At 44.3% G+C, this 72089-nt stretch overlaps 1 protein-coding gene across 2 annotated transcripts; it reads right to left on the bottom strand.

Moving 5' to 3' along the window:
• Positions 1-15520: 15520 nt before the first annotated feature.
• Positions 15521-28547, bottom strand: LOC109753934 (uncharacterized). Of its 2 annotated transcripts, none has more exons than XM_040390613.3 (14): positions 28222-28547; positions 26345-26881; positions 25095-26234; positions 24579-24903; positions 23790-24057; positions 23474-23690; positions 22715-23064; positions 22030-22551; positions 20466-21666; positions 20002-20355; positions 19509-19746; positions 16475-19257; positions 16229-16377; positions 15521-16046 (listed from the first exon to the last, which is right to left on the bottom strand). In XM_040390613.3, the coding sequence occupies exons 1-14, from the start codon at positions 28300-28302 to the stop codon at positions 15722-15724; spliced, it is 8490 nt and encodes a 2829-aa protein (XP_040246547.1). In that variant the 5' UTR covers positions 28303-28547; the 3' UTR covers positions 15521-15721. The 2 variants fall into 2 exon arrangements, with proteins under 2 accessions (XP_040246547.1, XP_040246548.1); XM_040390614.3 differs by having other exon boundaries at positions 23790-24045.
• Between the last annotated feature and the right edge of the window lie 43542 nt (positions 28548-72089).

The raw sequence follows: 72089 nt of genomic DNA, 5'->3' as shown, positions 1-72089 counted from the left end.
CTCCGAGATGCTTGCACCAGCCCATAGATTGAGCGCTGGAGCTTGCATACTTTGTTAGCACTCTTAGGATCGACAAAACCTTCCGGCTGCATCATATACAACTCTTCCTTAAGGAAGCCATTAAGGAATGCCGTTTTGACGTCCATCTGCCATATCTCATAATCATAGTATGCGGCAATTGCTAACATGATTCGGACGGACTTCAGCTTCGCTACGGGTGAGAAAGTCTCATCGTAGTCAACCCCTTGAACTTGTCGATAACCCTTAGCGACAAGTCGAGCTTTGTAGATGGTCACATTACCATCTGCGTCCGTCTTCTTCTTAAAGATCCATTTGTTTTCTATGGCTCGCCGCTCTTCGGGCAAGTCAGTCAAAGTCCATACTTTGTTTTCATACATGGATTCTATCTCGGATTTCATGGCTTCTAGCCATTTGTCGGAATCCGGGCCCGCCATCGCTTCTTCATAGTTCGAAGGTTCACCGTTGTCTAACAACATGATTTCCAGGACAGGGTTGCCGTACCACTCTGGTGCGGAACGTGTCCTTGTGGACCTACGAAGTTCAGTAACTTGATCCGAAGCTTCATGATAATCATCATTAACTTCCTCCCCAGTCGGTGTAGGCACCACAGGAACATTTTCCCGCGCTGCGCTACTTTCCGGTTCGGAAGGGGTGACTATCACCTCATCAAGTTCCACTTTCCTCCCACTCAATTCTTTCGAAAGAAACTCCTTCTCCAGAAAGGACCCATTCTTGGCAACGAAGATCTTGCCCTCGGATCTGAGGTAGAAGGTATACCCAATAGTTTCCTTAGGGTATCCTATGAAGACGCATTTTTCCGACTTGGGTTCGAGCTTTTCAGGTTGAAGTTTCTTGACATAAGCATCGCATCCCCAAACTTTTAGAAACGACAACTTAGGTTTCTTCCCAAACCATAATTCATACGGTGTCGTCTCAACGGATTTCGACGGAGCCCTATTTAAAGTGAATGTGGCAGTCTCTAAAGCATAGCCCCAAAATGAGAGCGGTAAATCGGTAAGAGACATCATAGATCGCACCATATCCAATAGAGTGCGATTACGACGTTCGAACACACCGTTTCTCTGAGGTGTTCCAGGCGGCGTGAGTTGTGAAACTATTCCACATTTCCTTAAGCGTGTACCAAATTCGTGACTTAAATATTCTCCACCACGATCTGATCGTAAGAATTTTATTTTCTTGTCACGTTGATTCTCGACTTCACTCTGAAATTCCTTGAACTTTTCAAAGGTTTCAGACTTGTGTTTCATTAGGTAGACATACCCATATCTACTTAAATCATCAGTGAGAGTGAGAACATAACGATATCCTCCGCGAGCCTCAACACTCATTGGACCGCACACATCGGTATGTATGATTTCCAATAAGTTGGTTGCTCGCTCCATTGTTCCGGAGAACGGAGTCTTGGTCATCTTACCCATGAGGCATGGTTCGCACGTGTCAAATGATTCGTAATCAAGAGACTCCAAAAGTCCATCTGCATGGAGCTTCTTCATGCGCTTGACACCAATGTGACCAAGGCGGCAGTGCCACAAGTATGTGGGACTATCGTTATCAACTTTACATCTTTTGGTATTCACACTATGAACATGTGTAACATCACGTTCGAGATTCATCAAAAATAAACCATTGACCAGCGGGGCATGACCATAAAACATATCTCTCAAATAAACAGAACAACCATTATTCTCGGATTTAAATGAGTAGCCATCTCGAATTAAACGAGATCCAGATACAATGTTCATGCTCAAAGCTGGCACTAAATAACAATTATTGAGGTTTAAAACTAATCCCGTGGGTAGATGCAGAGGTAGCGTGCCGACGGCGATCACATCGACCTTGGAACCATTCCCGACGCGCATCGTCACCTCGTCCTTCGTCAGTCTCCGTTTATTCCGTAGTTCCTGTTTTGAGTTACAAATATGAGCAACCGCACCGATATCAAATACCCAGGAGCTAGTACGAGTACTGGTAAGGTACACATCAATTACATGTATATCACATATACCTTTGGTGTTGTCGGCCTTCTTCTTGTCCGCTAAGTATTTGGGGCAGTTCCACTTCCCTTGCAATAAAAGCACTCAGTCTCGGGCTTGGGTCCATTCTTCGACTTCTTCCCAGTAACTGGTTTACCGGGCGCGGCAACTCCCTTGCCGTCCTTCTTGAAGTTCTTCTTACCCTTGCCCTTCTTGAACTTAGTGGTTTTATTCACCATCAACACTTGATGTTCTTTTCTGATCTCCCCTTCCGCTGATTTCAGCATTGAGTATACCTCGGGAATGGTCTTTTCCATCCCCTGCATATTGTAGTTCATCACAAAGCTCTTGTAGCTTGGTGGAAGCGACTGGAGGATTCTGTCAATGACCGCGTCATCCGGGAGATTAACTCCCAGCTGAGACAAGCGGTTGTGCAACCCAGACATTCTGAGTATGTGCTCACTAACAGAACTGTTCTCCTCCATTTTACAGCTGAAGAACTTGTCGGAGACATCATATCTCTCGACCCGGGCATGAGCTTGAAAAACCAGTTTCAGCTCCTCGAACATCTCGTATGCTCCATGTTTCTCAAAACGCTTTTGGAGACCCGGTTCTAAGCTGTAAAGCATGCCGCATTGAACGAGGGAGTAATCATCAGCACGTGATTGCCAAGCGTTCATAACGTCTTGGTTCTCTGGGATTGGTGCTTCACCTAGCGGTGCTTCTAAGACATAATCTTTCTTGGCTACTATGAGGATGAGCCTCAGGTTCCGGACCCAGTCCGTATAGTTGCTGCCATCATCTTTCAGCTTGGTTTTCTCTAGGAACGCGTTGAAATTGAGGACAACGTTGGCCATTTGATCTACAATACATAGTGTAAAGATTTTAGACTAAGTTCATGATAATTAAGTTCATCTAATCAAATTATTTAATGAACTCCCACTCAGATAGACATCCCTCTAGTTATCTAAGTGAAACATGATCCGAATTCAACTAGGCCGTGTCCGATCATCACGTGAGACGGACTAGTCAAGATCGGTGAACATCTCCATGTTGATCGTATCTTCTATACGACTCATGCTCGACCTTTTGGTCCTCCGTGTTCCGAGGCCATGTCTGTACATGCTAGGCTCGTCAAGTCAACCTAAGTGTATTGCGTGTGTTCCGAGGCCATGTCTGTACATGCTAGGCTCGTCAACACCCGTTGTATTCGAACGTTAGAATCTATCACACCTGATCATCACGTGGTGCTTCGAAACAACGAACCTTCGCAACGGTGCACAGTTAGGGTGAACACTTTCTTGAAATTATTATAAGGGATCATCTTGCTTACTACCGTCGTTCTAAGCAAATAAGATGCAAAAACATGATAAACATCACATGCAATCAAATAGTGACATGATATGGCCAATATCATTATGCTCCTTTGATCTCCATCTTCGGGGCACCATGATCATCTTCGTCACCGGCATGACACCATGATCTCCATCATCATGATCTCCATCATTGTGTCTTCATGAAGTCGTCACGCCAACGATTACTTCTACTTCTATGGCTAACGCGTTTAGCAACAAAGTAAAGTAAATTACATGGCGTTATTCAATGACACGCAGGTCATACAAAATAATAAAGACAACTCCTATGGCTCCTGCCGGTTGTCATACTCATCGACATGCAAGTCGTGATTCCTATTACAAGAATATGATCAATCTCATACATCACATATATCATTCATCACATCTTCTGGCCATATCACATCACATAGCACTTGCTGCAAAAACAAGTTAGACGTCCTCTAATTGTTGTTGCAAGTTTTTACGTGGTTTGTAGGTTTCTAGCAAGAACGTTTTCTTACCTACGTATGACCACAACGTGATTTGCCAATTTCTACTTACCCTTCATAAGGACCCTTTTCATCGAATCCGTTCCGACTAAAGTAGGAGAGAAAGACACCCGCTAGCCACCTTATGCAACTAGTGCATGTCAGTCGGTGGAACCTGTCTCACGTAAGCGTACGTGTAAGGTCGGTCCGGGCCGCTTCATCCTACAATGCCGCCGAAACAATAAACGACTAGTAGCGGCAAGAAGAATTGGCAAACTCAACGCCCACAACTGCTTTGTGTTCTACTCGTGCATAGTGACTACGCATAGGCCTGGCTCATGATGCCACTGTTGGGAATCGTAACATAATTTTAAAATTTTCCTACGCTCACCAAGATGCATCTATGGAGTCTACTAGCAACGAGGGGAAAGGAGTGCATCTACATACCCTTGTAGATCGCGAGCGGAAGCGTTCCAATGAACGTGGATGACGGAGTCGTACTCGCCGTGATCCAAATCACCGATGACCGAGTGCCGAACGGACGGCACCTCCGCGTTCAACACACGTACGGTGCAGCGATGTCTCCTCCTTCTTGATCCAGCAAGGGGGAAGGAGAGGTTGATGGAGATCCAGCAGCACGACGGCGTGGTGGTGGATGTAGCGGGTCTCCTGCAGGGCTTCGCCGAGCTTCTGCGAGAGAGAGAGAGGTGTTGCAGGGGAGGAGGGAGGCGCCCAAGGCTGTAGTTTTCTGCCCTCCCTCCCCCCCTTTATATAGGCCCCCTGTGGGGGCGCCGGCCCTGGAGATGAGATCCAAAGGGGGGGCGGCGGCCACAAGGGGGGAAGGGGTTGCCTTGCCCCCCAAGGCAAGGGGGAACTCCCCCCCTAGGGTTCCCAACCCTAGGCGCATGGGGGGAAGGCCCAAGGGGGGCGCCCCAGCCCACTAAGGGCTGGTTCCCTTCCACTTTCAGCCCACGGGGCCCTCCGGGATAGGTGGCCCCACCCGGTGGACCCCCGGGACCCTTCCGGTGGTCCCGGTACAATACCGGTAACCCCCGAAACTTTCCCGGTATCCGAAACTGGACTTCCTATATATAATTCTTCACCTCCGGACCATTCTGGAACCTCTCGTGACGTCCGGGATCTCATCCGGGACTCCGAACAACTTTCGGGTTTCCGCATACATATATCTCTACAACCCTAGCGTCACCGAACCTTAAGTGTGTAGACCCTGCGGGTTCGGGAGACATGCAGACATGACCGAGACGCCTCTCCGGTCAATAACCAACAGCGGGATCTGGATACCCATGTTGGCTCCCACATGTTCCACGATGATCTCATCGGATGAACCACGGTGTCGAGGATTCAATCAATCCCGTATGCAATTCCCTTTGTCAATCGGTATGTTACTTGCCTGAGATTCGATCGTCGGTATCCCAATACCTTGTTCAATCTCGTTACCGGCAAGTCTCTTTAGTCGTACCGCAATGCATGATCCCGTGACTAACGCCTTAGTCACATTGAGCTCATTATGATGATGCATTACCGAGTGGGCCCAGAGATACCTCTCCGTCACACGGAGTGACAAATCCCAGTCTCGATTCGTGCCAACCCAACAGACACTTTCGGAGATACCCGTAGTGCACCTTTATAGTCACCCAGTTACGTTGTGACGTTTTGGCACACCCAGAGCACTCCTACGGTATCCGGGAGTTGCACGATCTCATGGTCTAAGGAAAAGATACTTGACATTGGAAAAGCTCTAGCAAACGAAACTACACGATCTTTTATGCTATGCTTAGGATTGGGTCTTGTCCATCACATCATTCTCCTAATGATGTGATCCCGTTATCAATGACATCCAATGTCCATAGCCAGGAAACCATGACTATCTGTTGATCAACGAGCTAGTCAACTAGAGGCTTACTAGGGACACGTTGTGGTCTATTTATTCACACATGTATTACGATTTTCGGACAATACAATTATAGCATGAACAATAGACAATTACCATGAACAAAGAAATATAATAATAACCATTTATTATTGCCTCTAGGGCATATTTCCAACAGTATTAATATTCACACTATGAAATCAATATTATTATATGCATGATGAAATTAATTTTCATTACATATAACTTTTGTATTGTAGATGTTGGTATTTTTTTCTATAAAATTAGTCAAACTTTATAAAATTTGACTTTGACTAAATCTTATATGCAGACTAAAAAAGAAAACGGTACACACGAGAGTCAGAGGACTCACGGACCCCTCTATAAATCGCGCACGCTCTCCTTAAACCCTTACTAAAGCCATAAAAAACGGTAATGATATCTCTCGAACGTTCAGGAGTTAAGCATGGCAACCCGAACGGGTTTAGATGGCAAGTTTAGTTTGCGTGAGACTAGGGAAACATGGCAATTTTCTGATAGAAAAACGAAAAAGGACAAAGTTGCCATCCCCTATCAACTAAAGTTGCCATCCCCTATGAACTAAAGTTGCCATATAAAAACGTTCGGGATGAAATGCTCAAAATCCGAACGTTCGGGAGTTATTGGATTCCTAAAAAAACTTACTAAACCCCGTCGTCCCTCTCCACCCTATTTCCCCACGGACACGCTAGGGTTTTCCACCATGGCGGCGTCGGCGTCGCGCGCGCTCCTCCTCTCTAGGCTCTCATCCCTCCCAGCTGCTGCCTCTCGCTTCCTCCGCCCGCTCGCCTCTGCAGGGACCTTCCTCTCAGCGGCGCTGGTCCCGTCCCCGGCCGCGGCGCCCGGGGCGCTGTCAGGCCGCGATATCTGAAGATTATCATTCAGTTAACTGTGGCAATTCCGGCACGTACCGGTTCAGACAATCCAACGGCCCAGGAGACTCTTCAAGCTACCTTCATCGTCAGCCGTTGGATCTACTTTCCGTTACTGTTACTTTTCGTGTGTCTCTGTCTACAGCGAGGCATCCACCTACTTAACAGCCGGGTTGTGGCTGAGATGGGCATTGAATCTTGCAGAATTCCCTTCGAGGATGAACCCTAAACTCATACGGCACAGCCGATAGATATATAAAACCCAGATCGGGACCTCCTTCCTCGTAATTCTCTGAAATTAGTCCATACAAATCGCCTTCCTGTACCTGTAGATCAACTAGGACCTGACAAATTGGTATTCAGAGCAGTGGTTCCTCGGTAGCTTCTGATCGGATCTCAATTTTTTTTCCAGAGAGGCAAGAACACCCACCCAATTCCCTCCCTATGTTGTGTGGTGATGGCGGGCGACGATCGACGCGAGCAGTGAGGGTGTTCCTTCGCTGCGACGTCAGGCGACGGCGGATCCAGGGCGACGCAGGTGGCGGTGATCGTTTGGGTGTAGATCAGTAGAGCAGGAGTGGTTGTGTTGGATCACTTCCAGCACGGTAAAATCCCACGTCCTTCGCTGATCCGTGCACCTTGGGAGGCGCGGAGCTTTGGCGGCGGTAGGATCTGGGGCAGAGAGGTTGGTTGCCGCATCTGCGGTGGTAAAATTCCCCCTCTCTTCTCTGGATCAAGGTGATGGGTCGCTCGAAGGCAGTCGATGAGGCCGAGTGGCAGGAAGTTCTCTCGATCCGCGACGAGTTTGGTGCAGTTCAACAGGAAAATGCAGCGATGCGAACAGATGTGTCCAAATTACAAGAAAATGTTCAGTCGATCAGTTCCAAACAAGGTGAAATAGCTCTGCAAGTTGGAGGTATAGAAAAGGCTGTGTTAGATCTGGGAAAACAGTTGTCCACAATGAGTTCAGTCTTACAGAAACTGGTGGCTCCATCGGGGCCTGGAACTAGAGCTGAGAAACAACCTGAAGCTGACACTGTCGTTAGATCACAACGTTGCAACAACAACAACAGGACAGGCCACCTAGCAGAACTGAACAGTTGAGACAACAGTTAGAAGCAGAAAAGGAAAAGACTAGACACTTAGAGGAGTTACAAATGCAGCAGTTACCTCCAATCAGAACAAGCCAACCTGCAGCACCACCTGGATTTAAAGCTCATGCTAATTTGGAAACAACAAGTGCCATTGGAACACCAGTAACACAGAGAAGGGGAGGCCAAACACCTGTTTTCCAACAGTATCAGCAACCAGCTCGAGACAGACAATTGTGGCAGGGTTATTTTAGAACTTATGAGCAGGATATGCAGGCTCAGTTCATGGAAGCAATGACAAAAGGTCCGCGGATGGATTTTCCTCGATTCTCTGGTGAAGATCCTGTTGGCTGGATTCGACAGTGTAACAAATACTTCCAAATGGCAGCAGCACCTGAAGAATACAAAGTGTCACTCTCTCAAATGTACATGACAGGAGATGCTGATGTATGGTTGAGGAGGTCTGGTTTTCTTAAGAAACAATTGTCCTGGCAGGAATTTGGTAAAGAAATCATCAAAAGATTTTCTGCTCAAGGCTCTTATGATCTCACTGAAAAATTTACTTCTCTGAAACAAGGAAGCACTTCAGTGTCAGAGTACACCAAGTTGTTTGAGGATTTAATGGCTGAACTACAGGAGGAAAATCCTACATTATCAGAACCTTGGTTTATAAAGTGCTATGTTAATGGGATGAGAGATGGAATTAAGTACCAGTTGAGACTTCTTAGACCCACTTCCCTGACTGATGCCTACTGTTTGGCAAAAGAAATTGAACCTTGTCACCCTCCTCCAGTGACAACTGTTAAGAAATCAACAACTCCTTATAACAACTATTGGCAGAAAAATGTAGTGCCTACATCAGGGAAACAGGTGGTCAACACTGCAACAGTCCCAACAACTAGTAACACAAAGAGCACTGAACATGTGAACAGTCAAATTCAGAAAATCAGAAAAGCTGGTGAATGTTGGAGGTGTGGAGACAAATGGGTCCATGGCCATAAATGCACTCTAGTTCCTAATGTGCACATGTTACATCAAGAAATGGAAGAAAATGGTCCATATGAGACAGATAATGACCAACAAGAAGTAATAGAGGAAGGAACAGAACAACGGGAGCAAGCTATGTTTATCTCTGCACATGCTATGGGCCAGCAGCTTGCTGTACAATTTCCTACAGTAATAGTGCATGTAAATGGAAAAAGAGCAGTAGCACTATTAGACTCAGGAAGTTCAACCTCTTTCATCAGTGAGCAGTTTGCTATCAAATCAAACTGTCAATTACTTCCTGTCAGGCCTAAAAAAGTTTCTGTAGCTGGAGGGGGCCTGCTGCTTTCTACTGCTGTAGTTCCTAATTGTGCCTTTCAGTTAGCCAAGTTGAAGTTGGAACACTCTTTCAGAATTCTAAATCTCCCTAGTCATGATATGATTTTAGGCTATGATTGGTTTTCACTGGTCAGTCCTGTGGCTTTTGATGTACCTCACAAGCAGTTCAGCCTCACTCTCCAAGGTAAAACAACAGTAACAACTGCAGTTTATAATTCCAGTGAGGACATTTTGGAGATACCAGCAGAACAAGTCAATAAGCTTTTGGACAAAGGTGTGGAAACTTTTCTGCTCCAAATTCACAATATAGTGGCCCAAACTCCTGATAAGCATTGCATTCCAGCTGCAATAAGCAACTTGCTACTGAAATATAAGGATGTTTTTGCAGAACCAACAACCTTACCTCCAAAAAGGGAATTAGATCATAAAATTCCCTTGATGCCAGGAGTTGAACCACCCCATGTCAGACCATATAGAGTACCTCATCACCAAAAAGAAGAAATGGAGAAGCAAATTAAGCATCTACTGGATAATAAACTCATAAGAAATAGCCAGAGTCCTTATGCAGCCCCTGTTCTCCTGGTTAAAAAGAAAGACAGTACTATGAGACTTTGTACTGATTTCAGAAGGCTCAACACTGTAACAGTGAAGAATAAATTCCCTATACCAGTAATTGAGGATTTGCTGGATGAGTTGCATGGAGCAAAGGTCTTCTCTAAGATTGACTTAAGGTCTGGATACCACCAGATAAGGATGGACCCTGCAGACATTCATAAAACTGCATTCAGAACCTTTCTGGGGCACTATGAATATTTGGTAATGCCCTTTGGATTATCTAATGCACCAGCAACTTTTCAAGCTCTAATGAATCTTCTATTTGCTAAGTACAACAGAAAGTTTGTACTAGTATTCTTTGATGATACCCTAGTATTTAGCAATACTATAGAAGAGCATGTGGAACATTTAAAGCAAGTGCTGCAAATCTTGAGAGAAAACCAGTTATTTGCAAAGATGTCCAAATGTGCATTTGCAGTTCCTCAGGTGGAATATTTGGGTCATGTGGTTTCTGGTGAAGGACTAGCTACTGAACCCAACAAGATCAAAGCAATTGTAGATTGGCCTACACCCACTGACATCACTAAATTGAGAAGTTTCTTGAGTTTAGCTGGTTACTACAGGAGGTTCATCAAAGATTATGGGACAATTTGCAGACCATTGCATGATGCTCTTAAAAAAGGGAAATTCCTATGGACAGCTGACCAAGATACAGCTTTCAGAAAACTGCAACAAGCTCTGGTTACAGCTCCAGTTCTAGCTCTGCCCAATTTCAATGTTCCTTTCACATTGGAAACTGATGCATCTGGCTATGGCATTGGGGCTATACTTATGCAAGAGGGCAGACCATTGGCATACTACAGCTCTTCCCTCTGTCCTAGAAATGCTGCCCTATCTACCTATGAGAAAGAAGCTTTAGCAATCTTGGAAGCTTTAAAGAAATGGAGGCACTATCTTCTGGGAAACTCTGTAATCATCAAAACTGATCAGCAGTCCTTGAAGTTCATTACTGATCAAAAGATTACAGAAGGAATACAATACAAATTAATGATGAAATTGCTGGAATTCAATTTCACAATTCAGTACAAAAAGGGCATTACAAACAGGGTGGCTGATGCTCTGTCCAGAGTACTTCCTAAATGCATGTCCATGTCAACAGTTACTCCTGAGTGGGCCAAAGAACTACTCATCAGTTATCAAACTGACACAGACACAAAGAAATTGCAAGAAAAGTTACTGTTGCAATCTCCTGAGGACAAATCTGATTATACTATACATGCTGGTATTATCAGATTTAAAGGGAAGATTCTGGTGGGAAATGACAGTAAATTGAGGGAAAGACTGATTGCTGCCCTACATAATTCACCTGTGGGAGGACACTCAGGTATGAGAGCCACTTACCAGAGAGTAAAAGGAATTTTCTACTGGCCAGGTCTTAAACAAGCAGTGGAATATTTCATAGCTACTTGTCCAATCTGCCAGAGAGCTAAGCATGAGAATTGCTTACAGCCAGGACTTCTAGATCCCTTGCCAGTAGCTGATATGGCATGGCAGCATATATCCATGGATTTCATAGAAGGTCTACCAACTTCTCAAGGAAAAGATGTGATATTAGTGGTAGTTGACAGGTTCACCAAATACTCTCATTTCATACCACTCTCACATCCTTACACAGTTCAGAGTGTAGCTCAAGCATTTGTAGATAACATTATCAAACTCCATGGCCCTCCAACACTTATTATATCTGATAGAGACAGAATCTTTAGAAGCCAACTGTGGAGAGACATCTTTGCTGCATACAAAAGTGAACTGAGGTATAGTTCAGCCTATCACCCACAAACTGATGGCCAAACAGAGAGGATCAATCAGTGCTTGGAAACCTATTTGAGGTGTATGACTACTCAAGAGCCAAAGAAGTGGTTAGCTTGGTTGCCACTAGCTGAATATTGGTACACCACCAGCTACCATACAACATTGAAGATGAGCCCTTTTCAAGCATTATATGGATTTCCTCCTCCATTGATTGCTAAACTAGCAATTCCTGGACCTGATAATGAGGAGGCACAGGACTTCTTAACAGCCAAGCAGAACATGTTGCACCAACTGAAAGAGAACTTACTTCAACCTCAAAATAGAATGAAGAAGTATGCTGATTTAAAAAGAGTGGAAAGACAATTTGAAGTGGGAGATCTGGTATATCTTAAGACGGCACCATACAGATTGGCAGCATTTGGATTCAGAGGAGCACTGAAACTCCATAACAAATACTATGGTCCATTCTTGGTTATTCAGAAAATTGGCAACAATGCTTATAAGTTGCAATTCCCAGCAGATGTGCAAATGCACCCAGTCTTCCATGTTAGTCAGTTAAAGAAGCACTTGGGTCACAAGTCCATTCCTAGCCCACACCTGCCTATGGTGAATGCAGATGGCACCATTAAAACAGAGCCAGCTCAAGTCTTGGAGGTCAGGCAAGTTCCCCGTAAAAACATGCCGGTGGTGCAGTGGCTTATTCAATGGGCAAATATGACCGCCGAAGAAGCAACTTGGGAAGATGCGGAGTTCATCAAGCACACCTTCCCCGCGTTCTTTCGAAGCACGACTGAAGCTTGGAGAACCTACAACACTACGCCGTGAGGACACGACGGTTCTTCAGGAGGGGGTAATGTCAGGCCGCGATATCTGAAGATTATCATTCAGTTAACTGTGGCAATTCCGGCACGTACCGGTTCAGACAATCCAACGGCCCAGGAGACTCTTCAAGCTACCTTCATCGTCAGCCGTTGGATCTACTTTCCGTTACTGTTACTTTTCGTGTGTCTCTGTCTACAGCGAGGCATCCACCTACTTAACAGCCGGGTTGTGCCTGAGATGGGCATTGAATCTTGCAGAATTCCCTTCGAGGATGAACCCTAAACTCATACGGCACAGCCGATAGATATATAAAACCCAGATCGGGACCTCCTTCCTCGTAATTCTCTGAAATTAGTCCATACAAATCGCATTCCTGTACCTCTAGATCAACTAGGACCTGACAGGCGCCAGCCAGGAGGTTCACGACGCAGCCCAGCAGCCCGCGAACTCGGCCTCCAACTGCAGCAACCGTGCACCCGAGGAGACGATCCCCGGGTGCGACTATGAGTATGAGCACTGGATGGTCATCATGGAGGGCCCCCCAGGAGACGCCAGCAACCTCGACATCCACCGTAACGAGATCATCGACGGCTACATCAAGACCCTCGCTCAGGTCGTCGGAAGGTATGCTGCCCCCTCACCTCACCCTTGATGGGTTAGTGGATCAGGATTGGATCAGTATGATAAAGTCATTTATGTACTATTTATAACATATCTGTATCTCAAATCTATCCTATGTATGTCGTTCCAGTGAAGACGAAGCAAGGATGAAGATCTACTCTGTGTCAACTAGGCATTATTTTTCTTTGGTTGCCCTATACTATCTGACGAACTCGCCGGCAAACTCAGAGGTATATTGATCATTACATGAAATTCGTGTATGTATGTGATCTTTTTATGAAGGTGACTTCAAATGATCTTGTGTTAAATGCCACTAATTTATTATTTTCAGAGTTGCCTAAGGTCCGTTGGGTTCTTCCTGGTTCATACGTGGATGTAAGAAATAAGGACTATGGTGGTAATGATTATGTACTATCTGACTGAATATTCACTATAATAATTTGAAATGGTTGTTGCTTTTCCCCTCACTAGGTAACAGATTTACCACTTTGTGTGGTACTATATGATGTTGTGTTATGAGTTATGACTATCTCAGTTGCAGGTTCCAGATCTAGGAATTTTGAGAAAATTTCCTGTAGCACATGCTTTTAGGAATTGTATTCTTACTCAAAAGGCTTAAGATTGTTATCCTGTCAGATTTTTTTTCATTTATTAATTAATGATCATCATTGGTATCTTATTTGTGCTGCTAATTGCTTCTGTACCCATCTGTATTATAGTTAAGCATTTAACTGTTTAGTGATGAAAATCTCACTATTGTTATCATGTAGAGTTTTCTAGTATTTGAGTGTAGACTGCTCTTTGTATCTTCATTCCTACAGTATATAGTAAAGGATGTCACCAGTATGTAAGATATCTATTCAACTGACAGAAATGGTGATTGGTGACAACTTTGTTATGCTTTAATTGAAATAGGAGCTTATGTTGGCCCCTATAACTTTTTGGCAGACTACCAACAACAAACTTCTGTCTTTTGATGAAACCTGAATATAACACAGTACACTCAAAATTGATATGAGAGCTATATGACAGCGCTTCTGTAGTTGCTAGTTTTTGTTTAAAATATACTCCCTCCGTCCCATAATATAAGAGCGTCGTTCTGATATAAGACCGTTTTTGACACTACATTAGTGTCAAAATGCTCTTATATTATGGGACGGAGGGAGTACATCTTCCTCCTAGTGGTATGAATGATATTTGGCTGCAGTTTTCATTATTATTTATCATACCACTATATCGTAAAATCAAGTGCTTTGTGCAAGATGATTTATCGTTCCAGTGTTTGTCATTCTGTCCTGGCATTTTGAGCCCCTTGAGGTGACACTTTCAACATTTTAACCTGCCATGTCTTCCCTGGATTATTGGAGCTTGTGCACTTTTTCAGTTTCCATCCCTGTCCATATGTAAGGAGAGTGTATCTGATGCCTTCTCTTGTATTTCAGGAGAACCATTTATAGATGGACAAGCTGTTCCTTACGACCCCAAATACCATGAGGTGTGGGTGAGATACAGTAAAATTGGCATCTAGTGTCCTCATAGGCGTCCCAACTTTAACACACAGTCCTACCGGAGCGCGCCTGATCCACCAAGTTACCAGTTTCCCCCATAGGTAACCCAAGCTACCAATGCAGCGGTAACTAAAACAACGCCGCCCCACCTGCTTACGAAGGCAGGGACAGGCCAGGGAGGCATTACCAATAGAGAACAATGCTAGAAGATTGCCGGTAGGAAAGTTAGTACGGGTTTTTTTGCATATATTCTCTATCCATACCAGTGTTCTGAGAAATAGAATTACTAAAGCTTAGGCAAGTGCTCTCCTTTTTCTCTCTTTGTTGAAATAAATACAGTGTTGAGTAAGTTATTCGTATGGCGCCAGGATAAACAAGTGCCTCATGGTGCCAGGGTTATTTTTTTTTCCTGCCGTACTGTTTAGCAGCAAGTTCTCTGTGCCATTCCTGATTAGAGTGTGTCACTGCATTTATGTGAAGGTGCTGTAGTGATTCTTGCTGTTGATGTTTGTTCTGGGAGATCCAGCCCATGTTTCACCATCGTTTTGTTCTTCCATCCCAAACCAAGCCAAGCTGCCAGGGTGTTCCATGGCTTAGGCTATTGTGCTTGTATGTATCCAAATTGTGTTGTTGATTGTCCTGTGGGCCTGCTGGCTGCCCTGGACAATGATCTTGTCTTGGCCATCGGGAGCACCCCATCCGTTTCAATTTCTTCACCCCAGTCATCCGAGTCTGCTATCATGGTTCTAGGGGCAGCTGTGAGATTATCAGTTTGAGTGTAGCTATCCCTCTGATCTGATCTACGCGATCAGGTGGCTTTCTGAAGTGTGTGATTCACGGTTGCATGACTCTGCGCGTCTTTGCGAGTTACTACTAGTGTCACTACATCATTTCTACCGGTAGATCATGGGTGTTGGTGTGTTGAAAATTGGTTGGGTGTTGGCTCACATCGCGTTGCCGTCCACTGCTCCATCGGTTCCGTTTCAAGTTTTTGCAATGCAGTTTCAACGGTGGCCTCTTCTCAGTTCTCACCAAGGGGGGAAACAGCCTGCAATGCAACAGGTGTGCGTATTCAAAAGTGGTGCCATAACGCAGAGGAGGCTACTCCACAGGTCAGAAAGGGCCCAACACTTTTTGTAAGCACGTTCATTCAACATGAATAATCTAGGGGGAACTTCATATATAGTGATGCATGGGTACAAACAAATGTCTTGTGCCGGTTCAACAGTTACATTCCTTGGCCAGACGCGAAGCAACACATTTCTGCTGTCTTCCCAATGGTTTTACGACACAAGCTTCTCCGATGCACGCAAATATTTTCTTGAAGGTGGTTAAACTAACTACAGCAGCTCACTTCTTGCCACGCCCCTTGTCGGGCTTCTTTGTCCTCTTGGATTTCTTCTTGCTCTTCTGCTTCTGCGCCGCCTTTGTTGAAGTCGAGGCAGCTTCTCCTGTGCCAGCCCTCTCATCATCTGGGCAAGCTTTGAATACGCAGTCTGTGGGCAGTTTCAGGAGGCAGAGCCTGGGGTCTTTCCCCTCGCGCCTCTCATCCTGGCATTGGCGACAACCATCCGTGCATGACCCTGAACCAATCACAAGGCGGATGACCTGCTGCAGTGTCTTCCCAGCACCTTCCCACTTCGAGTATAGATCATCCACCGCTTTTTTGTCCGTCCTGTGAATTTTCACGCGCGCAAGTGGTAAGGTAAATTTTTCACAAGACACGTCTTGCACTACTAGAAAGGTGGTACATATCATGCAGAAAAGAGAGGATGTTATTACTCATACATGCCTATCAATTACAATACATCGCATAACAATCTAGATAAAGTTGGCCCCAAATTAACACTTGCTTACCTGTCAGGAAGTTTTTCGAACTCACTGCAGATGTGCTTGATCTCTTCCAGATAGTGTTCATCAAGCTCTTTATCAACCAATGCTAGAACGCCTGTTTCCAGCCATGGAAGGGCATCTCTAAGAAATTGAATGACAACCCTTGCATCTTTCTGCAGAAATTAGCTGTTAGGATTACTTGGCACCTGCCAACAATGGGACAAACTGGAAGACAACAAAATAAGCATTATTATAACATATGAAACTCACCTGGCCTTGCTCATCGCGTAGAAAAGTATCAAGCTTCTTCCAGAGAGTGTCAAAGATACCAGTTGAATCTGTCTTTCTCGAACCCTCTACCTTTAATACCTCTACAGGCACAAGGACACCAGTTGATTTTTTCTTTCTCGAACTGATTCCTATCTTTACTAACTCTACATTCACAGGAATGTTTCCAGAAATAACATTTTTTAACTTGCTACCATTAGAATTTTCTGGCAATGGAATCTCTTGCTTTACAGAACTTGGTTCCTCAGGACGCTTGCTACCATCAGATTTTTCTGGCAATGGAGTCTCTTGCTTCACAGAACTTGGTTCTTCAGGACGCTTGCTACCATCAGATTTTTCTGGCAATGGAGTCTCTTGCTTCACAGAACTTGGTTCTTCAAGACGCAGAAGAGCCATTATCTTCGGAACATCATGCAAATCCTCCTTGCTTATCATATAGGCATTCAGGTTTCGACATATTACTGGGCTTTTGGGTGAGCCAATAACTACCATATGATCTCCGATTGAGGCAAGTGCATCAGCAAGCACTCTTATGAAGTTGCTCGGTGTGTGAGACCTCATTTTCAAAGCATCCTGAATCTTCTTAGAGAACTCCAAAGGTAAATCCTTGAAGACTTCATTCCTCACAAGGTTACGTGTGACCTCATAGCACTTCCCCAGAGAAAGAGTAAGGATCAGAGGATAAAGTGTAACAACTAGTCTCAGGAGGACTGCTCTGTATGAAGTACTGGAAGGACATGAAGTCTTATCTACCCATTCCTGGAGCATATGCTTGGTCGTCAAGATGGTAATAATTGTCTCGTATATGAAACGGCCTGATAAGTGTGCCAAACCATGAAGATCAGAATCTGGGCTTGACTTAGATACCTGGCAGGTGTCAATGAAAGCCTTGCTGGTACGGCACTCCAGCATATTGACCAACAGAGATTTCGTGCAGCACATAAAATCATTCTGTACTAATAAGCATGATGAAGCCAAGAAACCAAGGCACTCCATAAGACCCACATAGCATCCTGGGGATATGTAGTCTAGTTCATCCTTCCACTTCACACTTAAGGTAAACTCAAGAGCAAGCTTAAAGTTGAAGATCAAGGAGGATCTATCACGACCACTGTCAAGAAATCTCTTGAAATATCGGAAAAACCCTGCCCACTCAGAATTATTGCCCAGGTACTGTAATAGTCTTGAAAGTAGCGCTTCATCCAATTGTGCTGCATGAAGCAGAAGCATGGTTGTTCTCCCAAGATGCCCATAAGTCAATTTTTTATTTGCTGGGCGAAGATTTGCACTAAGAGAATCAGCAATCAATCCATATGCAGCTGGTGAGTCAAGTACACGCGAGAGGCTCCCCTTTGTCCCATCTCTCCACACAAGAAAAACTAGTTCAAAGAATCGACACCCACAGAGAACAAAAAAGCTTCTTAACTTCATGGAACCTTTTGGCATGCTGAACTGTGGTTCTTCCAAAAACTTAGCTATCTCATGTATGATAAGGACAGTTCTCACCAGGGTATACCAAGATGCCGGCTTTGGAGAAATTTGAACAATTGACTCCAACTTCTTAAGTACACTGAAACCAACAGAAGACAGCTCATTCATCCAGAAACACTGAGCACATGAATGACACTCGGAGGCACCCAATAAACATCTGTTGCCGTCTTGCTGCAAAGAATTCCTGCCAGCGTTAGAAAGCCAACTTGCATTCATGTTCAGCACCACATATCTGTCACCTTCACCATCTTTTCTCAATCCGAAGTACTTGGCAAAAAGATCTTCATACACAACTGCATAGTCATTTAATTCTGGACCATCGGTGTGGCAAAGATGAGATAGTACTTTGATTATGATCGACTTCCAGTGATTCCAGGCATAAAACAGAGTTTGGGGTGACATCTGGTTAGAGGCCAGCATATCATTACAGCTATTTTCATCTTCAGATCCTGGCCCTAATTCTATCTTGTATCCAGAGGCTCGAGACTGCAGATGAACATCAAGGATCGAACGGGAAGCAACAAGTTCAACTAACAAGTTTGCACATTTTCTGCCCTCAAGCAAAGTGCAATTCAAACTGGAAAGAGACTTATTCACATCCGACAGTGCATCAGCTTCCACGCAAACAAAGCAGTAGAAGCACTCAGAGACCTTTTTTGCCAACTCTTTGGCTTTTGCAAGAAACTGTGCCTTCTCTGCATATCTTTTGGGAGGCCACCCTCTACTATTTGAAGACCACAAGGAACCCACAATGATATGGAGGAGGAGAAGCCGTGTTGCATCCTCAAACAAATCTGCCTTCTCGAGTATGTCTACCTCCAGTAAGACATCTCCTTTATGCTTTGCTATTCCTGCAGCTTCTAGGAAATTACCCATTTCCATCTCTAAACTCAACAGTTCATCAATAAGATTTCTAGAATTTAGGAACACCCGTACATGATCCATAGAGCTGAAAGCTTTAACAAAGGGCATCATATTCTTTATGTCACCACGCTCAAAATAATGTTGAGCACAATTATCCAGATACTTCGTTCTGATTGCAGAAACCTCCAAGGATTTTGAATTCTCAAGTGAATGTTCCTCCTCTAACTGTTGCAGAAACTGCAAGCCCAGATTGTATAATTGTTTTCCTTTTGAGCACATGGAGAAACACTTGGTGTAACATTTAGCTTTCAAAAACATTTCAGCTGCCTCCGACCAGCATTCAGCCCTAGCAAAACAGTCACCAGCTTCCTCAAGTCTAGAAATACCACATTTTTGCGTATAGACCATACCTATGGCAATGCAAGGAACACAATGTTTAGTCAGAGTGTCAGACAGAGCTAAAAATTATCCATATCAAAGCTAAAAATTAGCATGTCTGCAATTTATGGAGGGATTTCATTTCGAATAAATGTTTTGAAATCTGATGACATTTACTTATATGGCAACTCTTTAAGAACAAACTGTCATTTGTAAAACGTTATGGAATGATGAGATCTCAAAAGTATGGATACAGCTTGGGAACTACGGAGAGTTAGCAGACCTGCTTTTTTGTAGTCACCTAATTTGATATAGCAAGTAGCAGCTTTCTCATGCATGCCTATGGACTCGTAAATTTCTGATGCTGTTTCCAATGAAGCCTTGCCCAACTCCAAATTTTTTGAGATGACAAGGTCAGCGGTCGCTACAAGTCCAGCAGCTCTTGCCCACTTCTCTCTGTGTGCATCACCGGCCTTTTCGAAACACATAGTAGCCATTTCGAATTGCCCCTCATTGAATAACTACAAAAGGAAAAGAGAGAGAACTTGTGGATGGAATAACAATGGTAAAAGAGAAGAACAGAAAAACTGTAAGTAGGTACGCGCCGTGACCCGACTAACAAAGAATTTGTGTGCATAGAACAACTGTGAGACAAAAAAAAAACATGAATTTCACAAGATTAAGAACATGCAAAAAAAATCACTCAGTAGGCAACATAATGCATAGCATGGTAACTAAAATTGGCTTTCCAGACCAAACAAGCAAAGATCACCAACCTTGGTTCCCCGTAGCCTCCAATCATCACTGCTGCTCCCTGTCTGCATTGCCTGAATGAGGGTAGAATCAAGTGATCTAACTTCTACAATACACAACTTCTTCCAGTAGTCAAACATTGGTCGACAGTAATCATCTGTATTTTCACTTATCCAGAGTCTTTGCCTAGTGCGTGTGATTGCAACATAGAGTTGCTTCAGCTCTGAACAGAGAAGATAATGCTTGCTTCTGTCAAAACCAGGATGAGAGATCTGCTCCAAGTGTGCTATAATATCTTTATCTTCCATGTAGCCGTAGAGAACTCTCCATTTGTTTCTTAAAGGCGACGAACCAAAGAAGTTGTACAACAGCACATCCTAGAAAATATCTCAGAAGTGAGTATACTTGACATTTTGAAATAGCACGTTTTACAGTTAAAATATTTTGCAAAATGAACACAGATGAAACTGAATATATAGGCCCATACCTGAAACTCAAGGCCCTTACATTCAACAATAGTCAAAACAAGAGCTTGTTTACCAACAAGATCAGTAATTTGTTTTTTGGTAGCATCATCACGAACTAATATGACTTGCTCAGCACCAAACCCATGCAGGTTACCATGTTTACTTTTGCTTTCTCCAAAAATGGTCATAATTGCATTCTCATCATTATCAGACTCCAGCAGCACAGGAGCTTCTCCATGTACAAGTCCAGTCTCTGGATTAAGCTTGTCAACACTTGACGGGAAAAAGAAGTACAGAAGGCTCATGATACTTTGTGCCATACGGAGGATGCCACAATGTGTGCGGAAATTCTGTGATAGTTGGAACATATCTGAGAGATGGACTCTTTTCCCATGTTTAAGTCCTTCATTAGACGCTTCAGTTTCTGCGAGGAATGCAGTATAAAAAAGTGAACGGATATCTTCAAACCTGAAATCGATACCCCTTGCTATAGTCTGTGCAGTGTCACCAGCAAAAAGGAAGCCTTCCTTGATGTTCATACAGACATACTTAAGAAGTGCTATTTGTGTCATGGTGAGATCCTGCACCTCATCTATGTAAACAAAATCCACCATATCTCCATTGTAGCCCTCAGATACAAGACTGCTGTGAAGACTATTTACGAAATCTGACAAATCAAACTCCCTGGCAGTGCATTTCATACTCTCATATTCAAGGAATATATCATAAATTCTATCTCTCATCTCATTGTTCAAAGATGAAATTCTTTTATCAGCGAGCATCACATAATCTTGTCTGTCCAGTTTCCCAGTATAAGGCCTGCTTGCTTGATATGCGCCCTTTATATGAGAAATTATTTCAGTGAAGACAGTGGACGCAGCAATTTTTTTTGTCAGGTCTGCATTAAAACGAGGCCAGTAGGAAGTAGCAAATTTTTCATAGGTAACTTCCTTCAATTCAATAAAAGTATGCACTGCACGAGATCTTGAATGGCCTCTCTCAAAGCTAGACTTCATTTCACCATAAAACGCATCAAAAAAAGATGTCTGGCATGTTCCATCAAGCATCATCAAAAACTTACGGTATGTTATAGTAAGAGGATAGTGCCCGTGAGGTAGATCACAAAAACTGTCAGGAATTTCTGTAAACTCTTCCAGGTCATCCATGATGTCATGCATGTGAAGAATGCTAGACTGGTCAGAGACATCACCGGTGCCAAATCTGTAAAGGGTTGAAATAAATTGGAATTAATACAAGGATTATTGTTGGTACAAAACATAAAAGAAGCAAAGCGAGTATCTTCATAAGAAATCATTGAACCCACTTGCAATGTATAATTTCACAAAAGAGCACCAAGCATGGCTCAGTTGGCTAGTCATGTGAGTGGCTGAGTGCACGCCTAGCCCAGCAGCATTCAAGGCCTACCCTCACTACCTCTAACAGAAAGAAGTATAGTGGGAAAAAAAATTGAGCCAACTCATGCACACATTTCTGTCCACTTAAATAGTCCTATAAAAATAATTTCCAAAATGGTGTAAACATATGTAATACTTTTAAATAGGGGTTTCAATTCAACCGACTTACCTTTTAAGTCTGCAGATGTGATCTTTTATGGCTGAACATAGCTTTGGGCTTACAGTGATAAATACTTGTTTCACAGAACTTTCTCCTCCATTCTTTGTTGACATAATATTATTGTCATCTACCCCTGATAAATCAGCTCCATCCAAATTTAAACCTTGGGATGCAATCAATGACTGTTGCTCGTTTTGAATCAGTTTCATTGTCAGTACAGTGGTTTTTCCAGTGCCTGACCTCCCAAGTATAAAACTAGTGAGCGGGAATTGGATTATCACCTTCTCTTCATCCGTCAGCTCAAAGGGGACGTCGATTTCAGACCCATCAGTAGCTGTCAGCAAATGCTTTGCCATTCCAGATGATAAAGAGTAGAATTTCATCAGCAGGAAGCTTTCACTAACTTTTGAATTCTCCATGCCATATGATGTATCCACGGGATCATGCTCTTCATGAGCATCAGCTTTGCAATCCTTGTTATAGCGGATAATATCATGCACAATATCCCAAACCATAGGAACCTCCAGTTTCCTGTTATCCACAACAAAAAGGAGGGCAAAGATTAGAAGAATGTCTTCAGGCAATTCATTTGTAGGCATGAACTATTTACAGACAGTTCATCTCTGTAAGTATCAGAGGTATAAAAAATCTAAGAAACCTGATTATAGCCCATTAACAACAAAAAAACTCATACCCTTGTGCCTGCACTCTCCTGCAATGATCCAGGTAATCATCCGTGTACATGGAGAATAGATTCTCGAGGCGTTGAACAGTCCTTGCAACATTTTGCTGTGACAGTAGGTCCCAAATTCTTATTATCTGGGAATACGTTCTTTCAGTTTTCTCAATGTCAGTACTCCAAACAAGATACAAGTCCCAGACCTTGTATACTTTTACAAGATGAGAAACACCAGGCATATCAAGGTTCTTGACTGTTGTCCTCCAACCATCTCCAAGTTTGATAAGCTTTTGGAGTACTTCCTTCCTGAGCTGTGGTGATTTTAGTTTGGTGAAAGACTTTCTAAACTCGTCGCTAAGAATGACCTGTCGAATACATGAATACAAAAGATGGAACATGAGAAAGAATGTATACAAGAAAAATGAACATTGTGTACTTCAAGAAAATTAGGAGCTTCACAAAGTAGCACATGTCCTGAAAATCTTATTTACAAACCTCTCACAATCCAATTGCAGAGCAACCAGCCTAGCAGAGACAAGTGAACCACATACATGACTCCAAAAAGTAAAAAACTGATCTATCATGAACACAAACAAAATCACACTATAAAGGAACTGTATATTCAGTAAACCCTAACTACCTGACAACAAGCATGAGTCTCATAAAACAAATGCATATACATGTGGTTTGCATTCTGGGTAATTTAAGTGCAGCCACATATTAGAAAACAAGAAAGTAGTTCAAAGCCAAACTGGCTGAAACCATGGTACTTGCCTTCCATCTGGTATTGCTGAAAACCGCTGAATCAGCACTAAGAAGATCCTCAAGTTCATCAAGCTCTTGTTTTAGTTGCAAAACCAACTTACAGATGGTTGCGTCATTAGTGGCACTGAAAATACATTTACGTCTCTCCGCATCAGCAACAAGGTCTGTCCATTCGGTCCCACTTTTATGAAGTGTATGAGCATTCCCAACAATCCAAAGACAGTGCCTGTATGAATAAAGCATCCATCAGATAATTTATATCATCAGTCTGACATACTTTGAACAGCAATAAAACAAGGGACCGCAAAAAAAAATTGATGCACACCTTGCTCTAGTAAGAGCAACATTTGTTCTTCGATTATCAGCAAGAAATCCAACAACTCCTCTCCCGTTGGATCTAACAGTTGATAGTATTATTATATCATCCTCTTCTCCCTGGAAACCATCAATGGACTTCACTCGCACATGAAAGCCATCACATGTATCATATTTTTGGCCAAGTCGATTTTTAATTGCATCAACTTGAGCGTTATATGGAGAGACCACACCGATGTTGAGCCCTTGGTCTGTCCTTTTCCAAGCTGCAGAAAAAACTTAGGTGGTACGCTTACTGATCATTACGGATCAATTATTTGACAAGGCTATTGAAAGAATGTTCTTCAACAAATTTAAATTGATTCTGTATCACCAAATCATTGACATATCATTGCTTTTCAACTACGAAGTCCGATGATAATAGAAGTTACTAAGGCGGGTCCAGGCAATGGCCAAACAACTCTGATAGAGCATAATGCTTCATCTTTCATGTCATCTATCTAATGCTCTCTTTTTTCAAAATAAAAATACATTGTTTACCGAACAGGGCAGTAGAATTGAAATCTAATAAAGTCGGGTTGATGCAATTAACCATATCAAGAGAACACATAGAAAACTGGACTCTCAAACATACACTATTGTGGTGAACACCTTTCTACCAATGAAGGTTATGCAGTATGCAATACAAGAACGGCAGATCACGTCAGCTTCTAAAGATCCCATGCCCAAGTAGCTTCTTAAAAAATAACTAGAAAGGATATTAAGGTTAAAGAAAGGATAGAGTTCAGCTTAGACATACATTTAAAGATGGTATGGATTAGGTGCAAAACAACAGCAACTTCAACCATGTTTCTGCGACTGTTTCCCATGCCCTCTGTGTCTTCCCTTCCATCAGTGAGATTTATAAACGTGTAGCTCCCAAAAGGGAGGCATGTGTAATCCTTATTATAACTAGGAGACAGGACATTGGGACCATCTAAAATCTTCCTCTCATAAAACTGAGCATTTGGAAATAAGCTGATACAAGGATTCATGCGATACTGTATATTCAGCAAATGCTTATCAAATTTGAGCACAACCAATCTCCCAAATAAACTTGTCGCAAATCCAGCTTCTTTGCATACCTAGAGACAACCAATGGAAGTAAGTAAGATTATCGAAAACAGATAAATAACAATGAAACATAAAAGAAAGATATGGCCGTCACATTTTTTATTCTTAGCATTTCAGTATCATAAGTTTATCTTGTTGATAAATGTTCCAATGACTAACAAATGAATTCAGACAATATAAAGAGGGTGAGGCAAACCCTTACTTTGCTTTTAACCATTGCACTCAGCTGGCAGTCATCTCCTACCAAAACAACATGTTTTAACCTATGCAGACGTAGTGGGATCACCAATTCACACTCCCGCACTTGAGCAGCCTCATCAACAATTAATACTTCGAGGGGTGCAATCTCCATGTGATGTAACCGATAAGAGCTAGAGGTAGTACAGAAAAGAAGTGTTGCATTACGTATGCAGTAGGTCTGGACCCAGTTTTTGTTTACTCCAGTGGGTAAATTAAGCGAGTGTAGCAGATCCTTTAGCAATTTAAGGCATGAAGACCTTGCTCCATCCAGTTCCTTTTCAATAGAAGACATAGGTTGTGCACAAACAGAGTTTTCAGTTGACAGGCAACCAAGTCCCCTTTTTAAGCCCTCATCAGTCAAGTCTACGTTGCACAGAAGAGCACCAAAATTTTCCAGCATATGAAGCAATGTAGATATATTTATGGCACTGTCACGAGAAAAGCACCTCCCAGGAAGGTGAACCCACAAATTCATGATGCATCTTTTCAGAGCTACTGCTATCACGTCAAATTGCTTCTTTACAAAGTCCAAAAAGCACACTGGATCAATTTTGCCATCATCCTCAAGAAGCATATCATACCGTGAAGCAGAGTCTTCAAAAAAGGATATCATTGAAGCTATTCTGTAGTTCCATCCAGACGACGATGAAAAGCATTCCACAAGTTCATTGACACGAAAATCTAAGAAAACTTCCTGAAGATCCTCTGTGATGTCCATGTTAGACCAGCTTCCAAATAACAAAATATCTCCAAGAGAAAAAGGTAGACCAATATTGTCAGTGTGCTCACTGAAATCCTTCAAGTTTTCAAGGAAACGAGTGCAAACTCCAACAACAGCAACATTTGTGGGACCACAAGTAAGAGTTCTGCATTTCAAACACGCCAAGACCCACAGTAAAGCGCTAACCGTCTTGGTTTTTCCAGTGCCTGGTGGACCCCATATAAGCTTCATGAGGTTCACATGCCCACATTGTACAGCTGAGATGACAGATTCAATAGCATCCACTTGTGATTGATTAAGCATAACCGACAGCAATTGCTCTGTGAAAGAAGCCAAAGGGCCCCCATCCTGCTTAGCACACATACCGCAAATATCCTCACCCTGAAACAGAGCAGACAAAGAGGAGCTCAAAAGGTTAGGTGCCATACTAATTTATACTGGTAATGAAAATGGCAAGTAAAACTAAAACACGAGTATGCATGTCATATTACCAGATTTTGGGGGGCTAAGAGCGACTTGATTATTGTGAAATTGTCATTCATGTTTGCATCAAAGGTAAGTGCTTTCCATATACATATGTTTGTGGTGATATTACTGAGAAATATTGCATGTTTGAGTTTGTTCAAGTCTTCTTCCAAATCAATATTCTTTTCAACTTTGACTCTGAAGCCCTTCTGGTATTCATCATCCATAGAAACCTCAGTAACCATTGCGAAGCAATGTGTGACACCATGGCGGTTTAAGTCCTCTGCAGCTTCAGGTTTTATGCTAGACAAAATAAAGATGTCACCATTCCTGGCAGAATAAGCCCCAGTAGAGAAACCAGCATCATTGTCCCAAAAGTCCACATCCATAAAGTATGATCCCGACTTTCCTGCTACCTCCATGGAAAGTATTTTCGACGAGGGTGCTTGACTGATGAGTTCAAGGCATGAGCACAGATCTGACCTTGTTTCTTCAATCAGAGGCACACGGTACGATGCAAGATAGTGATCAAGTGACTTGAAGTTGCAGGGAATAGTCTCAACCTAAAAACAAAAGAGGTCATTTCCAAATGAAAAATAATTATAGCTAGCAAAAGATGATTCTCCTACAGTTCCTTGAGCACACAACAAATGGCATGTAAACAGAAGAGCTATATGATCAATGTCATCTACTGCAAGAATAAGCAAGGATCAGTACATGGCTCATATCACAAGGAGGTTGCTGTACTCAGCTATAGAAATTGTTTTCCATAGCAAGACAGTTTGTAATTTCTGCCACCAAATTGTACAACATCACGCATACATATCATTACGATACATGACTTACGCACCTATCATGTTCCAACAGCGACCTATCATGTTCCAACAGCGGTTTGAAACTTACAGTGTATTATCTAATAATAAAGTTTTTTGGAGACACTTGACAAATGGTGGTCACATGATGAAATTAGTATGTCATCGTTTTCTACAACAACGTGCACCTCCAACAGTAACATAAGAACCATTCTCTAAAAATAGAATCATGTAATTAGCCCGAATCAGTCCCAAATGGCAGCAACGGACAACAGCAACATGCAATTTCCTGAAATCCAACTGTTTCTGAAAGAAAAAAATCCTGAAATCCAACAGTTAGCGTGCAACAATTATGTGCGTTGCCACTTGCGATCAGACAACAATCCTGAAATCCAATAGTTGTGTCATCATTTTCTACAGCACCTATCTGCCACCAAATAAAGTTCTTTGGAGGCACTTGACAAATGGTGGTCACAAAGTGAAATTAGTGTGTCATCGTTTTCTACAGCAATGTGCACCTCCATCATCAGTAACATAAGAACCATTCTCTAAAAAAAGAACCATGGCATTAGCCCGAATCAGTCACAGATGGCAGCAACAAGCAACGGCAACATGTAATTTCCTGAAATCCAACAATTTCTGAAAAAAAAACCTGAAATCCAACAGTTAGCGTGCAACAGTTACGTGCGTTGCCACTTGCCATCAGACGACAGTCCAGAAATGGCACTCAGCGCATGCTAATTAATTGCAGTTACAGTTCCATGACACGTGGACAGAAACCCCCTCTAAACCCTAGCGCGCGGACCACACACACCATCATCTGGAACATCCAACAGCTGACCAGCTTCGATTACACACAAAAGGCAGCGCTCTAAACGCGATAAACCGAGAAAATCACCAGATTCAAACCTAACGCGCATACGGAGCATACGCCTCCCTCGTCCGGAGTCCGTGCCATGCGCACAGATTCGACCGAAAAAACAACCGAAATAAAAGGGTCGAGCCCGCACAAATCATCATCATCCGGAGGCGGAGCAAGGGAGGGAGGGAGGGATAGATGGATGGCTCACGGAGAGCACCACGGCACGTACCTTCCCCCTGTAGAGGTCGTCGTCGTTGATCTCCTGGAGCGACCAGGAGAGCACCACGTCCTCCAAATCCGTCTCCCCCATGGCTTCCCCCCTCCGTCTCGCGCGTCGTCCTGGCCGCTCACGCGCGAGCACCTGAGCAGGCAGGCGGCATTTGGGAGGAGAGGGAGGAGGAATGGAAGCAAAGGGGGTTGGTTTGTGGCCTTGGCCGTCTGGAGGGAGGAGGGAGGAGTCGCTTGTGGTCAGTCAATGCAGAAAAGCAGAGCAGATGAGCGATCAATGGGATGGCAGGGGAGGGGAGAGGGGATCAGACGATCAATATGGTACTGCGCAGAAATCTTTTGCTTGCGGGAGAGGAAGAGAGAGGATGGCAGCCTTTTGGGGCGGTGTCTTGGAATTCGGGCCCTTTTTCACGGGGTTGGTAAAGAGAGGAGGGTGGCAGCCAGCCGCGGTGAACAGTGCCAGAGCTAGACTAGAGAGCGCCGTGGTGCTACGGCTACAGTAAAAATGCGATGGTAAAAAGTACTAGTACGGGTACACTGTCTCTCCTCTCTTGTCTTTGGTCGCACACAGTCCTTGTGACTCTCTCGCTGCCAACGTGTTTTTTCTTAAAAACACCTCTGCTGCGTGATTTTCTTTTTTGAGTATGAATTAGTTACTAAAACGTCATTACAATCGTTCATAACAGCAGACGCCCACGCAGGGCGGGAAATTATTAAAAAGAAACGAAAATCATCAGATCTATCATCAAAACTAAATTTAGCAATCTCATGTGATACTGAATTGGTCCTTCTATTTATTTTTGACAACTTGAAGTTTCCCAGAAGCCTGATGATGCCATCCGCTTCCTTCTTGAGGTCAACGAGCAGGGATTTGTCACAATTTTCATTTGCAAGAAAAGAAGTCACAAACACACAATCAGTTTCCAAAATAATAGGCATGTTAAGAGAAATACCAATATAAAGCCCAGTAAGGCATGCTCGAAGCTCCGCTTCATCCACACCAGAGTATAACCCAATGAAGTCCCAAGATGAGACAATGATATCGCACGTACAGCTCCTGGCCGTCACCCAAACGCTCGCGGCACTTAAACTCTCCACAAAATTGCATCAACATTGATCTTGACGTGGCCAGAAGGAGGTGACTACCACACCTCTTTGGATCTCACATTAGTATTACTTGCACCAAAACCAGCCACCACCTCCTTTCCTTTGTAATTGGTGACTACCTTATTTGTAGGCTGACACGGCGAAAAGGAAGACCAGGAGCTTTCTAGAAACATAGCAGATCCTGTAACGGGTTCTTTTCCTTTCCTAAAAATCAAATCATTCCTCAAATGTCAAGCTCACCAGAAAGGAAACAAGATGCGCTCCCTTTGCGAACAGCTTAACTGGTCTAATAAAATAAGTAACCAGTCCGGCCCTAAATAATTGAAAGCCTCTTCCCCTGGCAAATTCCAAACTTTCCTCAACGCCAACCGAAATGCACGAGCCTTGGGGCAAGAAACAAGAGCATGGAAAGTGCTCTCATTCTCAACCCCGCAGATAGAGCAAGTACGAATGGTAGCTTGATAATGTAAAACTCTATTAACATAAACCGCCAGGATATCATCTGGAAGGCCAACATCCCACAAAAGATTAGAATTTTTGGAACGTGTTCTCTTTTGATCCCAAAAATTAGGGCAACTCCAATGCACGATCCCAAACGGACGTCCGTTTTGCCCGGATCTCGTCCGTTTGAGGATGGCAATGGGGTGTCATCCGCCCGTTTTTCACGATGCGCCGGACATGTGCCCAGAGCGCGCGGCGCATCTTGGCCGCATCTTATATTTTCATCAACGATTTTTTGATACATTGGAGTACATTCAAAAATTCTTTACTAGAATAGTGATGACCCACAAGTATATGGGATCAATTGTAGCCTTTTCGATAAGTAAGAGTGTCGAACCCAATGAGGAGCAGAAGGAAATGACAAGTGGTTTTCAACAAGGTAATGTCTGCAAGCACTGAAATTGTAAGTAACAGAGTAGTTTGATAGCAAGATAATTTGTAACGAGCAAGTAATGATAGTAGTAACAAAAGTGCAGCAAGGTAGCCAAATCCTTTTGAGGCAAAGGATAGGCCAAAACGGTCTCTTATAATAAGCAAAGCGTTCTTGAGGGTACACGGGAATTTCATCTAGTCACTTTCATCATGTTGGTTCGATTTGTGTTCGCTACTTTGATAATTTGATATGTGGGTGGATCGGTGCTTAGGTGTTGTTCTTACTTGAACAAGCCTCCTACTTATGATTAACCCCCTCGCAAGTATACGAAACTACGAGAAAAGTATTAAGAATAAATTCTAACCATAGCATTAAATTTTTGGATCCAATCGCTCCCTTACGGAATAGCGCATAAACTAGGGTTTAAGCTTCTGTCACTCTCGCAACCCATCATCTAATAACTACTCCACAATGCATTCCCTTAGGCCCAAATATGGTGAAGTGTCATGTAATCGACGTTCACATGACACCACTAAGGGAATAACAACATACATACTATCAAAATATCGAACACATATCAAGTTCACATGATTACTTGCAACATGATTTCTCCCGTGACCTCAAGAACAAAAGTAACTACTCACAAATGATAATCATGCTCAAGATCAGAGGGGTATTAAATAGCATATTAGATCTAAACATATAATCTTCCACCAAATAAACCATATAGTAATCAACTACAAGATGTAATCAACACTACTAGTCACCCACAAGCACCAATCTATAGTTCCGGTACAAAGATTGAACACAAGAGATGAACTAGGGTTTGAGAGGAGATGGTGTTGTTGAAGATGTTGATGGAGATTGCCCTCCCTAAGATGGGAGAGTTGTTGGTGATGATGATGACGTTGATTTCCCCCTCCGGGAGGGAAGTTCCCCCGGCGGAATCGCTCCACCGGAGGGCAAAAGTGCTCCTGCCCAAGTTCCGCCTCGAGACGGCGGCGCTCCGTCCCGAAAGTCCTCTCCTTATTTTTTTTCTATGTCAAAATGACTTATATACCAGAAGATGGGCACCGGAGGTGGGCCGAGGGGAGCACAATCCACCAGAGCGTGCTTGGGCTCCCTGGTGCGCCCAGGTGGGTTGTGCCCACCTGGTGGCCCCCCTCTGGTACTTATTGGCTCCAATATTCCTCATTTATTCCATAAAAATTTCCCGTGAAGTTTCAGCTTATTTGGAGTTGTGCAGAATAGGTGGCCTGACGTAGCTTTTCCAGGTCCAGATTTCCAGCTGCCGGAATTCTCCCTCTTTGTGTGTACCTTGCATATTATGAGAGGAAAGGCATTAGAATTACTCCAAAAAGCCTTATTATGCATAAAAACATTGTAAATAACAGTAGGTAAACATGATGCAAAATGGACGTATCAACTCCCCCAAGCATAGACCTCGCTTGTCCTCAAGCGAAAACCGAAATCGAAAAACATGTCCACATGCTTAGAGAGAGAGGTGTCGATAAAAACAAAATACGGACATAGAAGCATCATGTGAATTATTATAACAGCAACAAACTTAAACATAGAACTTTTATCATATACTTCTCATGAATAAGTAGCAATTCATCACATTATTGAAGTATAAAGCATAAACTCTATTAGAAACCAACAAACTATGTTTTCAGTCAACTTTGCAACTACAATTCATCATCTTTTTAGGAAGGGTCACATATCGGAGCCTTTAGGCAAGTCCACATACTCAACCATCATATAGTCTTCTACGATTGCTAACACTCACCGCATACACATGAGCAAAACGTTTCAACCGGATACATAGAAAGATAGGGGCTTATAATTTTGCCTCCCAACGTATTCACCTCAAGGGTGATGTCAACAATAATAACTCATGCTACCCATATTCAACTGGACATATGTGCCTAGATCTTTCCTCACCACATGATGCTTGCCAAGGAGAAAAAAAATAAAAAGGAATAGAGAAAAACTTTGACTCTTGCATAAAAGTAAATACATAAAGTAAAAGATAGGCCCTTCACAGAGGGAAGCAGAGGTTGCCATGCGTTTATTTGTTTGTATGCTCAACCCCTTAGTGCAAAAGAACGTCATGTTATATTTCCTCTTGTGATGGCAACCTTTATTGCCTTATTCTTTACCATCACAAGTTCATACAACGCTCAATTTTTCTCTTACACTAAATGATCTCACACTTTTAGAAGCAATTTTTATTGCCTTATTGCACCGATGACAACTTACTTGAAGGATCTTACTCAATCCTTAGGTAGGTAATAAGATTTGGGTTTAAGGGTTTTTGGATGCACAAGTAGTATCTCTACTTAGTGCGGAATTTTTGGCTAGCAAAGATGGGGGGCAAGCACCACATGTTAAAGAATCTATGATAATATAACTTCTATGTGAATATGAACAAACATAAATCATTACGTTGTCTTCCTTGTCCAAGGTCAACAATTTTGGCATATAATATTTTGATGGGGGCTCACAATCACAAAAGATTTCCAGGATAGTGTATTTGTATGTGAATCTTCTCTTTCCTTATTAATTCTTTCATGAGTTGCATCATTGACCAATGCTATGTTTGTCAATCTCTAATAAAATTTTCTACTTATACTTTTCCTTATGTGGTGTCATTACCTACCATAAGATTAGCATATGATCTTTTTCATTTATTTCCTTTTTTTATTGGAACATGAAAGTAAAGAAAGCAAAAATTCAAGCTAAACTTTATTATATATCTCGCACACGATTACAAAGATAGATCACTAAGCAAACTCTCAAAAAGAAAGGACTGAACTAAACTTTTATTCATCTAAAGCAAAAGATCAAACTAAAATAAGTAAAAGCAAAAGATAGTGGGGGTGATACGATACCGGGGCACCTCCCCCAAGCTTGGCAGAAGCCAAGGGGAGTGCCCATGCCCGATACTCAATTTTCTTTGGGTGATGAAGAAGGAAGTGGTGATGATATAACTCCCAATATATCCATGAGTGCCTCCTTCATGCTTTGAATCTCACGAAGGGCTTTATGGAGCAGCTCCATGTTTTTCTCCACTTCGGCCATAATATGCTTATTGTCCGCCCCCCCAAGAACTTGCTCCTGCATCACTTTCTCTTGGACAAGATATGTCCCAATTGGACGGTATGTGCACACGAGAAGTATTTTCGAATCCATAATTGTGAATCAAATTGTGAAAATTGTTACGATGTAACCTGTGTAAGGGCCTTCTTGGTGGGAGTTCTTATAGGACTTCAAGGTTCTCTTGATTGTTTGATGATCTTATGGCCCGGTGAGGGTTAGGACGAGTGGAGATGCCAGCCAATGTGCCCCTCTCGGAAGCCGGAAAGTGAACTCCAGAAGAGTTTTCTTCATCCTCCTCCATGGCAACCTCCTCAACTCCTTCTCTCCTTAGCTCTCCTTGTGGCAACCAAGCATCGCCTGTTGGGAAACGTAGCATGCAATTTCAAAAAAATTCCTACGATCACACAAGATCTATCTAGGAGATGCATAGCAACAAGAGGGGGAGAGTGTATCCACGTATCCTCGTAGACCGAAAGCGGAAGCGTTAGGTTAACGCGGTTGATGTGGTCGAACGTCTTCACGATCCAACCGATCTAGTACCGAACTTACGACACCACCGAGTTCAGCACACATTCAGCTCGATGACGTCCCTCGAACTCTTTATCCAGCAGAGGGTCGAGGGAAAGTTTTGTCAGCACGACGGCGTGGCGACGGTGATGGTGATGTGATCTACGCAGGGCTTCGCCTAAGCACTACGACGCTATGACTGGAGGAGTAAACTGTGGAGGGGGGCACCGCACATGGCTAAGAGAACAACTGATGTCCTTTGGGGTGCCCTCCTGCCCCCGTATATAAAGGAGGGGAGGAGGAGGCCGGCCACCAAGGGGGCGCGCCAAGGGGGGTGATAACCCACAAGTATAGGGGATCGCAACAGTTTTCGAGGGTAGAGTATTCAACCCAAATTTATTGATTCGACACAAGGGGAGCCAAAGAATATTCTCAAGTATTAGCAGTTGCGTTGTCAATTCAACCGCACCTGGATAACTTAATATCCGCAGCAAAGTATTTAGTAGCAAAGTAGTATGGAAGTAACGGTAACAGTAGCAAAAGTAATGGTAGCAGTTTTGTAGTAATTGTAACAGTGGCAATAGTAAAGTAACTAAGCAAAGAGCAATATGTGGAAAGCTCGTAGGCATTGGATCGGTGATGGAGAATTATGCCGGATGCGATTCCTCATGCAATAGTTATAACATAGGGTGACACAGAACTAGCTCCAGATCATGAATGTAATGTAGGCATGTATTCCGAATATAGTCATACGTGCTTATGGAAAAGAACTTGCATGACATCTTTTGTCCTACCCTCCCGTGGCAGCGGGGTCCTATTGGAAACTAAGGGATATTAAGGCCTCCTTTTAATAGAGTACCGGACCAAAGCATTAACACTTAGTGAATACATGAACTCCTCAAACTACGGTCATCACCAGGAGTGGTCCCGATTATTGTCACTTCGGGGTTGCCGGATCATAACACATAGTAGGTGACTATAGACTTGCAAGATAGGATCAAGAACTCACATATATTCATGAAAACATAATAGGTTCGGATCTGAAATCATGGCGGTCGGGCCCTAGTGACAAGCATTAAGCATAGCAAAGTCATAGAACATCAATCTCAGAACATAGTGGATACTAGGGATCAAACCCTAACAAAAATAACTCGATTACATGGTAAATCTCATCCAACCCATCACCGTCCAGCAAGCCTACGATGGAATTACTCACGCACGATGGTGAGCATCATGAAATTGGTGATGGAGGAAGGTTGATGATGATGATGGCGACGGATTCCTCTCTCCGGAGCCACGAACGGACTCCAGATCAGCACTCCCGAGAGAGATTAGGGCTCGGCGGCGGCTCCGTATCGTAAAACGCGATGAATCCTTCTCTCTGATTTTTTTTCTCCCCGAACGTTAATATATAGAGTTGGAGTTGTGGTCGGTGGAGCACCAGGGGGCCCACGAGGCAGGGGGGCGCGCCCCCACCCTCGTGGACAGGGTGTAGGCCCCCTGGCCTTGATTCTTTCGCCAATATTTTTTATTAATTCCAAAAATATTCTCCGTGAAGTTTCAGGTCATTCCGAGAACTTTTTTTCTGCACAAAAATAACACCATGGCAATTCTGCTGAAAACAGCGTCAGTCCGGGTTAGTTCCATTCAAATCATGCAAGTTAGAGTCCAAAACAAGGGCAAAAGCGTTTGGAAAAGTAGATATAATGGAGACGTATCAACTCCCCCAAGCTTAAACCATTGCTTGTCCTCAAGCAATTCAGTTGACAAACTGAAAGTGATAAAGAAAAACTTTTACAAACTCTGTTTGCTCTTGTTGTTGCAAATATGTAAAGCGAGCATTCAAGTTTTCAGCAAAGATTATGAACTAACCATATTCACAATAACATTTAGGTCTCATGTTTACTCATATCAATGGCATAATCAACTAGCGAGCAATAATAATAAATCTCGGATGACAGCACTTTCTCAAAACAATCATAATATGATATAACAAGATGGTATCTCGCTAGCCCTTTCTGAGTCCGCAAAATATAAATGTAGAGCACCTCTGAAGATCAAGGATTGACTAAACATTGTAATTCATGGTAAAAGAGATCCAGTCATAGTCATACTCAATATAAATTAATAGTAATGGATGCAAATGACAGCAGTGCTCTCCAACTGGTGCTTTTTAATAAGAGGATGATGACTCAACATAAAAGTAAATAGATAGGCCCTTCGCAGAGGGAAGCAGGGATTTGTAGAGGTGCCAGAGCTCGATTTTGAAATAGAGATCAATAATATTTTGAGCGGCATACTTTCATTGTCAACATAACAACCGAGAGATCTCGATATCTTCCATGCTACACACATTATAGGCGGTTCCCAAACAGAATGGTAAAGTTTATACTCCCCCACCACCAACAAGCATCAATCCATGGCTGGCCCGAAACAACGGGTGCCTCCAACTAACAACAGTCCTGGGGGAGTTTTATTTGCAATTATTTTGATTTGATTTGAGCATGGGACTGGGCATCCTGGTGACCAGCCATTTTCTCGTTAGTGAGGAGCGGAGTCCACTCCTCTTGAGAATAACCCGCCTAACATGGAAGATACAGACAACCCTAGTTGATACATGAGCTATTCGAGCATACAAAACAGAATTTTATTTGAAGGTTTAGAGTTTGGCACATACAAATTTACTTGGAACGGCAGGTAGATAACGCATATAGGAATGTATGGTGGACTCATATGGAATAACTTTGGGGTTTATGGAAGTGGATGCACAAGCAGTATTCCCGCTTAGTACAAGTGAAGGCTAGAAAAAGACTGGGAAGCAACCAACTAGAGAGCGACAACAGTCATGAACATGCATTAAAATTAATAAACATTGAGTGCAAGCATGAGTAGGATATAATCCACCATGAACATAAATATCGTCGAGGCTATGTTGATTTTGTTTCAACTACATGTGTGAACATGTGCCAAGTCAAGTCCATCGAATCGTTCAAAGGAGGATACCACCCTATCATACCATATCACAACCATTTTAATAGCATGTTGGCACGCAAGGTAAACCATTATAAACTCCTAGCTAATTAAGCATGGCATGAGCAACTATAATCTCTAATTGTCATTGCAAACATGTTTCATTCATAATAGGCTGAATCAGGAACGATGAACTAATCATATTTACAAAAACAAGAGAGGTCGAGTTCATACCAGCTTCTCTCATCTCAATCGGTCCATCTTATATCGTCATTATTGCCTTTCACTTGCATGACCAAACGGTGTGAATAATAATAGTGCACGTGCATTGGACTAAGCTGGAATCTTCAAGCATTTAATACAAGGGAGAAGACAAGGTAATATGGGCTCTTGGTTAAATCAACAATAATGCATATAAGAGCCACTTCAACATTTTCATTATGGTCTTCTCCTCTCGACCCCCAAAGAAAAGAAATAGAATAACACTATTTACACGGGAAAGCTCCCAACAAGCAAAAGAAGAACATGAAATCTTTTTGGGTTTTCTTTTAATTATTACTACTACAGGCATGGAAAGTAAACCAGCTAAAAGCTACAACTAAATTTTTTGCTTTTTCTTAAGGTTCTTCAAACACACAAGAAGAAGGTGAGAAAAAGAAAATAAACTAGCATGGATATTACAGTGAAAAAGTATGAGCACCGACAACTAGAATGAGTGTGTGAACATGAATGTAATGTCAGTGCGAAATACGTACTCCCCCAAGCTTAGGCTTTTGGCCTAAGTTGGTTTATGCCCATGGATCAAAGTTGTAGCTGGGGCCGTACTGAGAAGGATCCTCGGGGTGCCACTGGTTGGCGATCTCCTCCGGATCCCACTGGTAAACAGACTGACGATGAGGATCAAGTTGTGGCTCCGGCTCCGGCTCTGGAGCTGGTGTGAGGTTCCGGTAGGAATGAATGGCCTCCGGCAGAACAAGATACTTGCCTGAAGATAAGTTAAACAAAGAAGGAGCAGGCAAAGTAATAGTCTCAAAGTAATTTTTATCAAATATCAGTCTATAGTTAAGCATCTTTTTCTTATTCTTAACAATAAAATCATGTGCTACCATACTCTTATAGTCTAGAAAAACAAGAGGCAGCAACTTTTCTTCTTTCTCATAATGCCTAATAGGTATGTTAAAGTGTGCAGCGAGGCGCGAGGCGAAGATACCTCCCAAGATGGGACCCTTCGTACGGTTCAGATTTAACCGCTTGGCAACAATAGCGCCTAGACTAAAAGTGTTACCACGAAACAAGGCATGGCACAAAATAACAATATTAGGGGCACTAAGGTTTCCACAGTTCCCGCGACCAATTAAACATCTACTAGCAAATATTGCAAAGTAACGCAGAACAGGAAAGTGTATGCTAGTAATTCTTGCATTGGAAACTTTCCTTGTTTCCCCTACAACAATCATATCAATAAACCCTTCCACATCATTACGATGTGGTTCCTCTATGCTGCCCGCGAAGGGTATCTTACAGACCCGGCAGAAATCAAATAGTGACATCTTCTTAAACTCATCATATAAATAAAAATCCACCGAAGGTGGTGATCTCCTAGCATGGAAATGAAAATTTTGCACAAAAATATTAGTGAGTAGGAGATACTGTTCACGTTGGTCGCGGAGGAAGTCGGTGAGGCCCGCATTCTCAGCCAAATAATAAAAATCATCATGAATCCCGGCTACCCTCAAGAAATCATCACAAGGCCATTCACACGGCCGAACCTCCGCGGTGCGAGGGAGATTATATTGGGCCTTTTATCCTCTTCACTTTGCTTATCTTTTGAGCTTCGGCTCGAAGAGCCCCTAAAAAATCTCTTCATCAATTTCTGAAAATTTCTGAAATTTTTAGTAACTTAAAATAAAAGTGAACCAAACTCAACAAAATTGATAGCAACTACTCCCACAAGTGCCTAGAGACTATATCATGCATTAGAACTACTTGGGACCATATAAATTTGACATGCAAGCTCAAGAACAGGGTCACCTAGGCAGCAAAAAATTGCAATGAATAAAGCACTAGAACAAAAACTAATTGGACCATTGGAGGAGTCACATACCGAAGAACAATCCCCCAAAGCAGTTTTGTGAGTGGAGCTTTGAGCGAGGAGATCGAAAATCGCAACAAGATGAGCTAGAACTCATGCTTGAGCTGGTTGGTGATTTTTTTTGGGAGGAAGAAGGAGTGTGTGGGTGCAGGAATAAGTGGAGGGGGGCCACCAGGGGCCCATGAGGCAGGGGGTGTGCCCAGGGGGTGGGCGCGCCCTGGACCCTCGTGGCCAGGTGCTTGCTCCCCCTGATGTGTTCTGAGTGCCAGATATTCTCAAATATTCTAGAAAAAAGCATATTTCATTTTCAGGGCATTTGGAGAACTTTTATTTTGGGGTATTTTTTATTGCAAGGATAATTCAGAAAACCGACAGAAAATACTATTTTTGTTTTATTTAGTCTAAATAACAGAAAGTAGAAGGAGGGTACACAAGGTTGTGCTTTCTAACTTCATCCATCTCATGCTCATCAAAAAGGAATCCACTAACAAGGTTGATCAAGTCTTGTTAACGAACTCTTTTCGAATAACATGGAACCGGAGAAATTTCGAATAACACTATGTTACCTCAACGGGGATATGCACACCTCCAACAATAAGAATATCATATCTCTTCTTGACAGTAGGAAGATGAAATTCAAAACCTCCAGTAGTAATAGTTGAAATTTTTCCAATAGAATTGATACTGTGGACTAGGAGTTGTTTCCTCGGAAAGTGTACCGTGTGCTCATTACCATTAACATGAAAAGTGACATTGCCTTTGTTGCAATCAATAACAGCCCCTGCAGTATTCAAAAAGGGTCTACCAAGGATAATCGACATACTATTGTCCTCGGGAATATCAAGAATAACAAGGTCCGTTAAAATAGTAACGTTTGCAACCACAACAGGCACATCCTCACAAATACCGACAGGTATAGCAGTTGATTTATCGACCATTTGCAAAGATATTTCAGTAGGTGTCAACTTATTCAAATCAAGTCTACGATATAAAGAGAGAGGCATAACACTAACACCGGCTCCAAGATCACATAAAGCAGTTCTAACATAATTTCTTTTAGTGGAGTATGGTATAGTTGGTACTCCTGGATCTCCAAGTTTCTTTGGTATTCCACCTTTAAAGGTATAATTAGCAAGCATGGTGGAAATTTCAGCTTCCGGTATCTTTCTTTTATTTGTGATAATATCTTTCATGTACTTAGCATAAGGATTCATTTTAAGCATATCAGTCAAACGCATACGCAAAAAGATAGGTCTAATCATTTCAGCAAAGCGCTCAAAGTCCTCATCATCCTTTTTCTTGGATGGTTTAGGAGGAAAAGGCATGGGTTTCCGAACCCATGGTTCTCTTTCTTTACCGTGCTTCCTAGCAACAAAGTCTCTCTTATCATAATGTTGATTCTTTGATTGTGGGTTATCAAGATCAACAACAGGTTCAATTTCTACATCATTATTATTACTAGGTTGAGCATCAACATGAACATCATCATTAACATTATCACTAGGTTCATGTTCATCACCAGATTGTGTTTCAGCATCAGAAATAGAAATATCATTGGGATTCTCAGGTGTTTGAACAACAGGTTCACTAGAAGCATGCAAAGTCCTATCATTTTTCTTTTTCTTCTTCTTAGAAGGACTAGGTGTATCAACATTAGTTCTCTGATAATCCTGCTCAATTCTCTTAGGGTGGCCCTCAGGATACAAAGGTTCCTGAGTCATTTTACCCCCTCTAGTCATAACTCTAACAACATTATCATTTTTCTTATTATTTAATTCATTAAGCAAATCATTTTGAGCTTTAAGCACTTGTTCTACTTGAGTAGTAACCATAGAAGCATGTTTACTAATGAGTTTAAGTTCACCTTTAACTCTAGACATATAATCACTCAAGTGTTCAATCATATAAGCATTACGTTTCAATTGTCTACCAACATAAGCATTGAAGTTTTCTTGTTTGACAATAAAATTATCAAACTCATTTAAGCATTGGCTAGAAGACTTATAACGAGGAATATCACCTTCATAAAATCTATAGAGAGAATTTACCTTTACTACCTGTGTCGGGTTATCAAGACCACGTATTTCTTCAACAGGTGGCAAATTAAGACCATGTATTTCTTCAATAGGAGGTAAATTCTTAACATCTTCAGCTTTAATACCCTTTTCTTTCATAGATTTCTTTGCCTCTTGCATATCTTCATGACTGAGAAATAGAATACCTCTCTTCTTCGGAGTTGGCTTAGGAGTTGGTTCAGGAAGTGTCCAATTATTTTCATTAGTCAACATATTCACTACAGAAAAAGACACATCCGTGACATTTTGGGCCGAACGAAGAAAAATTCTGTCATACTTATGACACTTCTATGACGATAATTGTGACAAAACCCGGTATCATCATAGATGTGGTGGGCTCCTACTTCTATGACAAAAAATCATGACAGAGAATGGGCTTTTCGTCCTGGGCGGGCCGGAGACGCAGCTGCATGACATTCTTTGGGCCGTCCATGACGAAAAAACCGTGGTAGAAGCGAGGGCGAGGAAAATATCGAGGTGCTCCCGGTTACGGTGGGTGTTCGGGGCCGAGCGATGCGCGTTTCTCTCGTACACGCACGCGTGTGGGTGCGAGGCATTGGGCTCTAACTGAACCCGAGCGAGGGGTTGGGCTCTAACTGAACCTGAGCAATTGCACTGCAGGCTACGCGTTACTGAACCCGAGCAATCGATCGATGGCTATTAAATGAACTCGATCGAGCGATTCCTTCGCTACTGCTGCTAACTGAAGCCGATCGATGCTGCCTCTGGATGAACAATGAGCGTTGCTGGGGGGGTTTGGATGAAGAGTTCCCGGTGGGGGTGGATGAACAGGACCCCGTGGTGTTGCCTCTGGATGAATAGGACCCCGATCGATCGAGCCGGTTGGGGCTGGATGAACAAGACCCCATGGAGGGCTGGATGAACAGGACCACCCCATCGAGGGCTGGATGAATAGTAGACGGTGGAGGGCTGGATGAACAGTAGCCCGTGGAGGGGTGGTTGAATAGGAGCCCGTGGAGAGGGCTGGTTGAACAGTAGCCGGTGGAGTAGCGCGCGGTGGAGGCTGGATGAACAGGAGCACATGGATGAACAGTCACAGGTGGAGGCTGGAGGAGGTCGACGGTGGATGAACAACAGCCCGTGGAGGCTGGAGCGGGTCGATTGTGGAGATGAACAGTATCCCGTGGAGTCCCGTTTTGCGGTACGCCACACCCCTTCCGATGAACAGGACCCCCGTTTCGACCGTCGCGCTCCAACACAAGTCCGTTTCCTCCGTTTTGCGGTACGCCACACCCCTCCCGATGAACAGGACCCCCGTTTCGACCGTAGGAGGTCCGTTTCCTCCGTTTTGCGGTACGCCAGACCCCTCCCGATGAACAGGATCCCGTTTCGACTGTGGCCGGTCGAACACAAGGCCGTTTATCGTTCTGCGGTACGCCAGGCCTTGTTTCCATCGGCTGTTCCGTCCAAGCCGGTTGGCTCCCACGTGTTCCGTTGCCTCCCGATGAAGACGACGCATTCCGTTGCCTCCCCATGAACACGACGACGATGCAGTTTCTCCGTTCCGACCCAGCCATGTACACGAGCCCTGGCCGTACGTATGCGCGAGTAGGCGTTCGAGACCCCGCCCGTATGTATGTACGTGGCCGTATTTTCTTTCTTGCACCCTGGCCGTTGTACATACGTGTACATGCTACGTGTGCGCCTCTACTACGACACGTGCACGCCTCTACATTGACCAGTATGTACATACACGTTCGCGACCAGAATGAAAACACTACGTACGCTTCCTTCCGTGCGAAGATGTAGCTAGTGGGTCCCAACAGTCAGGGGGGTGAATCGTTATTTTTGCTTGGACGCACTTCCTTGCGTGCGAAGATGTAGCTGGTGGGTCCCAGCAGTCAGGGGGGGAACGTTTTTTTCATGAAATACGGTGGCCCGTCCGGTGGGTCCCTGCTGTCAGGTGGAGGAATAATTATTTTGCGCGTAATAAGGAGGCACTTCCTTGCGGCCGCCATGGACCCAGCTGTCAGCCTCTCCACGTACAGTACTCTTCCGATGGAAGTCGTTCCTTAACCACGTTGACCACACCGCGCCGAGAGCACCAGGGCGGTGGACGACGGCGAGGCCTAGGAAGGGGACGACGCGGAGCTGGGGAAGACGCGAAAGTGGAAGCCCGCGCGGAGAGGAGTACGAGGGTTCACTGGTTCGGCTGCGATGTGAGGCTGCCGTCGCCGCAGAATAACAGGGGGTGTGGGTAAGTGGAGGGATGGCCTGGCCAGCGGTGGGAGTAGTAGGGGGCGGTGAGGCCTCCGCGGTAGCACCCGGCCATGGGAGGCAGGAGCAGGCAGCACGACCGGCGCTGCTTTGGGCGGCTGGAGCAAGAAGACCAGAGGTTGAAGAAGCACTACGACTATTGGATGGACATCGTATGGTCACTGTAGCTAGAATCGTTTATATTGACTAAGTTGACGAAGCCCTTGGTACGTTAGTAGGCCCACAGGTCAGCCTCCGAAACGGTGCGCCCCAGATGTCAATGGGAGGAATCATTTTTTGGGCGGCCGAAGCTAGAATATCCGAGATTGAAGAAGAAGCACGACATCCGTTGAATAGACATCCAACGGTCACTGCTGCTAGAAAACGTGTGTTGACTATAATAAGTTGACAAAGCCTTGCATACGCGTCAACTTCTTTTTTTAGGAGACGCGTCAACTTAGTAGGCCCACAAGTGTGTGGCAGAGAACTTATAGCCCATTTGCGATTTGTAAGAATGTACACCCATTTTTGAATTCTAATGGAATTTACTACAGCCCGTTTATAGTTTGTTAAAAGTACAACCCATTTTCTAGCTAGGACAACGACTAATAATTTCAACCAACCGTTCATGACAGAATTCAATAAAATTTCCCACATTTTGATGGGATCTGAAATATTTTTATCCCGAAATTTCTAGTCAGATTAAATATAAATTTGTATTACGTAAAAATCTAACGAAACATTGCGCGCGCAACAATTAAAAATTAAGATTTTCAAAATCCATAAATAATATTTTATAAACTAATTTCGTGTTTGGTGCATTTTTTTATAGTTACTGCCCAGTTTTTATAATTACATCCCATTTATTATTTTTTAAAGCCCATTTTCCTGTTAAGCCTAATGCATCCCTCCTAGGAAAGATTTGCAGCCCTGCGGGGCGGAGAATAACAAGTTGACCTTGCCTGGGTATTCCTCAAAAAAAGTATAGCTAGGCTAGCCATTTTCATCTTGAAAAAAAGTAATACCTGGGCTGGATATCTGTCCTGGGCTAGATGGGCCACAGCTCGCCCAGTTAATATCCTACTCTCCTCTGAACAACAACGAAAACATCGCCAAGAAAAACTCTGCAGTGCTCACACCTCAAAAACACAAATACTGCTCGAGGTACTTGGTCCCAGCTGTCAGCCGCACCTTGTGCAATTCTCTCGTTTATATTGACTACATAGGTTGACAATTGTGTGGGACCGTGATGTCAGGAAACCACGAGGAAGCAAAAAAAATATAGTTGTACATAATAAGGAGGCACTTGCGTACGTACGGCTATGGCCCTAGTGGGTCACTACTGTCATCCAGTCACAATAAAGTCATCTCCTGAATCCTCATGTTCATTGACCATGTTAACAATGCTCGGCGCCACGGCGAGTGCAACAACTTGAAGGACGACGGAGAGGGCCTCGCGGGCCCTACGGATGGTCTGATACAGCGCCCGCTGCTCATTCAGGAAGCCAGGATCATCGGACACCTATGAGCACCTTCGAGAGACTGAGACGGCATGAAACGGTAAGGCTGCGCTTGGGAGCTCTGGTTTATTTCACACCTGTATTAAGATACAAGTGTAATTTACTCGTCATCGGAAACAACGCGTAAAATACAGGCGTAATGAAACCGATGGCCCGAGGTCTGTAAGTAAAACCGGCAGGTTACGCGTGTAATTTGAGAGGCCAGTGTATATTTTACTAGTCGAAATCGACCAACCAAGCACTTCGCCCGAGACCATCTGCTTTTATTTACAAGCGTCAGTTTTACAAGCGGTTTTGGTTGGAAAACAACGATCCAATCACGGCCTAAGATGATGAGTTGGTCGGAAGATCATATGGTTTCACGTCTAACCTACCCGACTTGTCATATAGGCTATGAATGAAACATAAGATGATGAACTTCTTAAGCACGGAAACAACATAAGAGGATGATCTTCCTAACAAGAAAATCACTGGCATTAGATCGACATGCAAAACAGTACGAAGCATTATTCTCAGGAGGCACGGTGAACAGCTCGTGATGCCGCATGCCACAACATTCCAAGCTCAACTTTGCAATCAAACACAAGGCTTGGCATTACATAGACAATATTCAGAACAAACTCTTAAAATATCTTACATAAGTCAACATTCATGTGACTATGCATCTCAGCAGAGTAAATATTTACTTCTGAACTGAAGACAGGAATAGGAAAAAACGATCGACGTTGCTCACAGCAAAGGGCGTCCCACTCAAAAATATCAAATGCATGTCTTTTGGCTAACATCAATGAGCAAAAATTGACAAGGTTTTCCAATTCCAATATATTAAACTAACGTCAACTTTGACAAGCTTTTCCCATTCAAAATATGTAATGCCTATGATTGTGGAATGGGCAGGGTTTGTCATCTGTTTGTCATCTGATAGTCCGGTGGCTCAAGGTGACGACGAATGATTAGAGAACCATTTGATGTATTGTGCATGATGAAGTATTATGGAGGACACGAACCATCTGAACATTTTGTGCAGTTCCACTAAAATCAAGCTGAGCATCCCTGTGGATTCCGTATTTATATGTTGCCAGAAAACAAAGACACATCAGCACACACATGAATATTGGCTGTGTCAACCCACCAATCGGTGGACTAACAAACTGAAAGTACGGTAAACAGATTACCATACCCAGATGCCCCATCATTGTTGCTTAGAGTGACATTGACTGACTTGGAGTCCTGTCCTGGCTTCTTGGTACTTGTTTGGGCACTTGTTTGCCCAGTGTTCCTCCGAACCACAAGTAAAGCAGCCATCTCTCCTTTTGTCTTTCTTCTTACCCTTCTTAATGGCCGACGCTGGCAGCACCATTCAAATATATAGTCCGGTGGCTCAAGGTGACACGAATGATTAGAGAACCATTCGATGTATTGTGCATGATGAAGTATTATGGAGGACACAAACCATCTGGACATTTTGTGCAGTTCCACTACAATCAAGCTGAGCATCCCTATGGATATCATATTTATATGCTGCAAGAAAACAAAGACACAGCAGCACACACATGAATATTGGCCCCAGTGTCAACCCACCAATCGGTGGACTAACAAACTGAAAGTACTGTAAACAGATTACCATACCCAGATGCCCCATCATTGTTGCTTAGAATGACATTGACAGATTTGGAGTCCTGTCCTGGCTTCCTGTACTTGTTTGGGCACTTTTTGCCCAGTGCACTCCACGTGTTGTAGAGTTTCCTATGCTCTCTGCAGACTAGTCATGTCACCAGCGTCTACTAATACTATGTAAAGCTTCTCGATCATTCCTTGTGTAATGTAGTGCAAACAGTGACTGCTTCTTTCTGCAAAGTGGTAAGACCAACTGGACCCACTAATGCAGCAGTTTGCCTTAGACACATTGGCTCCTTTTGTGCAGTTCAACTAAAATCAAAGTCGGAATAAAACCGAGCTTTAATTTTGATATCCCTGTAAGCAACTATAGGTATAAGGGAAACAATTACTGAGAAATAACGATTGATGACTTGTACTCCCAGAAGAAAAACATCTACTGATCTACCTTATCTTAATGGGAAACAAACCAGGAGAGTAGCAGTTCTCAATCAGTGTGATTCATTCATATTAACTGAGACATTATCTTAACAATGCCTTGTTTCAACATGTATAAAGAACGACAAAGAAGAAAAGTATCATTCCTAAAACAATGCGACTAATTCATTTTAACAGAGACATTATCTTAACAATACCTTGGTTAAACATGTAGAAAGAACTACAAAGCAGGATAGTACCATTTGTAAAACACTGTAACTGATATATAATAACAGAGACATTATCTGAACAATACATTTCTTAAACATGTACTCCGGCCGATCCCTAACATAAATGGTACTCCCGCCGATCCCTAACAAGTGTTGCAGTTTTGAACTAAGATTCAGTAGTTAATTCTGAGGAAAGTAGGTACTAACCTTTCAAGACCAAGATTTTAAACAACTCCTAAGGAAGATCTAAAAGAGATCTCAACACATATATGGAAATCCGGTCTCATTTTGTGCAGTTCCACCAAAATTAAGCGAAGCAAAATGTCGCAATAGCAACAAGTTGAATAGATATCCCTGTTTTAACAGAGGCAAAAAAGGAATCAATTACTGGCCAATAAAGGAGGATGAAACATGCGGCCACAAAAATGGTAATCCAGCCAATCCCTAACAATTGTTGCAGTTTTGAAATAAGATTCAGTAGTTAATTCTGAGAGTGGCATTGCTTAATTTTACCAGTGGCATTAGATTAACAAAAAGCATAAACAGTTCCAGGGGAGAGTGGGCGCAACAACAACATGTGCTTCCATCTACTTATAAAGGGGGTGATGCAGAGTTTGTTGTAACAAAGCAACAAGCATAATGGCTGGGTTGGTCCCATTTTTGTTCACTACTTAATGGGAAAAGACAGCAATACAATAGCTTCAATTCAACATTTATTTAAAACAATACCAATACAAGAAGCACAACATCTCAAAACACACTACACGATCATGTGGATGAAGGCAAGTACCAACCTATCATGACGCACACAAGATCACGTACGAATCTGCCAACACGAATAGGAAATCCAATCTCGTTTTGTGCAGTTGCACTGAAATCAAGTAAAGTCACCGGTGTGACATTTAAGTTTGCTATAGCAACAAGTTGAATAGATATCCCTGATTTAACAGAGGCAAAAAAGGACACAATTACTGCCAATAAAGGAGGATGAAACATGCGGCCACAAAAAGAAGCATCTACCTTACCTTGATGGAAAACAAAGTATAGGACAGTAGCATTTCTAAAACGGTTGCATTGATTCATATTAACAGAGAAATTCTCTTAAAATAGTTCAGTAGTTAATTCTGAGAGTGGCATTGCTTAATTTTACCATCAGCATTAGATTAAGAAAAAGCATAAATAGTTCCAGGGGGAGTGGGCGCAACAACACCATGTGCTTCCATCTACTTATAAAGGGGGTGATGCAGAGTTTGTTGTAACAAAGCAACAAGCATCATGTCTGGGTTGGTACCATTTTTGTTCCCTACTTAATGGGAAAAGAGAGCAATACAATAGCTTCAATTCAACATTTATTTAAAACAATACCAATACAAGTAGCACAACATGTCAAAACACACTGCACGATCATGTGGATGGGACATGGGACATGCCAGCACCATGTGCGTCCACACGTATAAATGGGTGATGCAAAGTATGTAGCCAAGCAGCATATCTGCGTTGGTCCCATATTTGTTCTCTTTGAAACCTTTTCCTATGTGAGGGCAGCAAATCTAGTCCCGCACAAACTACCCGACCCCCCAGTTTCTTTCCCTTTTCAACAAAGAGTTCGGTTCCTTACAGATGTGTGTACTGGGTTACCCCCTTTTTCCCTTTTCGACCAACAAAGCGGCTGGATAGCTAGTCTATACTACTTTCCCTCCCTCATTTCCTCATTGAACCACGTCCTAGATTCATGCTCCACCCCACCGCACCCTTCTTTCCTCTTTGAACCAAGACCTAGATTCGACTACAGAATCGAAAAAGATCCGCATGCAGCTAGACCAATGACGGTTTCAAAGAAACTTATACCTTAGGGTCGTCGAGATATGGCAAGGCGTGCGGCGGGAGGTCGGATCTGCCCACACTACGTACGGCAACGAGGAAGAAGGGGTCGGTGGCCCTCCCGCACAGGCACTGGGTGAAAGAGAAAAGCGTAGCCGGCCGTGGATTGCCTCCCTCGCCGAAGGCGATAGAGTGAACGCTGCACCTCCTCCCCTTCCCGGTGTGACGGGATCCGGACGCCTCCTACGCCAGCTGTGAGGGGGGTGAGAGAGATAGAGGCCACAACGTAGTCTTGTTTAGATCTGGTGAAGAGGGTGAGAGACTGTGAATATAGCAAACCCTAGCAAAGGAACGTTGAGCCTCCAGCGTGTGTGTATATATATATATAGTGCGGCAAGAGTGTGGAGAGTGCAAACCCTAGCGAACAAACGCTGAGGCTCCAGCTGTAGTATGGACTGAGCTCCGGTGCCTTAACTGCACCTGCTTTTGGCTGTATGACAGGTAGGCCAGCCACATTTTGGGCCCACCTGTCATAAACCCAAAGGTAGGTGCACTAAAGTCAATGAAGCTGCGTCCATATAGTACTCGTGTATACGACTAATATATAGTGGAGTGGTTTTCTTATTCTCTCCATAACAATCGTTTTAAATTGTGTAAGTTCGGAATGAAACTCTTTATTTAACGTACCAGTGAAGAAAACTACTACTCCCTCTGTTCCTAAATATTTGTCTTTCTAGAGATTTTAACAAATGACTACATACGGAGCAAAATGAGTGAATCTACACTGTAAAAAATGTCTATATACATCCGTATGTGGTAGTCCATTTCAAACCACTTGAAATACAAATATTTACGAACAGAGGGAGTACTTTCGATGAACTAACGATCCACGCGTCCTGGTCGCACTTCCTGTCCTTCACGTGCGGTACACTACCCTCCCTTAAGTGAACAACCACACATGCGCCAAATTATCGAAAACGTGTGAGAGTGTGTACAAATAAAGAATTTTAATTTCAATTATCGGAAAGGTTTGAGAGTATGTACAGTTTGCCCTCTCTAATAATTATGGTTTGTTGTGTTCGGCCTAAACTTGGTCAAACTTTACAAAGTTTGACTTCAGTCAAATCTAATATGCAGAGTAAATAAAAATGGAGGGCTACTATGTCCATCCGGGTTTTTAGTCCACACCGTTTTTTAATCAAAGTTAATAGCTGGACAAATAAAATTACAGGGGAGCTGGAGACAAAGTTGTGAGAAGGCTTAGAAATCAATACAAAACTTATGCTCTTAGTACCAACGTCGATCCTTCTTCGAGGAAACATTTGGTTCATAGCCAATTGTGTGATAAAATTGCACCAACGTGAAAGACGACTGCGTCTCCAATGCAACCAAGGTGAACTGACGAAGGATATCATTTTTGTGGGTAACAAGCAAAGAGCACTGATGGAAGACAACTTGTTTTTCATTGAAAATCGATCAGTTTCACCAGCCGACACAACCATGAGGCTCAACCATGAGCATCGATAGGTCATCGTCGTGATGCATCATCCATTTGGCATCAAGTTTGGGTGAGGCACCTATGAAGTTCGACAAATCCTCACTGTGGTCTGTTTCTTCTCAATAATCAAGCTCGAGGAAGGAAGAACCACGTGGCAGAGGACAGTGAGGCGGAACAACAATGGCCATCCAATTTTGTGCAGTTCCACTAAAATTGAGGAAGACATGCCCAGGTATGGAGATACGCATCGCTGTTTCCAAAAATATAAAAAAGGATATAGTGTTGTTACTTTGTTTTACAAGATTAACAACGACATCTCAATTGTCAATAAGAATTATGAAAAGTACACCAACAAACAGAAGCATCATGATTATCTTGATGGGAACTAAACCAGGATACCCGAGAAAAAAAGCATTTGTTCATTTAACCAGTGATAGTATTAGATTAGCAGCAGCAATAGGAGCATATGGACAATGACAGCACAACCACCATGTACTTTTTGTCGAAACAACATGTATACCTCCACCGAGGCATAAATCAGGACAACTTTTCGAGTGGCATTTCCTCTATAATAGTAGGTGATGTTGGACCAGTCGACGAACCCTAGCTACTATAGATGGGGAGCTGGGGAGTAGACGCATAGAAGAAAATCCGCATGCAGCAACCTGGGGAGCTGGACCAGTACAAGAAGTTATACCTCAGGTGGGCGAGATGTCGCTTAGGCAGGCGGGCAGGATCTACCCACACGACGGCAGCGAACAAGGGTGCGGAGGACCTTCGTCCGGGCCAGCGCCGGCTCCGAGAGGACGGTGCGCATCGGCTTCCTCCATCGCCGACGGCGACAACGTCAACGTTGCACCTCCTCACCTCCCGCAGCGGACGGGATTCGGCCGGATCTGTGACCACCGATGAGGAGAGAGATAGTGTGGACACTGTCATCTTGTTTTGATATGGAGAGGGTGAGAGAGCGAGACGCGAGAAACTCTATCAAACAAGAGGCTATAATGGAGTAAAACAATCTCTCCATAGCAGTGGTTTTAAATAGAATACGCGTGTTCCCGAAAAAAAGAAACGAAAACTGGCGGACAATTTTTTAACGTACCAAGAAAGAAAACTCGATCAAAAACACGTCCCCGCTTCCAGGTCGTGAGAGTCATCGCGCACACACACATAGACATAGACATGCATATCCGTGTTTACGTAAAATTCCATTTCCATCTCCATCTCCAATCATATTTGTCCAACTCGCACATTATTTACGTTGTTAATTATATACGCAGCAATATTAACGTACATCATCTCTTGTTTGCGGGCGTCCGGACCGCTGCCACGGCCGCTCCTGACCAACCCGAACCCTCTTCATCACCCGCGCGTGCTTCCCGCCCGAAACGGTCAGTGCCGCATTCATGCCTGGCCAGAGCGGACGCGACCTCTCACTGGCGCCGGCATTGAAGCGGCGCGCCGGCCGAGAGAGCGCCGCCCGCGCCGCTTCCTGGTGCACGCGACTGCTCCACGTTCAAAGGTCGCAATAGCCGGCCACAACATGCATGTAAAAAGTTCTTGGGAGTCCGTGCTACAGCTAGCTGTCCTCCCCCAACTCGTCAATCTCTTCCAGTAGTACTAGTACTCCATGGCGCGATCCATCGACAAGCAGGCGGGAAAGTTATCGTATACTCGGTTTGCGGTGAGTGGCATGCCGAGCGACCATGTGGGGTCGAGCCGTGGAGGAGGGTGAGACACGAACGCGACAGACGTGATTTAAACGTTGGTTTTGTTCGATGGCGCGATCCAACGAAATGAAACGTTGGTTTCTCTCCGTTTCCATTTTTTCTCCAGAAAAACGGAAACTTTCCACTCCATTTTCATTCCTACTCCAAGGTTGCCCCGTTACAACATTCCATCAAATACAAAGGAAAACTAATACGCATGCTGATGCATTTCAATGATTCACAGATCATAGCCAATATTTACTTCACAACTAAAGACAAAAGTTGTGAGAGCGTGTACGAAAGAAAAACTACTGATGGGGTCACTACGACTTAAACCCTAAACCCTAAACAGGATTTAATTTCCTGGCCAGGTAGAACCTGTCGAAGGAAACACGGCTGGCACCCTCGGATCATACGATGCTTTTGTGCAGTTCCACTAAATTCGAGCTGAGCATCCCTGATGGCAAAGATATTGAACAAGTGTGATTGGAATAATAGTACTGGCACTAGTTCATGAGACATAAACTCATCACAAGTAGAAGCCGGTAGAAGCAGAGACAGATTGACATGGAGATGGAGCTACGTGGGGAGCTGCGGCAGTGGAGCAAGCCGGCTCCAAAAGGAAGATGGACTACCTGGGACGTCGGGCTGTAGCTAGAAGGGCGGTTGGGACGCGGCATCGGCCCATACCGCAGTGACCCCCGATTGGGACGCACCGACTGTGGATTTTCTCCCTCGCCGATGTCGACCACGTCTACGCAGAACATTGTTCCCTTCCCCCAGCTGCAGGATCAGGCCGGATATGTGACCAGCGGTGTGGCCACCGTCCTTCTATGCTTGTGAAGAGAGTAACCCAAGCAAGCAGGCTTGTAGCTTAGGCTCCTGCTAGTGTATATATAGTGGTTTTCTTTTTCTCTCCATATCAACCATTTTATATTGCGTACGTGTCATTGAAGAGTGAAATGATGGTTGCTTCTTCCGACTAACTTACTGTGTGATTTGACTGCTCCTTTTCGCCTCTTTTCCCCCTCTTGGGTGATCTTCAACTTCTCTTCAAGTTGATCGGGCGATCCTATTACGCGATAAGCAACAGTATTAGTACAGTTGGTATACACTTATTGTTCCTCGATAGAGGGGAATGTTACTAGATGACGCCTTCTTGAAGTTTTCAAGCTCGGCGGTAGCGGCACTCAGCTGCGCCCGACACTGCTCCAGCTCTTGGCCTAGCAGGCCATTCTTCTCTGTAAGGACCTGGTTATACAACAATCCTCAAATCAGTTGTACCAACTGCTTCCAGTCTCGGGGGCTACGGGCATACGGTTACCCTTTTCGGACAAAGAAATAATTACCTGCACATCTGTCAAATGTTGCTTTGTGGCTTTTCTAAGCCCATCTCGAGCAGCTCGGATGTATGCGTCGGCCGAACAGAAAGCATTGAATGCCTCTCCCGAGAACTTGGGGTCTCGTAAGACAGCCCGGCAGCATCGATGATTCATGGCGCTCTCTACTTCCGAGTTGGTAACGGACATATCTTCCGAACCCTCAGCTGAAGGACAGTCCAGTGTTGTCCCCATAGCGGCCCCCACCCCTCCGATGGGATCTAAATCCCGGTTGAGGGGAGTGCGACCGGCCGAATCCCCGGACATAGTCCGGCGAACCATTTTCCTGATACAGGACCAACATAACAATTACGGTTGGGTATGACTGCCAAAACATATCTTCAAATCCATACCTCTTCGACGAAGGACCGGCCTTGTCTTCGCTGACCTTCCTTTTCGAGGCCTTGCTCGGTGCGGTAGCCGCTCTTTTTGGAGCCATCCCTGGCATAGCATGACGTGCCGAACGCCTCCCCTTGAAGCATGAGACAGTGCGGTGGGTGAGGCAGGGCAAGGAAACACTTTCGAGGGGGATTTCTCCTGATTACTTATGTGGGAAGCTGGAAGAAGACCAGGATAATCGGCAATGATGGCCACTTCTGTGCCGTCATAGCTAGCCTGGTAAAACACCCTTTCCGCGAGTACCAAGAATATGTCCGGGTCCTCTTTGAACCTAGGATCAAGCTCCCGGTTGTGGTTCTCCGGCTGTGGGGCAGGGCTACTAAGCCCCTCGGTTACCTTCTGCCAGTGCTGTTTCAAAATAAGCGGATAGGGAATTCATTAAAGATGGCTACAAGAGCTGAATGAATAAAAGCAAAGAGGTTAGGACTCACCCAGCTGGGAGGGTTGTACATGGAGTACCCTTCTCTCTGATTAATGCGGAGAAATTCTTCTTCCTCCCCTTTGAATAGCTCGGCCAGTATCTTGGCTAAAGCAGCGGGGGTGTCCGGACCTTTCCGACCACAGCAGGAGGCGTCATCCTCCCCATTGTAGTGCCACATTGGGAGCCCTCTGTATTGAAGTGGCTGAACCCCCCGCGCTATGGAGGTCGCCATTACCTCCACTATTGTAAAACCGGACTGGGAAAGCATCCTTATCTTGCCCAGGAGCTGACAAACTTCCACACTGTCCTCTTCTTCAAGACTTCGGGGACGCCAGCTGTGACGTTTCTTCAGGGGAACACTTGCAAATTCCGGTAGACCCCTGCGAACTGGGTCAGGAAGAGCGACGTCTTCTATATAGAACCATTCAGAAGGCCATTCTTCGGATGCCTTCCTTGGTGTGCCGGACAGGTATCTGGTGTCGGCGACGCGCCATACTTCGGCTCCGCCCACTTCAAATATTGACCCCTGGTGGTTACAAGGCAGAACAACTTTCTCCACAGTTTGAAATGGGCCTCAATGCCTAGAAACGGTTTGCACAACGCGACATAGCCCGCAATGTGCAAAATGGAGGCCGGGGTAAAATTGTGCAGCTGAAGGCCATAGTACTCCAGAAGCCCCCGGAGGAACGGATGGATTGGAAACCCGACGCCCCTTAACAGATAAGGGCTGAAACAAACTCGTTCCCCCGGATGGATTGGGAAAATCCTCCGCCTGAGTCTCACCATTAAGGGAGGCCTGCCCTGCTTGAACAGGGACCAGATCTGCAGGGGGGAGGAATCCCTGCATTTGCAGCTTCTGTGGTTGGCTGTAGGCCACTGAGCACTTCTCCCACTCGCCTCTCTCTGAGTCGAAGGAGGAACTGGGAATGCTGGCCATGTTGGAATGGCTTCTCCTAGTAGTCTTCGGGATTTTTCTCCGCGAGATGTTGAATGGATCCAAGATCCGATCTCTTTAAATAGGCGCTCTTCCTGACTCAAACGGGGTGTTATTTGCAAAAATACCCTGACCCTCCGCATTCGCTCGACACGTGGAGGACGAGGTTATTAAACGCGCAGAAGTCGAGGGGAGACATTGAACCTACGGTCGAATACACTACTTGGAAATCATTAAAGAAGGAACCCGCCTTGCAATGCCGAAGACAATTTGTGTGCCGGACACCTCGCTATTGAAGACTGGTTCGGGGGCTACAGAGGGAGTCCTGGACTAAGGGGTCCTCGGGCGGCCGGCCTATTATCCATGGGCTGGACTGATGGGCTGTGAAGACGTGAAGGCCGAAGACTGTACCCGTGTCCGGATAGGACTCTCCTTGGCGTGGAAGGCAAGGTTGGCGACCGACCATGAAGATTCCTTCTTATGTAACCGACTCTATGTAACCCTAGATCCCCCCCGGTGTCTATATAAACCAGAGGGGTTAGTCCGGATAGAGATATATTCATTACCATAGTCATACAGGCTAGACTTCTAGGGTTTAGCCATTACGATCTCGTGGTAGATCAACTCTTGTAACACTCATATTCATCAAGATCAATCAAGCAGGAAGTAGGGTATTACCTCCATAGAGAGGGCCCGAACCTGGGTAAACATCGTGTCCCCTGTCTCCTGTTACCATCGATCCTAGACACACAGTTCGGGACCCCCTACCCGAGATCCGCCGGTTTTGACACCGACAGTAACCGCAATCAAGTCCACAATTTTCTCTCGATGTACTACGGAGTGGAGTAAGTGCATGCATGTGTGTACCCGGGGTGGAAGCACTGCATGCATGTGTGTACGCATTATTTCCTCTAGTAATGGACGCCGTGCTATAACTACCAATGCTATTTTTCAGGCCGATCGCTAGTCGTCTTGGTCCCAGAGATTTTTTTCTTTTTCTGAAGCGCGCTCTATAAACAGTGACGGATGGAGTAGTATGAGCGGATTCAAGGAAGAGCGTATTGATGGTTGCTTCTTCCGAGCAACTTATAGTGGGAAAGCTGGGGCTTATGATTTGACTTCTCATTACTCACTATTAAAGCGACGCAACGACCGGGCTGAGTCTCCCATGCGGCTGTGCACTACCCCCTTGGTTCTTAAATATACTCTGGAGTATTTGTCTTTCTAGAGATTTCAACAAGTGACTACTCAAATATTTGTATTTTTAGAGATTCAAATGGACTACTACATACAGATGTATATAGACATATTTTAGAGTGTAGATTCACTCATTTTTCTCCGTATGTAGTCACTTGTTGAAATCTCTAGAAAGACAAATATTTAGGAATGGAGGGAGTACACATACGAAGCAAAATGAGTGAATCTACACTCTAAAATATGCCCATTTGAAATTTGTAAAAAGAAAAATATTTAGGAACGAAGGAGTATAATTTTGTGCATGGCACATGGACCCGGATGCCGAAGAGGCTTCTGGCAATGCTATCAAGCTTCCAACATTTCTTTACATAATTGACGTAATATACAAATAATTTTCCAGCGACATGAAATTGTACAATGGTGTGAGCTTTCAGCTTTTGTTTTGTGTGTCTTGCCATCGATGCTCTTTCGGAAACAATAAAAAACTAACTTCCTTGCTAATGCATCTCAATTATTAGCAGATCAGAGCTAATATTTACATCACAACTGAAGACAAAGTTGTGAGAAGGTGTTAAATTAAAATTGATCCATGCTTTCATTGGCAGCAACGTCCCCCCAGCTCTGTCTAAATCAGCAAGGCATGTTGGGAAAAAAGTAGCTGTCTGGAGCATGCAACTTCCGATCATTTTGTGCAGTTCCACTAAAATAGAGCTGAGCGTACCTGTTCCAAAGATATTAAGTGTGATTACGATAATAGAGGACAGCTGATGAAACAATAAACACACAAACAGAAGCCGGTCACCTTTGCAGTCTCTCTTAAGACTAACTAGTTGGAGAAGATTAGGCTCGGAGTTGGATGAGGAGGATAGAGCAAAACCCATCTCCCTTTGTGCAGTCGCACTGAAATGTAGAGACGTTGCCCGTGTGACATTTTGGTAGAACTGCACAAAACACTCTTAAGAAAAAAGTGATTTGTGCAGTTCAGCAAAAGGTCGCAATAGCAACGAGGTGAATTGGATAGCCCTGTTTGCAAAAAAAGAGGTAGAAAGGAAACAATTACTGGCCAATAACAGTTGATGACACATGCGACGACAAAAAATAAGCATATTCCTTGTCCTAAGGGAAGATAAGAACACGCTTCTATTTGTCTAAAACGGTGTGAGGACGAGATTGCAATATGGAAAGTACGCCAGACGAGCTACGTATTGGGCAAAGAACTATGGAAGATCCACATGCAGCGACGCGGGAAGACGGGTAGTGGAGCAAGGCCGGAGGGGAAACCTGGAGGTCGTCGGGATGTAACTAGGTGAGCGGCGGCGGGCGGAATCTTCCCATACTGCGGCAGCGAGCAGGTGGCGTAGGCCCTACCGCGCCGGAGCTTGGTCAGAGAGAACAGCGTGTACCGCAGATCGGGACGTGCTGCCTCGGCACCGTCGAACGGAGAAACGATGCACGTCCTCCCTTTCCGCCGGCGGACGGGATGCGGCCGGATCAGTGACCAATGGTGAGAGAGAGAGAGATAGACGCCACCGCAGCCTTGTGTGAGATACTCTGAAGAGAGACAAACTAGGCAGGCAGGCTCCATTGTATATAGTGGAGCGGACTACCTTTTTCTCCATAAAAATCGTTTTATATTCTGTGTACGTGCCATTGAGCGATATAACTTTATTTAAAAATAACGCGCGGACGCATCAAGTCGAACTTTGTTTCGTGCACGCGTGGTACACGACCTCCGTAGGTAAACAACCGCTACACGCGTTCGAATTAGCACGTGGGCTGCCATTTCGTACAGAAATGAGCTCCACCGTGTACCCGCGCGGGTGTGGTTGGGCACGAAGCGTGAGTACGTGCACGGTGCACCTATTCTCTTCTTGTATACGTACACCACCTACGTGGGGTTGTGTGAGAGAGATACAAACGTAGAGAGATATAGTGTGTGGGTTCGTGAGAGTTTTTTGGGGGGGGGGGTCAATCAAAAAATGTAACATACGCAATGTGTGTGAAATGGAGACTTGGATATATCATATATATATATAGAGGGGGCGATGCACGAGAAGAGAGTGGAGGTATCATTGGCTTGAGGTGTCCATAGAATCGAAGAGAGGGATGATGTGTGTGTGTGTGCACGCGCGATCAATAAAGAGTGCCATCGAATTTGTGTGTGCCCACGTCAAAGATATAGAGTGGCTGGCCTACTGGAACATGAGAGGGGATAGGTGCAGTTTGTCTCTGTGGCATGGATACCTACCTACAGCGCTCGACTATCGGTGTGTGGTGGGGGGGGAGGGAGGGAGGCCTAATTAACTATAGAGGTACAGTGGCTGGTATATGTGTGGAGGAGGAGAGAGGCCTACCTCATGTATTAAGGGAGATCGATCTACCTCATGTATCAAGGGAGATCGATCGGCATCCATGCATATGTGTAGGAGAGGAATAAGGTTGGGAGGGAGACAGAGCTAGAGTGTTGGAGGGGGTGGTAGTGGAGTTGCTTCTAACAAATGGTGGGATAGGCTTGCTAGACAACCGGAGGGCACGCCTGCAATATCAATAAGAGAGGGGATGGCTGCTTGTCTGTGCACATGCATGTGAGAGACGGGTCAGGAGGCATGCACGAATGATGAGGGGGGACGATATGGCTGTGGTAAGCAGACATAACTACATAGGAGGATCAATCATCCTTTGTCAGAGAAAGGAGAGACATAACTTGTGAGGTACGTCGATCGATGGGGGGAATAGTTAAAGTCGACCTAGGTATATGTTGGGAGATCGATCGGTATACATGCATGTGTGTTAGAAGCAAATGAGGCACGAGGAGAAGGATAGAGAGAGAGGGATGCATCTAGGAGGTGGTGCGAGAGTCATACTATATCGAGGGGGAAGGAGTGTGCGAGTACGAGATCGATGAAAAGAGTGGTGGGAGTGAGGCATGGATGGTGATAAGAGAAGAGGGGAAGCTTGTGTTTGTGCTAGGCACACCTGGCTAGAGAGGCATATCGATCGATGTGTGCCGTAAAGAAGGAGCTGGGGGGCCTACACACACAGTGGGTGAACGACCTAAAGTGAAAAGACGAATTTGCGCGATGGAGCTAGAGAATGCTGAGGGAGGGTGAGAGGGATGCGGGCGTGTGCATGCACGAGAGAAAGTTAGCGCTAGCTACAAAGACAAGAGGATTGTGTGGGTGTAAAAGATGAATAGAGATCATACTTCATTATAAAAAGCAAATTTGGATATTTGAAGAATTTATCATAGTGTTTTAAACCGACGCATGTGTGAATATATATAACGGTGATACACATGGTGTGGTTATGAACATGTTATACTACATATAATATATTTTATCTCTACTCTTATAAAAAAATGGAGTTGTTGATGATGGTGTGCCTGCCATCCTGCAATATAGGCTGTCCGATTTATATCTGACGGATAGGAAGGAAACTATGGCAATTTTGAAAAAAGATACCCACACCCCTCTCCATATTTGCAAATTAGGCCTCCCCTTGATCATGTTGATGTTCTGTGGAACGCATGTGCATCTTGCTAGTACTACGTATAATATATAGAACATTGATCATAATTTGGGCTAATGTGTGGCTTTTGCAGCTCAGGTCTAAATACTTGTCATAATGTAGGGGGTGGGGCACTATACTATGTGTGATAAACACGGTGTACGTATGGAACATGGTTTAGATTATGAATATATAGTTAGTACATCAAATGTACTATTATTTGGAATCAACATCAAGTGTATTCAAAAAATAGAATTCGAGTTCATGTAGTACACATAGTTCATATCTATCTCTATAGTAATCATGTGGTGTGTTATTAAGGTACTTCACGAATGATGGTTGAAGTTGGCAACAATCATGATTGTAGATTCTTATTGACATAGAGAAACGGATTCAAATTCAGTTCGAATTGCAGTGGTAGTATAGACATTTGGAATGCACTAAAATGTTGGTATGAGTAGGTTACATGCATTATACAGCAAGCGAAAAAATTTAATTGGACATAACAGGATTCATACTCCCTCCTTCCATCTATATAGGGCGTAATGCGTTTTTTAAGACCGCCTTTGACTATTGATAAGATTAATAGTACATGAGATGCACAATGTGAAAATTATATCATTGAAAGAACCTTTCACAAACGAATTTAACGGTGTGCTTTGTGTAAGTTGCATGTCATATATTATTGCTCTAATATTTGGTCAAAGTTAGCATCGAAAAACGCATTAGGCCCTGTATAGATGGAAGGAGGGAGTAGCTTTGAGTATCATTTTTATAGTAAAACGGGGCAAGACACTCTCTTTGTGTGGTGTGAATAGTTTTATTTTTTCATTTTCTTTTTGGTTGAGGGAAGTACGAATTGATTTGGTACATACAAGTACAATATTACACGTTAGGCTTGTCCCTAAAATTCAACCCGCGCCTTGTTATATACCGAAAATTCAGATATCGTGCTCCCAAAACTGGCGCCTTCACAACCCGCGCCTTGCTATCCCGAAATTACTACCCGCACGAAAACTCCCTCTAGCTGCCAAATCCCGACACGCGAAATCCCCCTTCTAACCCTGAGCCGAAAGGGCCACTAGTTCAAATCGGTGGGGGGTACTTTTGTAACACACCGTACATTTTGGACAAGCGCGTCCCTAAGTCATGGTTCACCCCCTCCCATCGCCTCCATTTTGCCATTCGAAATCCGAGGCCGCCATAACCTCTCCGCTCCAGCCGCGAAACCCCACCCTCCTCCGTCCGCCACCTCACCGCTGCCCAGCTGGAGCCTCTTCCCCGACGACGTTGTCCACCGCAACAGCTCGAAGTCCCTCGTCCACCTCCCCGGATGAGGATCCGTCGTCCATCTCGTCGTCCTGCCGGTTCAGCCGCCCCGTCCTCCACCTCCGAGGAGCTGCTCCGACGATCGCCTCATCTATCGCGGCTGCTTCATCCCCACAGTGCCGCCTTAAGCTGCTCCACCGGAACCGCAGCATCCTCACCGACTCCTCGGATGAAGCCGAGGCCTACTCGGCGCCACCAAAGAGGTTGTACACTCATCGCATCGCACCTTCTCCTTAACTCGACCTCCCGGCGCCGACAGTGCTCCATCCCTCACCCCCATGGAGCGGCTAACTTAAAGCCGGCGCTGTGGGCGACATCTCCACGGCGGCTCTCCCCCAGTGCGAGGCCCCTTCGGCGGCGTCCATACCAACCGGATCTGCTGCTGCTGCTCCGGCTCTCGCTCGCTCGCTCGCGCTGCTGCTGCTGCTCCGTCTCTCGCTCGCCCAGCTGCTGCTGCTCCGACTCTCGCTCGCTTGCTCACGCTGCTGCTGCTGCTCTCCCCCTCACTCGTGCTGCTGCTCTGCTCCGATTTAGCTACACTTCAGTCAACTGAATCGACTTTTGGGTCAGTCGATTTTCAGGGAGTGGGGGGGGGGGGGGCTCGCCGGAGTTAAGGAAGAACCACCCGCAGCGGGGACGGGGGCTCGCCGGAGAGGTACCCCACTATCTATCTTAGGGTTCAGGGTGGGGCGGGGGGCCTAGAGTGCTGGCCGGGGCGGCGGCGGACTGGCGGTTGGGAGTTGTTTCAGGGCGGTGAGGCGACGCTGGGGCCGGCGGTTCGGCCGTTGGTGGCTGGCGGCTCAGGGGGGTGCAGGTTGAAGATGAACTGCAGGCCCTCCCTAAACTACATGTCAAGTGCCTCTCTGCTACCATTGCGTTCAGTTTCGCAGTAACATTCAGATTCCACAGTAAATTTCAGTTTTGACAGTTAAGTTTAGAGTCAACAGTTTTTACCTCATCTGTTGTAGTCAGGTGGTTTTTGGTGATGTAAATTTTACATCTATTTTACATCATCTATTGGAGATGCTATTAGAATCCCACTTGAGATTGACGATGTCTATCTTGTGCTGCTTCAGCCTTGACGTCTTACGGCTCACCGGAGCTGCTCCAACGACATAATGATTCATCACAACGGAGCAGTGCCCTGGACGCCGTCTACAGATTCCTCAGATCTTCCTCCACACCTCCGACAGCCACCTCTGCCTCAAATGCTTCAGCGACCAACCCAATGATGCTGAGGTCGACACAGCTACGGCAAAGAGGTTGTACACTTGTTGAATCACTTATTACTATACATTCATGTCGATCCATTAGGGCTATTTTGGTTCAATGGAAAAACATATCAGTAGGGAATTTTCCAATGGCACTCAACTATTCAATTATTCATGCATTTTGTTGAAAGGAATGAAGCAAAACATCCACCTGGACCTACTTTTCAAAATCCTATGCATGAAAACAAGACAAAGTGCATTAGTGGCAGAATAACATTCTAACTATACAAGCTTTTGTATGGTTTCACTTTATTTTGGCCATGTTTCTTGGCATTCCTCTGCTCTTCCAATTCCTGTAAACCAAACACCCAAGTTGACAGAAATCCCGTGTTTACAAATGCTCTGTTTACCATGTGCATTCCTATCCTATTCCGGTGTTTTTCCTATGCCTGCGTTTTTAGAATCATGCAAGACAAATGAGCCCTTACAGAATTACTTAAGTTACAGGTAGGTGTCAAAGGGAACTTTGTGTGGTTTGTCCTACTCCTGCCGCGATGTCGTCCACCTCACCTGAGCTGCTCCATCGACAGAAACATCCACCAAACCAGACATCATGACTCCTGACCGTCTTTCGCCGCCTCAGATCTCCTTCCCTGCCACCGGCACCCAACGCAACGGCATCACCATCATCGAATCAGCAGATGAACCTGAGGAGTACACGGGTCCACAAGAGAGGTCACACTCATTTGTTTCTGCTTATGTTATGCATTGCTTAAAATTACCTGCTACTTTATCATCCTGTTCACCTCTTGGACTCCAAGTCAGGTCCAAATTAATGTGCAAACTTGAGATCTAAATTAGTTGCGGGGCACATATCGAGGAAGCAATGAATAGTATCTTTGTCTAATATCTGGTTCACCTAGGGTATGCCTATGTTGTTCATATTGGGTGGGAAACAAATAGTAAGCAATCATCATCTGTCTTTTTATTAAATTAAAGCAATCATCAGCCTGCTATCATTATTTTTGGATCCATCCACTAGTTGTTACCATCACTCTAAATTTCTGCATGCTCTCCTTACATAATCTCACCATATTTTTTTCGTATGCATGTCAAATATTGTACACAGTCATGCTGAACATGTAGAGAAAAAGAGAAGAGTTATGCGAGGCAATACAATGTCATGCAGACATCGCTCCATGGTGGGTTCAATGGCAGACCCTCCCCCCCTCTCCAGATTGTAATCTAGAGGAAGATATCTGTTCTGAGGCGGATTCAGACGCCGCTGAGCACTCCTATTTACCCCCAAGGTGTTTGCTCTACCTTGGCATGATGATGTTAGTCATATCATGCATATGTTGGCTTGCAGTGCCTACTTTTGACATCATATTTGTCATCTGCTTAGTTTAGACATGTTCTGTAATGCCACCTGTTTAGTTTCTATATCATATATGGGAATTATGCAGTCTCATGTCTTTTAGCCAGCCATAATATATGTGAAATGTGCAATGCCATCCTGCTTAACCAGGCATCATATGTTTGAATGATATCTTGCCCATCCTTTGCTTCATTACATTTCCATTTGTCGACAATGTTTGTACATTAAACTACTCTTCCTGTGAATCAGCCATTCGGGTGGGAGATTGAAAAATCTGGAGTGAAAACAAGGCCTTCAGAGCAGACAGTGCTACCTGTTGAAGCAGATCTCTTGTTGGGTCCCGATAGCTCCTCAGAGATGGATTCAGAGACAGATGACCAGTCCTATTCCCCCACCGAGGTGTATGCTCTAACTTGGCACGGTTATACTGCTCATATCATGCATATGGTGTCTTGCATTGCATACTTTAGACATCATATACACAATATTCAACACCATGTTCTTAGTTCAGACATCATATCGAATGCCCTCTGTTTAGCATATAAATCACATATGTGAATTAAATGATGCGATCCTGATTACTTAGATAACATGTAGGTGAATTATGTCATGCGAAGTCAGCAGAACCGCAACATAATACATAATGATAGGCGCTCCCACCCCCATCCCGGCGATCGCCACCACCTCCGGTGATCTCCTCCCCTAGCCACCAAATTTCCTTTCCTCTCCATTAGATCTCTCCGGCGCTCTGAGATCTACGTCCTAATACCCATCTCCATGGGTTCTGCTGATGGATCCACCCTTGGCTTGGACTTCTCCAAGGGTCTGGTTTTTGCGGAAAAGGTTTTTCAATCTACGGGTTTTCCGGTGCACCCCATGGATGACACGGGCTTCTTCACCATGGTAATTTCTTTTGGCCGGCACGATTTTCGTTTGACTGAGGATTCGGTGGCAGCGGCACTTGAGGCGGCCATCGGAGGTTCTGCTATTGAGTTCATGGTTTTTATGATCAAGGATAAGGTTTTTGGTTTTCAAGTTTCTTGCAAGGCTGTGGCTATGATCATTCTCAAGCTCCGTTCTTTCTCTTGTGATCATTTTAAATGTTTCTTTCATCTTTGGGGTAATGGTGGCCCAAATTGGGGCCGTGAGTTTAAACTTTGGAAATTGGAATGTGATGCTGAGTGGATCATTGTTAGTCCTTCCAAACGTCGAGCTACCCTTGGCATGTTGGCTATGCACACCAAACCCCGTAAATCTTCAATAAGATCATCTCATGCCCCTACCAAGAAGCTTTCATTTTCAAAGTTCCAGAATTATCCTGCTTGTCGTGGTTATCGTTATCCGGCCACATAAAATTGCATTCAAACTGTTGAGGATGCGGGGTACACGCTTTCTGCGCATGAAAGGGTGGTCATCCATCCCCCGCCGCCGGCTGAACTCCGGTGGACGTCGACTATCCCCTCCATTTCTTTTGGGACGGTTAGGGATCTTCCAACAACTGCGGATGGGTCGCCATCTATCTAGGGCGGAAATTCTGGCTCTCTGAATGTGGACGTGCCATCCCATGTTGGGCCGTCATCTTCACGTTCCACGGTCCAAGTTGAGCCGGTGTTATCTTCTGGGCCTTCTATTCCTTCCTCTCAGCAAGCAGAAGAAGATTTTGATAACTTGGTATCGGGTATGGTGGACGAAATTTTAACGTGTCAGATTTGCTTGTTTAAGGGCCATTTTGCTGCGGCGTGCACGTCTAAACTGCATTGTACCTCTTGTCTGCGGGTGGGGCATGGTAAAAAGGATTGCAACAAGTTTGCAAGGATCTTGGGTCTGGTTTGGAAACCGAAACCCGGTAACGTTGCAACTTCCGAGGATCGCTCAGCTCCCACCGAGAATATCTCTCTGACACAGCTTTTATCAAACTTGGACTCCTCTTGCACTTCCGCATTAACTGCTTCGCCCTGTTCCATCAGTCCTGGTCCCAAAACACCTTCGACCGCGCCGCCTGAGACCCCTCCTCCGCCGGAGTACTCGCCGTTTGCTTCCAGCCCGGGTTGTACCCCTCCGATGGCCAACTTCCCTCTCGACCCCTTACTGTATGTGCCGGCAGGCCATCACATTGTGGATGGCGGTGATGCTCGTTTGCCTCGGACCTTTGTGACGCCACATACCCCACTTGTGCGCCGCCATGAGGAATTCATGTTAGCTGAGGTAATGCCCATCCCTCCTCCCGATCAGATTGGTGTTGCTAGAGAGGAAGTTGTTCAATGGCTGCAAGCTCATGGGGTGTTGGTGAGGTCTGCTCAGCCTTGGATTAGATCGGTAGGTCTTTTTGAGCTTCGGGATGCTGCAGTCAGATTTTCTCTCCTTCAGATGCCGCCCCAGCCTCTTGGCAATGATCGTTTTGTTCATTTACGGAAACACGATGAGGGTGAATCTTTTAGAGGTGCTCAGGGTTTCCGTCAGGGACTACTCATGTTTTTGGGGATTCCGCTTGATCTTCGCAATGAGGAAAGTATTCGGGCAGCGGTCAACACATTTGGGAAGTTTCATCATTGGATTAGTGAGGATCCATACCTTGTGCGCACTTTGGTCTTTGCGTCCTTTCCAGAAGATATTCTGGTGCCAAGAGATGTGGTGTTCATGGATTATGCTGCCTGGGGTGGTGCCAGGGTGTCTTCGACGGCGCCTCTGTTTATACTTGGGGCCAATTTTGCTGAACAGATGCCCCAAGATGAAGACTGGATGCCCATCAATGGCAATCCTCATCCCCTGCCTGGTGTGCCCTTCCCGGAGATGCCACCTTTTATTCTGCCTCCATTCCCAGCTCTAGGGTGGAACGATGTGCCGCCACCTCCGCCTGAACCTGCACATAATGAGGTGCATGAGGACAATTGGGGAAACTGGGAGGAACCTGCTGCGGAGCCTGCTGTTGAGGATCAAGAATCCATGGTGTTGAATACCTCGGCTAACCCAAGTTCGGTTCAACAAAGTTCTGATGTACAACTATAGGTGCCCCCTGCACCTATTATTCTTATTGATGGGGCTCCACCTGTGAACCTGAATGATCTGATGGAGATTGCACCGGACCTGGAGGATGCTAGTAACTGGGCAATTGTGGTCTATCAACCTCCTGTCATTGATGTCCAAGTTTTAGATCAGCCTGCGGTTAAGATCCCCTTTGGTCCCCCTCTGCCCCCTGAAATGATATGGAGGCGATCGTTTGAAAACCTGTTGAATGCTCCAGTGGTGTTTGAGGTGCCAAAACCTCTGCTGCCTAAACCCCTGTCGCCGGTCATTTTGACCAAGAGAAACTGGGCTTTGCTTTCCAGCAAGATGATCTTCCTCTGTTGACATGGAAGGAGCCGGAACCTGCCCGACCTGTGGCTAGAACGTTATTTGTGGATGATGCTGAGAGGGCTGCGCCTATTGTCCCTTCTCCTCCTGCGCGTGTACCTACGAGGAGGCCGCGCAAAACTCTGGCGCCAACGCCTCTCGTTGAAACATCTGTTCGAAGATGTACCAGAAGTTCGGCCCAGCGTGATGGGTTTAAGCCCACTTTCCATGAGCTGGTTCTGCAGCCCAAGAAGAAGAAGCCCAAGGCCAAGCCCCTTTCTGCAGAGATGTCTGATGACCCTGCATTTGGAGATGCTCCTCCACCTACTCCCATAAGTCATCTGCAAGCTATTGGCAAGGAGCTGGAGATTGATGCAACTCTGCTCACGGAGGATGCACTTATGGTGGACCCTGCTGCTGCTGCAAATCAAGCCTCCAATGAATAGTGTGCTCTTCTTCTGTTGGGTTTGGCAAGCCCATAAATCTGCTTTCTGCGTTTGGTTTTCATTTTCAGATCCTTGGATATGTAATAATGTTGGTTCAGAACTATTATGTGCTTTTGGGCATCTGACATTGTGTGTCATGTGGATTGGGGACTTGTTTATGATATTTATTTATGAATACTCACTGTAGAAACTGGAATGTCCTGTGCTGGAATGTCAGGGGTTTAAACTCTGAGGCTAGGCAAAGAGCTGTTAGACAAAATATTGACGAAAGTCACTGTGCTATTGCTTGTCTGCAAGAAACAAAATGTGCTTCATTTTATTCCAGAGTGATTAAAAGCTTTTGCCCCAAGAGATTTGACAGCTTTGCTTTCTCTCCTTCTTTGGGGGCCTCTGGTGGAATTCTAGTTGTTTGGAACTCATCTATATTTGATGGGACTTTATTGCAAGTCCAAAAATTTGCAGTGGTGATTGAGTTTGTTTCTAGGCAAAACAATGAGAGGTGGACACTTGTGGTGGTTTATGGTCCTTGTCAGGGGGAAGCTAGGGATAATTTTGTAACCTGGATGTATCACCTGAACATTCCTGTGGATGAGAATTGGCTGATACTGGGGGACTTTAATTTCTTACGTTCTGTGGATAACAGAAATCTACCTGGTGGCGATTTGAATGACATGTTCATCTTTAATGAGATTATTGGACACCTCGGCCTTTTGGAACTGCCCATCAAAGGCAGATCCTACACTTGGTCCAATATCCAGGATACTCCACTCCTTGAGCAGCTAGACTGGTTCTTCACTTCTGTTGATTGGATATCTGACTATCCCATGACTGAGGTGCTGCCTCTTGCTAGAACTGCTTCTGACCATGTGCCTTGTATGGTTACAATCAAAACTTCTATTCCCAAGTCTAATCTCTTTAGGTTTGAGAATTATTGGTTGGAGTTGGAGGGTTTTATGGATTGTGTTGATTCCTCATGGCAGAAACAATCCAGAAAGGGCCATATTACTGCTAGGATAGCTGACAAATTTAAGTCCCTGAGAATGTGTCTCAAGAGATGGCAGAAGAACATTTCCAAACTGAAAACTCTAATTTGTAAATGCAATAATGTTATCCTACTCTTGGATGAGCTTGAGGAATATAGAGCGCTCTACAGACATGAATCCAATTTCAGGATAGTGGTTAAAAACCATGTAGAGAAATTGCTCCACCTTCAATGTCTCTATTGGAGGAAAAGATGTACTATCAGATACATAAAAGTGGGTGGTGAGAACACCAAGTTCTTTCATGCTATGGCCACGGAGAGGTATCGAAGGAATTCTATAGCTAGCTTAAAATTGCCTGATGGTACTTTGGTGACTGATCACTCACAAATGGAGGGTATTATCTGGAATTGTTTCAAAAACAGAATGGGTTCTTCCAGGGGAATTAACATGGGTTTTGATCTTTCTTCCCTCATTGAACCAGTTGTGGGTTTAGATATTCTCACTAAGCCTTTTGAGAAGGAGGAAATGGACATGATTGTCAAGCATATGCCAGTTGATAAAGCTCCAGGTCTAGATGGTTTTAATGGTCTCTTCTTCAAAAGGTGCTGGCCCATAATTTCCCAGGATTTTTATGAACTGGCCTAGGCTTTCTTTGAGGGTACTGCTCATCTGGAAAATATCAATGACTCATACATAACTCTGGTGCCTAAGAAGCCCTCCCCGGAAGAGGTGGGTGACTTCAGACCTATCTCTTTAACAGGAATGGGTCTTAAGTTCTTGTCTAAGATGGCAGCCAATAGGTTTCAAGAGGTGATTATGCAGTGTGTCCACAAGAACCAGTATGGTTTCATAAAAAGCAGAACAATTCAAGATTGTATTGGGTGGACCTTCGAGTATTTACACCAGTGCCACCAGTCCAAGAGACCTATTGTGATTCTAAAGTTGGATTTTGAAAAGGCTTTTGACTCCCTTGAGCATGAGGCCATTGTGCAAATATTGAGATATAAGGGCTTTAATGAGAAGTGGATTCTTTGGATGAAGCAACTTCTATCCACAGGTACCTCATCTGTTCTGCTTAATGGAGTTCCTGGTAGGAAGTTCAGATGTAAAAAGGGTGTCAGACAGGGTGATCCAGTCTCTCCCCTCCTTTTTGTCCTAGCTGCTGATCTCCTGCAGACTGTAATCAATGACATGTTCAGAAGGGGCATTCTTCACTTACCTATACCTTGTCATGATCAGGATTACCCTGTGATTCAGTATGCTAATGACACTCTTATTATCTTGCCTGCGGACAAGGACCATCTTATAGCTCTGAAGGATATGCTAAGGGTCTTCTCTGTGTCCACTGGTCTGGATGTGAACTATCACAAATCCTTTATTATTCCCGTCAATGTGGACACTGCTGTCATGACTGAATTAGCTTCTGCATTTGGATGCCAGATTGGGAAAATGCCATTTACCTACCTTGGGTTACCAGTAGGAACTACAAGGCCTAAAATGGTGGATTTTATGCCATTGGTTGATTGCATGGAGAGGAGAATGACAGCTAGTTCATCTTTTTTAAATCAGGGGGAAAGGCTGCAGTTTCTTAACTCTGCCCTGTCCTCTATGCCCATTTTCTTCCTTTGCAGTTTGGTTGTCCCTGCTGGAATTCTAAAACAATTGGAGAGAATCCAGAGACAATGCCTCTGGAGGAGGAATAGGGGTCAGCCTGCCCCCTCACTAGCTGCGTGGGACCTTATTTGCAGGCCAAAAAATAGGGGAGGCCTTGGTATTCTTAACCTTGGTTCTCAGAATGTTGCACTTCTGATCAAACATGCGAATAACTTTCTTAATAAAAAGGATCTCCCTTGGGTGTCTTTAATTTGGGATACCTACTATCATAATAGGGTCCCCCAAGGAACTTCTGATTGTGGCTCTTTCTGGTGGAAGGATATTTGCAAGGTCATGCACCATTTTAGGGAGTGTGCTTGGGTTCAGATTAATGGAGGGGACACTGCGCTCATGTGGTCAGATAACTTGCAGCTTGATGGTCAGGTGTCTAGCCCTCAACTCAGATTTCCCAGGCTCTATTCCTATGTTAAGGACCCCTGGATCACTATTCATGAGTTCTTGGACTCTCAGGATATGTTCCAGCACTTCCACCTTCCTTTGTCCAGCCAGGCTTTTGATGATCTGACTACTCTCCAGTCCATGTTGGGTGGCCTCAATAGAACACCTGGGTCCAAGGATATTTGGTTTTGGAAGGGCACCGCCAAGGGATACTCACCAAAGTTGTTTTACTCACATACTTTTGCATCAGAATCTTTCAACCCTTTGACAGCTTGGATCTGGAAGTCCTCCTGTACAATGAAAATCAAAGTTTTTGCTTGGATGCTTATTATGGACAGGTTGAACACCAAGGACATGGTGGATAGGAGGCATTGGCATTTGGAGGATGGAGTAAACTGTGTCCTTTGTCCTTTGCAGACTAGGGAAACAAGGGATCATCTATTCTTTAATTGCAACTTTAGTGTCAGAGTTTGGAACTATCTGCAAATTGATTGGTCATCTGGTGACTCCATGGCTCTTTTGGTTATTAATGCTAGCAGGAGTTTTAGGAAGCCCTTCTTTACCGAAGTGGTGTTCATTGCTTGCTGGAATATCTGGATCATCAGGAACGCTAAGGTCTTCAGGCATGAGAGAGCTAGATTCAATAAATGGAGAAGTGCATTCATCCATGACATCAGCTTAATGCAATATAGAGTGAAAGCTGCCTACAAAGATGATCTCCTCCGCTGGATTTCATTTCTGCCACCTTGAGGCCAATAGTCTGTATCTCTTAACTTGTTAGTTCTCCTTCTTCCCCTAGCTTACTTTGATTACCTCTTGTAATCCCCCATTATGCTTGTACTGGCTCTCTTTTTATCAATAAAGTTTTGATATGCTGTGGGGGTTTCCCCTACAGTTCCCAGTCAAAAAAAAATTATGTCATGCGATCCTGTTTAGTTATTCATCATATCTTTGAATTATGTTATGCTATGCTATCCAGTTTAGATAGACATCATATATGTGAAATTATGTCATGCTATCCGTTTTAGTTCAACAATATACATGTCAACTATTTCATGTCCTCTTTTTTCCACACTATCTATTGCATCTGTCTCTCATACAATGTCTCTACATTCAACTATGTTTCCTGTTTATCAGCCATTTGAATTGGAGCGTGTAACGCCCACGATGCGGCTATATCTCCCACGTGTCGAGGCACGACTTAGAGGCATAACCGCATTGTGGTATTGTCGCAAGAAGGGTTATCTTCACACAATCCCATGTAATGAACAAGAATGGGATAACGAGAGTTGGCTTACAATCGCCACTTCACACAATACATAAATATAATTCATATATCATCCAAAATACACACATAGACCGACTACGACCAAGAAATGAAAATAAGATAACCCCAAATGCTAGATCCCTGATTGTCCCAACTGGGCTCCACTACTGATCATCAGGACAAGAAACGTAGTAACGACCACGTTCCTCATCGAACTCCCACTTGAGCTCGGTTGCGTCATCTGCACTGGCATCGTCGGCACCTGCAACTGTTTTGGTAG

This window comes from Aegilops tauschii, chromosome 5, assembly GCF_002575655.3.
Source record: "Aegilops tauschii subsp. strangulata cultivar AL8/78 chromosome 5, Aet v6.0, whole genome shotgun sequence".
Taxonomy (NCBI): domain Eukaryota; kingdom Viridiplantae; phylum Streptophyta; class Magnoliopsida; order Poales; family Poaceae; genus Aegilops; species Aegilops tauschii.
This window is presented reverse-complemented; position numbering and strand designations above follow the sequence as displayed.

What these genes read in the sequence shown, in the direction of transcription:
- LOC109753934 (XM_040390613.3), bottom strand. Translation starts at nt 28,302, where the DNA reads ATGGGGGAGACGGATTTGGAGGACGTGGTGCTCTCCTGGTCGCTCCAG. An exon ending in GTGCAATGGTTAAAAGCAAA is followed by an intron (nt 24,904 to 25,094) that starts GTAAGGGTTTGC and finishes GGTTGTCTCTAG; the next exon opens with GTATGCAAAGAAGCTGGATT. An exon ending in TACGCGATGAGCAAGGCCAG is followed by an intron (nt 16,378 to 16,474) that starts GTGAGTTTCATA and finishes TAATTTCTGCAG; the next exon opens with AAAGATGCAAGGGTTGTCAT.